This window comes from Aptenodytes patagonicus, chromosome 9 (genome assembly GCF_965638725.1).
Source record: "Aptenodytes patagonicus chromosome 9, bAptPat1.pri.cur, whole genome shotgun sequence".
Taxonomy (NCBI): domain Eukaryota; kingdom Metazoa; phylum Chordata; class Aves; order Sphenisciformes; family Spheniscidae; genus Aptenodytes; species Aptenodytes patagonicus.
In genome coordinates, this window is record NC_134957.1 from 11,480,700 (window position 1) to 11,532,123 (window position 51,424).

General features: G+C 44.9%; 2 protein-coding genes across 2 annotated transcripts; one reads left to right on the forward strand and one right to left on the reverse strand.

Annotated features, from left to right (window-relative positions):
• Positions 1-890: 890 nt before the first annotated feature.
• HEPH (hephaestin) lies at positions 891-31,216 on the reverse strand. The gene is made up of 22 exons (XM_076347122.1): positions 31,155-31,216; positions 30,600-30,676; positions 27,273-27,469; positions 24,736-24,980; positions 23,797-24,009; positions 23,029-23,208; positions 22,348-22,602; positions 21,586-21,754; positions 20,242-20,381; positions 17,661-17,792; positions 16,837-17,048; positions 14,998-15,148; positions 14,470-14,682; positions 13,458-13,668; positions 13,044-13,183; positions 11,994-12,125; positions 10,904-11,010; positions 9,912-10,137; positions 8,284-8,423; positions 7,746-7,908; positions 6,542-6,574; positions 891-4,934 (listed from the first exon to the last, which is right to left on the reverse strand). The coding sequence occupies exons 3-22, from the start codon at positions 27,434-27,436 to the stop codon at positions 4,690-4,692; spliced, it is 3,471 nt and encodes a 1,156-aa protein (XP_076203237.1). The 5' UTR covers positions 27,437-27,469; positions 30,600-30,676; positions 31,155-31,216; the 3' UTR covers positions 891-4,689.
• Positions 31,217-31,535: 319 nt separating this feature from the next.
• Positions 31,536-46,537, forward strand: LOC143164477 (heat shock factor protein 3). The gene is made up of 13 exons (XM_076347123.1): positions 31,536-31,658; positions 33,211-33,319; positions 35,004-35,131; positions 37,962-38,086; positions 38,959-39,034; positions 39,773-39,834; positions 40,301-40,382; positions 40,666-40,799; positions 41,627-41,872; positions 43,293-43,398; positions 43,969-44,034; positions 45,233-45,299; positions 45,881-46,537. Exons 1-13 carry the CDS (start codon positions 31,539-31,541, stop codon positions 46,210-46,212), a joined length of 1,653 nt encoding a protein of 550 aa, XP_076203238.1. The 5' UTR covers positions 31,536-31,538; the 3' UTR covers positions 46,213-46,537.
• The last annotated feature ends 4,887 nt before the right edge of the window (positions 46,538-51,424 follow it).

A 51,424-nucleotide genomic window follows, 5' to 3' on the forward strand; every position in this document is an offset into this window, starting at 1 on the left:
GGATCCAATAGCAAGGTCCTACAGGCAGGGTTTTCTGTAAGCTCCTTACAGTGACAGATTCCAAAACTTGCCACTACATCAACATCCTTCTGTACATAAAGATAAGACATAATTTCCTTGTTATTCTTGATGATACTGAACAACAGAGAACTTTTTTCTCCTGCGCCCATCAGACATGCTGCCAGCAGCAGCAGCATTGCACCTATTTAACTGTCCCTTACACAGAAGGATTTTTGCCCATACCTTCTCCCAATAGGCTGAATTACTCCCTTACTCTTCCTCTAGGGCTCATCAGGGATAGGTGACTGTTTCCTCTCTCCCATCCTTCCTGCGGTTTAAGAATGCAGCATGAAACCTGTCTTTCAAGAACAGCAAAGGATATGAGGTTTATAAAGAACACCTGCTGAGTAATAGATTTACTTCCCCCAAAATAGGAGCAAATTAACAAATAAATTGATTTCTAAGACAGGCTGTCTTTGAATTTTAACACCATAAATGCTGATTTCCAGTAATAGCTGTTTCATCAATCACATTCCCAGTCCTACAGTTCTCACATTGCCAGAATAATCTGTGACTAAATTCATCAATTGTTTCTGAGACTAATGCTTTGGCAAGTTTGGTACATTCTGTATGCCTGTTGCCTTATTCCTATATTACATATAGGAATAAGCTAGAGGCCAGCTTTTACTTCTACTCAGATCCATCTTCTGATTGGGATCTCGCAGATCACCTTGTTTTGGCAGCTGTTGTGCTTGAATTCCTTTCCCCAGGCAGTATATATGCACTTAGCTCCAGACTTACAATTACTCCTATAATTTGCTGTGCCAACAAAATTATAACCACTGTAAACAGTCCACATGGTGATTATATATTACAAAGCAAGCTGCATGTTAAGCCACATATTTAATTCAGAACCAAAGGCTGCGTTACACCTGAAAGACATTCAAATCCTTTCGCTGACAATTACCAGTATTAGTCTTTTTTATGGTGTGCCTCAGGTTAATTTGACATTAACTTTTGTGTTTTGAAAAAAAAAATCAAGACAGCATTTTATACTTCCATGTGCACATCCAAAAGGCACCCTGCTTTTGACTCACACATCTCTCACATCCATAGCATGAGTGGGAGTATAAAGGAATGTCAGCTGAACACCAGCCTGGCACTGATATGAAGCAAGGGTGTGATTGTCTGCCTGCTAAACGTAGTGGTGGTGGTGATTGTGCCCATTACTGAGCAAGGTGACAGCACTAATAAAGGGATTTTCATCTCAGCCCTGCTGCAAACATCCAGCTGCTGCCATGTAAATGAGCAACTCAGTTTTGCAGTCACCTAAGACAGCCTGGAAGAGTGTGGGTAACTTTAAATAGGTGAATGATCATCTAGGTAAACTTTTGAAAAGTTTATCACATCTAATTTGGGCCTAGGAAGGGTAACATTAGAACTGCAGACAAAAAAACACTACCTAAAGTAAATACAATAGGAAATATTAGCTGCTGCTTAAGTTTATCCCATACAAAACCTGAGAAACCAGTTCTTCCATGAAGATAAACATGTTTTGGACTCATACTGGCAGCATGTATTAAAGTGGGGTGGGTTTTTTTGTGGAGGTTTTTTTAAGTTTCCTATAGCAAGCTAGCGAAAAGCATGTATACATGTATCTCTATCCTTCTGTCCCTATGAGCTGAGCCATGCTAATGGATTACCTGAGCACTTCTAATCCTTTTCAGTGCGTATTATTGTGAACCGTTTACGTTGAACCACTACAGAACAGAGTTTTACCTTAGCTAGTTTATTTTGCACTGGCAAAAGAAGCAGGAGTGCTCGCTTGACCTACTGCTTCAGCTCAGTGTGGGAGCTATCGCCGTCCCAGCGTCTCCCTGTGGAACAGCAGTGCTGAGACCCTGATCCTGCCCACCTTGCTGTCTTCTTGAGAAGGTGACTCCTTGGTAGCCGTATGTGCATCAGGAATAAGCACAAACAAGACCCTGTAGGATGCTCAGACAGAAGGCTTGCTGCCAAAGCAAACACACATTTGTTTGCAGGCTCCAGCTCAGAGTCACTGTGAAACATCTCTCCTCCTCCCCATATGCCCACTGGCTGGGAGAGCCAACTTCTGATTAGAGGCAGTTGTGAAACTGCTGATAAACTGTTCTTCACCACAGTTTGTGGCAACAGAAAGTTTTAACAAAATGATATGTTTTGTCCAAAGCTTTCCCTTGAGTTTTCTCACTCTGGGGTGGAATTGCTTATCAGAAGACACAGTCCTCTCCAACACAGCCACTCAGCTGAGGCCTCCTCTAGTGTGTAGGCTCAAGAGTGTCCTAACTACCAACACTGGAGAAGAGACCTACGCCACTGACGCTCCACTTGGCCCAAAAAACATTACATTGGTGGAATTTTGGCATCCAGTCTCTGTGCTGTCCTGCTTTGGAGCCAGCGCTGAAACCCAAGTCTGCTGTCATCCAGCTTAGTGCCCTGGCTACTGGGTGAAGAACTGAAGAAAGGGTGACTTCCCTCTTTCTGCTTTCTTGAGGAAAGTAAATACATTTACAATAAATTGTTTGTCTCAGTGTGGGCTGAGAACATCTTTTGATCTATTTTTTCCACAAGCCAAGGAGGGGAAAAAGAAAAAAAAAAAAAGGTTTCCTGCTTGGTTGTTACTTCTGATGACGTAGCTTCTAAAATTCACCCAGGACTGGTGGGCTTGTAAACCTCTGGTTTGCAACAGCAGCTGAACCAGGGTTGACAATGAGCAAAGAGTACCTATGTTCACAGCATTCAACAGCCCTCCAGCTCCTCACCAGGCTTAATGAAGTGTAATGAAAGGAAATTAATGAGCTTTGTCCCCTTTACCAAAGGAAAGGGCAGCTGGAAATATGCAGGGACCCAATATGTATTGAGCATGATTAAGTATGTTATAACTATTGTTCTGAATAAAATGGTGCTGTTTATACCTAAATAGCCTACAGCAGTCCCTTGTCATTACAGCCATTTAGCTGGCTCTGCTTTAATTGCCTCTGAAAGCCATCCAGAAAGGATTTCTTTTACGCTCTTTCCAATTTAAAACAAGGGACAGAAATATGTAAGCACTAACCTGCATCCATTTAGATAATAGGCATTCGGTGCGTGAGCCAGGAAGATAGATATTTTATAGGGAACTGCTTGGTACTTGACATGCAGGGTGATGGGACTGTGGTGTGTGTGGGCACAGCTGCCGCTGGAGGACGGCTGCCGCTGGAGGACGGCTGCCAGAGCCTGCGGGGTGGGCTACAGAGCTCCGGGGTTAGTCACGGGCTACACCACCCACCTCCCCCAGTTTGGGTCCGGGCAGGCAGCTGCAGCAGAGAGAGCAGGCACCAGGAGGTGCCCGATCCCAACCTAAAGGCACACCCAGGGCCGGAGGGGAGGCACCATGTCCCCGCCCCCTCCTGGCTCCAAGCAGGCTCCCCCCAGCACCCAGCTCCTCTCCCGGTGGGGACTGCCATTAGCCACAGAGGGTTCAGTAGACAGCAGTGCTCCATGAGCATTTGTTTATCAGAACAGGCCTCTCCATCTCTAACACCTGCAATTCTGTGCTATGTAAAAGGCAGGGGTGCCCTTAGTACAAGCCCTTGTGATGGCAAGCATTCCCTTATCTCGGGCAGCACTACCTCATGCTCCACAGACTGCGGCTTATTTGCTCCACGCTGCTAAATTCCACCATCACTTTGCCTGTCTCCTTCTTCACTGTTGCCACATTTGCCTGGACAAAACTGCCATTGCACCACGATGGGGGAAGCACTCCCTGACTTTTTCTGTCCCAAGCATAAACTCCAGCTCACACAGGACTGAGTCTTTGGCTTGGCTCACAGCAGTAACATGGCAACAGCTCAACCCTGGAGATAACTTCAATAAAATGTATTTGAAAGAAAGAGAGTAAACCACATCACAGAACATTGCAGCATCCTTGACCCTGTTGCACAAGGAGCTGCACAGGTGCTGAGGTACAGCCCTTCATGCACACAGACCAACAGAACTGTGATGCAGGGAAGTCACCAGGACGCTCTGCAGCACTTGGAAAAGCTTCTTCTCCCAGCACAAGACACAGGATACCCAATATCAAAGCACATTGCCTGGGGTGCTGAGAGCAGAAGGATGTGTCACAGCAAGGCTGATGGTGAGGGCACAGCTGATGGTCCTTGATGGAGTTCTCACGCTGTGACATGTACTGCCCTGAATTTGCATATGTCCAATTACTCATCAAAAAACAGCAATCCACATTTAAATTAACATTCTCTTCTGTATTCTTAATTGATTCACAAAAATGAAAAGATTATGTTCCCCCTTCAGATTAATTACTTTAAAGGCTCACAGTTTCTTGGAGACAATTCCCAACTCAGCTCTGGCAGTGGAGCAAGACTGGAATCTGGCCTAAGCTAGTCTGCTGAGAAAGACCAAGTGGAGTTGTTCTGGAGAGAAGAAAGTAGGGGAAATGTCTCCTCTCTTTCTTGGAGGAGTATTTTAGGACTTTACTTTTGTTGCTTGTTTTCAGTCAGTTCAAAAGGTCCTCAGATCTCTCTTGGACAGACTTTTTCTTTACAGAGTACTGAGGAGGATATATGAAGAGGTCAGGACTGACCAAAAATCTTTGCTGTGGACAACAATCCAGCCTCTGCTCCAAGCACACAGCCCAAAGTTTGTACATGGCTTTTATAGCCCCAAATTCTTTTTAGACATGAGTTTGAATCCGTCATCCAGGATGGACCTCCGATTGCGTCTTAACCTCTTTTGTCTCTCAAGATAGATGACCACTCCCAGGAGGAAGCAGCTGACCAGGAAGAGCACCATTCCTGCAATGGCTAGAACAATGACTGTGGCCTCTATCTGCCCTTGAGCCAACTTAGCTCCAAAAAGCATGATCTTCTGGGACTCATCCTTATCCTCAGGTGGCAACTCTGAGAGACAAACAAAAAGATAGTTCCAGTGAGAGCCAGAAATACCACAACAGAAAGGTTCCAATAAATACAAAAAAGGAGCAAAAGAAAGACCCAACACAATCAAAGCAAGTCAAAGCAGACCCAGTCGCCATCCATCTAACAGACCCTCATCCCTGAGGTCACACAGAAATTTGAGAATGAATGGTTCTTTCCCTAATCCACTCCATCCCAGGACCTCACCGTGTTTCACGGCTATTCAGCCCAATCAGCTAACCATTGCTGTCCCCACTCACGAGGGAGGTGATCTGAGCTTGTGTGGGGAGTCAGTGGCTGGGCTAGGAACAGAAGAATGGAGATCAGAACGTGCATCCAGACCGGGGCTGCTACAAGTTCCTCACCCTGCTCCAAGCTCCCCATGCACATGGCTGTTGTCCTAACCACCACTTTTCAGAGTGCACTTGCTCAGTTGTGCAAGTGGTGGTGAGTCACTTAAGATCCTGAGCTCTCTTATGCTTCCACGCAGAGGCAGCAGCAACCTTTTGAGAAAAGTGGCTATTTGCACAGGTAACAGCTGTTGATCAAGGTTTTTGCCTGGTGAGCATACACAGGCTGATGCCTGAGTATGGTATAAAACCAAATTATTTAATATTGTCAGTATCGCTCTGACATTTCCTACTCCTCTTCTTTACACCCATTTTGAGTGAGGAAAACATTGTTGGGAAGGAAATGACTGCAATATCAGTATAGAAAGAATGAAAAGTTGTAGGTAGATGGCTGTATTTTTCAGCTGGTCTGAGTTGGCTCTGAAATCAGCCTAGCTGGATTTATTCACAGCAGCTGAAAAAGGGAGTTGTGGAGAAAGATGAAAAATTAGGGAAATAAGCCACCACCATAAACTATTCAGACTTTTACCCCAGAAAATTTTAAAGGGATCTTATCTACTACTCCCCTTCTCCTTGGTGCTGCTCAACCAAATGTCTTCTCACATCCATTCTTTAAAATACCTGAAAGACCCAGGGCACGTGCTCAGGCTCTTTTCTTGGGGGAAGAACAGACCAGAAGGCAGATGTGCTTGTTTGCGTGCTGACTTGCTCCCTTCAGCTAGTAATGGTGAATGTGAAAATTCCCTAAACCACATAGTCACTGACAGCCCAAGAAGGAAGGACAACTGATCTAAGGCGCCCCTTGGGTTTTGATTGTAAGGGATAAGAAAAATCATCTCCTTTGCAATACCCTCCTTTAAAACCCTTTGAACCTCTGCCAGTTTCTAAGCATGCACTCTCCTCTGAAGATGAATCCATACATAGCAAGTACAACAGGATGAGAGGCCACTAAGTTTTTTCACCTAACATAGTCAAACAAGCCTAACAAGCCCAACTTCCTTATTTTTATCATCAGAGCACAGACATTTGGAGGACAGATAAACAGGAACCCTCCCTGTTATCCATCGGCAGCCAGGCCTGAGACTAACATGCTGGCCAGCCTGACAGAGGAGAGGCTGTAAGTGGTGTTTGTGCTCCTCCCTCTCCTCGTATAGATCTAAATCTCTGTACTGATCAGAGATCTCCCTTCCTCCTCTGCCTCACACACACAGACAGTATTTAGCAGTGCAACATACACCATACCTGCATGGTAGTTTACGATTTCAAGCTCTGACTCTGAAAGGAAACAAAAAGAGGGTGAGAAAGTGTTGGGCCGAACAGGTAGAAAGTCCAGAACACAGCACATCTGGCAAGGATCGGATCCAGGGGCAGCATGGTTTTCCACGGCTTGCAGGTTTTCTACTCTCCTGTCAATGTTTTCCCTCTCTGCATCACACCGGGAATGTTTCTTTATTACATGCTTCAAGAGCAGACCCACTCCTGCTGCACAACCCTTTACAGCTTTTGAAAGAAAAGCACAATCAAAATCTCTGAGAATGTGGTGGGCTGACCCCAGCTGGCAGGGTCACTTGCTCACCCCCCATCGGCATGGGGGAGGGAATTGGAAGGGCAAAAGTGGGAAAAAGAACTTGTGGGTTGAGATAACGACAATTTAATAATTGAAGGGGAAAAAAAACCAACAACAAAAAAACCCGAAGTGATGCAAAAGCAATCACTCACCACCAGCATACTGATGCCCAGCCAGTCCCTGAGCAATGGCTACTTTGGAAAAACTCCTCCCCATTTCTATTGCTGAGCATGATGTTATATGGCATGGAATATCCCCTGGTCAATTTGGGTCAGCTGTCCCAGCTGTGTCCCTTCCCCACCTCTTGTCCACCCCAACCTACTGAGTGAGAAACAGAGAAGACCTTGACACTGTGTAAGTACTGTTCAGCAATAGCTAAAACATTGGTGCGTTATCAAGTCTGTTTTGGTAACAAATCTAAAACACAGCACCGTATGGGCTGCTATGAAGAAAACTAATTCCATCGCAGCCAAACTCAGTACAGAGTGTAACTCACCTTTGAGCACCTTCCAGTGTTTTCTGGTGAAATGAGAAGCCTTAGGATGTGCATTTAGATTACAGGTAATATTCTTAAGTAAGAACAATTACGAGCTGATGGCTGAATATTGCTTCTCAGACACAAGCTAAAATAAAACTCAATAATAACATAGGCAATGTAAACCCCAGAAACTAATTTGTTATTAATTCCAGCTGCAGGTATTACCATATTCAAAGGAAACATCTTAAATTAATAATACTTAAGTAATTATCTGGTCAATTAACTGGCTGTTTATGGTATGTAAAAGAGCTGTAAGTGTGATGCAAATACTCAGAGTTTAGCAGCAGTAGTAGGAAGTGCTGTTAGATGTTTTACAGTAACAATCAGTGATAGCTTCCTACCTGGTCTGGGCAAGACTGTGAAGAGTATCTCCATACCAGCATGAATATGATCAGACACATGACAGTGAAGCAGCCATGTCCCAGGGTTTCCAACCAACATCTCCACCATTTCAAAGGTCCCAGGGAACAGATCCACAACATCTGCTCTGTAGCTTTTGCCATTCTGTCAAAGGGAAGGGAGGCTGTCAGCATTCAGTGTTCTGTGCATCTTTTCAGAAAGAAGATTCTGTCAGTGTCACTGGAGACCACTTCAGTGCTACTACAGTTTTAAAAGCGAAAAAAAAGATTTAAAAAAGCAGCTCCAGGGCTGTAGCTGGGAAAGCAAACACAATCTGGTAATGCCTAAGAAGGGTTAAGCTAGACATATCAGCACAATACAGAGGCTCAGTGAGTCAGATTTGGATGTGTAAAAATCACATCCCTTTCCTAGTTGGGTGAAGCTGCTGTGAAGTCATTCAAGAAGTTCAAGTCCAGAGTCAAGCAAAAGCGATGATATCAGCGGTCAGTCTCTGCTTTCTCATCAGCAGGATATTCTTACCTTGTATATGAAGGTCTCAGCATGAAAATGGACTGTGTGGACGTCAATCTCCTGACCCATTCCCAGCAGGTACCAGTTCACCCACTCCCCCTGGAACATGGTCAGCCCAGGCAAGTTTGCATAGAGCCTCCCATTGATTGCTGTGCAGTAAATAACATACAGAGAGAGTAGAAAAGGCTGTTACTGAAACAGTAAAGATGCTGAACCATCTCAGAGGAAGAACGTGCAAGGCAAGTTAGATGCTACAAAGCTCATACAGCAACCAGTGCATCAGCAGTTAGCGTCTTCCATATGACAGTCCCCCAAAAGTTTGGCAGTCTCTCTCCAGCTCAACTACTTATCCACTCTGTTAACAGATAGGGAAAGTAAAGTGACTTGCATCCAAGGGCATGCAGTAGCTCAGCTCAAATAAATCTCAAGCTACTTCCTGCTGAAAACCTGCAGTCAGCCAGCCAGGTTGTTTCTAGAAGTCAAGATGTGTAAAAATGGCCTTCTTAGCCCAATGATGGGGAAATATGTATATAACTATATACACATAAATCTCTGAACAATTTACTTGCTGAACAATGAAAACAGGTAAATCCTGCCAATAGGCAACCCTGTCATTCTCAGGGTATCATGCTGGCTGTACACATTACATGCCAATCACTTGTAAAATCGCTACATGGCAGGACTTTATTTCATAATTAGCACAGCAAGAAGGAATACTGCTTTGACTGCAAATGCAGGAAGGGGACCTCAACTGAGTGAGCTGAATGCGATGGCACACACATGGAAACTTTCATGCTCAGATGATAACAGAGGGAATAAGATGGAAAGAGACATGATCCGAGGGCAGGAACACCGGTGTTTTACTCTCAGATCTGCCATAGGCACTTTCTGTAGCCCAAAACAAGCATCCAACTTCAGTGCATTTGTTTCACTAGCTGTAATATTGGGTTAACAATTATAACAATGGACATGTATATTTGGAGATTATATCACCTGTACAAAACCAGTAGTAACGATAGTACACATAACACAACTCTTTACTATTCTTATCTCCACAACTGCCAAGGGACTTGTTCTGCTGAGAATACTTTAGATAGATCCAGATATAATATGGAGAAAAACTATCATAAATAACGTGTTAATTTAAGAAAAATGTGTTCATCCTACTATGGTAGAAATAGCTTTTTGGTAATCAGCTAAAACAACTGAGCCATGTATTGCAGCCACATAGTTCGGTCAATTAATTTGAAATCTAACATATTCTAATGGTCCTGAGATGAACAGAATGAAATTAGTCCAACATGTTAATTTCACATTTGATTTTATTTCCTGTCCCGAGTCACTCGGACACATCAGAGATTAACCTCTCTGGCCCATATCTTGCTATTCCTCCTGACAGGGACAGCCGTAACAATTAGACTTCATTGTAGATCAAAGATTTGTGCCATATATGTGCTGCAATATTGAGAACAGCAGACAGTTTAATTCTGTTCATGCCACTGACAACGGAAAAGGATGAGGGCATTCACTAGGAGTCAGGCTCTTGGTTTTTGGGTGGCTGACTACTTAGAGGTTGCAGAATCAACATCAACTTTGCGTAGATAGTAATGGGTGCTCAGGTGCCTAACAGGCATTACCATGCATTTTGTTGCTTTCCACAAATTTGTCATCCAGCAGGTTGATCTCCTTGTTATTCCCCTTACTGTAACGTTCCACATTCTCCTCCAAGTACCAGGACTGATTTTCATCAAAAACCAGGAACAGAAGAGCAAACTCCCTCTTTACATCCTTCCTGATCCCATCAGACTGCAGTGCCCCTCTCCGGCAGATCTTCAGGGGTCCAATCAGACCGCTGTACATATCCTAATCAGAATGAAGGAGAAAAACCTCTCAGGCAAGGATCTTCTCACCTTCTCTTTTGTATGCAGTTCTTTGCCTTTCAGCAACTATATTTTTTGTTCCCTGCATCACCCCACTTAAAACAAATGGTGCTACTGTCTAAGTACTCTCATTGGTGAAAATCAGCTACCAAAGCACAAGAACAGAGACTATACACGCTCTTATGAATGCAAATCCAAAAGTCATAAATATGAATGGTATCAAAATATTCTCCACTCTGTGGCTGCAAAAACGTCTGCAACTTGAGATAAAAAGGCAATGATCTCTGGGTTGAATGTGATGATTTATTGCAGGATCCTCCAGGTTGTTTCCCTGTGAAATCAGCGCTATGACAACCGATCCTAGCAATGTTCAAATCTTCCTGCTTTATCCATGAGGCCTAGTTTTGGACAATTTCTGTCTTTCCTGATTAACCCTATGGCTCTCACTAATAGAAACCATGACTTACTGGCAGATGTTCTCATATCCTGCAAATAACTGAAGGAAGGTTAGTGTCAAGGAGACAGTGGAATTGTTTTATGAAGGTTTGTGTTAGGAAAAAAAGTAAGTACAAACATCAGGACAAATTTGGAGGATTTCTTCTCCCCAGGAGAGCACTGGACATGTCACCAGGTGGTTCTTCTACCTCACAGCCATGTCAATCTCTAAATTGTATCCAGCTCACATTGTTTTCTAGAGGGGGTGAAAAATTGGTCTAACTTGGCTTTTCTGGTTCTAACTTCTATTTTACCTTTACTGGGTCCACCATGGAGTAGTAGATCCAAGGAACACAGGCTGAATCATTTGGCCCTGGACCAGATCTCTCGGGAACTTCCCATCGGTATGTCACAATGTCACCTGAGTGACAGAGAAGCACCATTAACACCAGTGCGATACACTCACTCACCAGTTTGCTGAGCAGCATGCAAAGCAAAACAAAAAAAAGATGATCCTGTCTCCAAAGTGCAAATTCAATTCTGATTGTTGGACATTGCATCTTCCTTCCCCAAACACTGAAAAGCAGGATGGAAGCTCCTGTCTCACAAGCAAAGCAGAGGGGTCACGGGATGCACACACTATCTGGTATCAGCACAACTCTTATCCGCCGTCTTTGAGACTGGACCTGACCAAGGAAATTCCACCTCTCTTCAGTACAGATGGAGCTTGAGATGATCTTTCATCTCTTTGAAGTATATTTATGATGCTCATTCAAATTCATTTTTAAAATTACTATTTTGCATATTAGCAATACATTTCAGAAAGGCGGGGCCTGACTGAAAACTTGTTTGTTGCTTAGACACCCTGCGCAAGTTGAAGGGGACCAAAAATTATACAAATCAGCATCTGGACCGTGAAACAAACTGGTGATTTCAGTCAGCGTCCTGGCAAGCAATTGAGCATTTCTCCTATTTCATACTATTTTCATACTATTGTGCACATCACAAAAAGTATAGGTCCCAAAGAAGAGGGGCAGGCTTCCCTCATCATGGGCCATCAGCCCAGGGCTACCAAGGACTGACTGAGCTGTGAACTGCCATCATCTTTCTCCTTCCTACAGACAGACCACACTCAGTGGGGGGGATAAGGCTGCACACAGAACAGTTTGTGCTACGCTTAACCCAGAAGTCAGCAGAATATGAACTCCCAGGGCTGCCATTCCCACACAAGTGGTATCACTAAAACCACGGTGAACCTGAAAGACCAGTTATTGTTCGGTTCCAGTTCTCTACCATAAGAAAACAAGTACATCCAAGCCTACTTAAGGAAACCAGTCTAGCTATAGGCTAAAATTGACTTCGTAAGCCCACATAGGAATATGGCTGGAGACCACAGTGACTCACCAGGGTTTGCTACTTGCAGCTGTCCTGTCTCCCTTTCCAGCACCCCGTGTGCATGAATGGAGTAGGGTCGTGTGGCATTGTTCTTAAACACGATGTTGAGAATATCTCCCACTTCCGCCCACAGAAAAGGACCTTGAGATAGGAAGAATGTACTCTGAGACTAGCAAAAACTGTCAGGGTTTCTCCTAAGGATATTCCCATCTCTCCCTCATCATCTTCTCTTTTTGGGAGGTAGAGATAAGGTAGAGAAGAGGGAGGGGAACATCATTAAGTATTGTAAGGGAATATGTCTGGGGAGAATTGGAGGTCAGTCCCAATTCAAGTAAGTCTTAGAAAACCAGACTGAGTTTCACAATGAGGGAAGTGAAGGTTGTTACACATTTTAACTGTGCCCAGTACAACTAAGGCTTGATTTCTGAATACTGCTATGCTAAATTTCACAGCATCTTGATCATGCCTTGCTGCTGGTTTCAAAAAATGTGGTAATATTCAATTCGGCCTGACAGTGTCACAAATCAGAGCTGCAGCCTATTTTGAACAGCATATACTGCCTCAGCCTTGCTGCTCTGGCACCACTTATAGTCCTGGGTTCATAACAGAGCTGTGTCTCCATGGACTTCCATTGGGCATTGTAATGTGCTCCTCCACTTCCCAAGGCCTGGCTGCTTTTGCCCCAAAAGCATTTCTCTCACAGCTACAGATTTTCATCTTCATCTCTCAGACTGCTCTCTAGAAGTCAGCAGTTATTTTTGTTCCACAGTCAGAGAAATGCAGGTGTGAAAAATACTTTGCCCAAGACATGAAAGAAAGTTGGCACAGAGGCAGGCACAAGAACCCAGTCTTCTCTACTACAAGCTGTGTTCAGGACCCTCTTTCTCCAAAGCTGGCAGACCTGGATAGGAGACAGTCTGAGTTTCTCCTCACTTGCATACACAGCAGATGCCTAAATATCTAGGAGGCCTTCAGATTACAGCCCTTAGCCACTGAAGCTCTGACTCCAAGTCCCATCGCTGTGTGAGTGGAAGATGTACCCTCTGCACATATTCTTACCTAGTATCCCTAGGTGTTCGTCACCATTCATCCTGGCCTTGGGGGTCTGGAAAGTCCCATCGGTGTACTCCCTGTAAACTGCTTTCTTGTACCTGGAGCCAAGCAGTCCATTCTCGTTGCTCAAAAATACATCAGCGTAGCTGAGAAATGTAGAATGAGTGCTGAGATACCCAAAAGCTCACAGGGAATAAACAGCTAACTTGTGGCAGAGGATTCACTAATTGAATGGGTTTCCCAGAGACCTGCTTTGGCTGCAAAGGTGGGCGCAGTGACGTGGAAGGCTGTGGCTCCCATCAGCAGCACCACCAGTGGTGGCATATGCACCATGTTGCAAGATGGCCAAGATACCTAACAGACTTCACGAAGGTCTACTGAGAAACTTTGCCAAAGGCTCCCCCAGAAGAAGGGCTCTACCTCTCCGCAGAATGGTTGTGCCGTTCCCTCTCCCAGCTTCGATCAGGCGCGTAGTCCCACACCACCTCCTCTGCCACGATGTAGTATGTCCGCACCCCCTTGTAGTGAAGGGCAGGAGCAGGATCCCTTTTTCCACACTTGGAAACGGAGTAATGTTCCCTCATCCCAGCCTGATAGTGGTTACTCGTCTGGCAGTAGATCTCAAAAGTCCCTGAGGGAGGCAGCACAAACAAGGAAATCAGCTACTTTTAAAGATCCCAGGAAACAGCTGCTTCCCATGCAGAGCTTGTGACATGGCTGACATCGGTATGTGCGTATCTGGGTTTTTAGGGAGCTTGGTTGCCACAGGCCGAGATTAAAAGGGGTTGTTAGAGAAACAAAGCAGGAATGGCACAACAAAGTCCTACATAAAAATCATCTCAGGAGGCTTTCCTTACACAATAACCAGCTTATTAGATGTGAAGAAACCAATAAAGTGACATAACTGTGCTATCACTGCTGAGACACTGGTTAAGTAAAAGGTCTGCAAATGCCAAAAGGGGAGGAGACAACTGGCAGCTGAGGCCATCACATTGCGTGAATGAGACACAGTATTGCGTGCCTATCCTGCAAACTGGGAAGACTGGGGTCTGTCATAAATGTGAATCTCCACAAGCCATGGACAGGGGAGTTAAGCTCTGGCAACTGTCTGCTACTTTATTCTGAAAGACATGTCTGCATGTTTCTATGGGTCACAGGCAATGTCCATCGGGGCTGTTACTACAAATATTTAATAGGAAGTGGCAGCCTAGAGAATCAGTCTGGGACAATATGGGACAAGATCCTGTATCTCCTGTTCTTCTCCAGAATCAAATGCAAAGACAGGAGCTGTGGCCTTGTAAATGGGACCAAACAGGACCTAAAGAACAGCTCACCCTGTAAGAGTTTACACAGTGCGAAAGAATCAGCCACAGAAGCAAATACTACAACAGGAGACCTTTCCTGCTGCTAAGTTATATGTGCAGGCACTTACCCTTGTTATCAGGTTGCATGAAGGCGGTAGCAAACGTGTGGGGGAACAGATTGGTTGAATCTCTCCGCATCCCATTCACCTGCAGGGTGTTCCCCTGAAACACAGCTCCATGTACATCTGCTTCACTACCCAAGCCCAGAAGGTGCCAGGACACATTGTCTCCTTCACACACATTCAGCCCAGGCAAGTTACCAAACATAAATCCATTGATGGCTGCAAAGGAGAAAACAATTAACTCTCTGCAGGTAGGTATCGGCCAAGAGATTCATTTTGTGCATACACTTTGACAGGGCAGGCCTGCCAGTGGAAATGTAGCTTGCTTGTAATTCACCCCTGAATATGCTCAGGACATGCTTCTTGAGACAGCTGTGCTTCTTGTCCCATGTCCTACCCACTGCCTCTAGCCTCACTTGATTTCAGGCCAATACAATACAGGCACTCCAGCTTCCCAGCTCAGTCTTTAGGTGAACACTGCCCCATTTTTTGCAGGTTCATTCCCGCTGCATGCAGAACAGCATCAGGCCATACCATGCATCCTGTTTGACTCCTTGAAGCCATCATCCTTCTTCACAGAAGTCTCTTCCATCCTCAAATAGTACTTTATGTTTGCATTTAAATACCAGCTGAGGTTCTCATCAAACACACTGAAGAGAAGGTAAAATTCTTTGTCGATCCCTTTCTAAGATATAATCATAATGATGGCTGTTAATTTTTGAAATGCACCAATTAACTATCCTTACAGTTAAAGCTGTTTTGCCTGGCTCTCATGTTCCCCTTTATCTTAAAACTTGGCTCATTGAGGGCCAGGGCTCTGTCCCTTTACTCATGTTGAATGTTCTTCTTTCGTTCCATGAGAGGCACCATTTGTGAATTTTCCATGATATTTCACATGAGTAAAGTGAACAAAATTCAGCCAAGGATATGAAGCCATTGCCTCCTTCCCCCACCATCCCTACGTTTGGGTGTAGGTTTCACCACCTGTCCAAATCAGACCCGAGATCAGAGCCCAGTCCACAAGGCAGGCTGATGACTATGTTCCACCCCTTCTTTCTCCTACCACAGGCCTGGATTGGGGATTTTTTTTTACTACCCTAAAGCCTTGAAAAATGTTAATTCTAAGAAATGCATTCCAAAGCATGGTGTGTTTCCCCACTAAAAGAACATTCCCATTGCTGTCCAGATTCTTATTCCGATATCATCTTCCTCAGCTGTACCCAGGAAGACACCCTGCAGAGAGGCCTAAGCGATTCCCAGTCTGCAGCACATGGGTGCATGAGGAGTGGCCACACGAGGAGTGGCCGTGCACCTTTCCCAATTAAGCATTCATTAAAGGGTTGCCTAAGATTGTGGAGCCAGGATTGCTGCCCCAGGTGATTTTTCCCTGTCCTACCTTTCCAAACAAGTCTGTTTTGTTTACACCCTTTCAGTACCTGCAAATGTTTTATCATTATCACAGCTCCTTCACATAGTGGGCTGCATATAATCACGATCCCCTCTGTGAGATGTCACATTTCCACCCTGTGTACCATGCTGATCTCTTCTGCACTCCTAATTTAGCCACATTGTGCCACCACTGAAAGCAGACAGAAAGCAAACTCCTCTAGGGAGGCTCTCATGGCGGCTGTTTTCAGGCTCGCCAGCCACTCCCTGATCTACACCGCAAAGTAGGCAGGATGGCACTAGGTTGTTTTTCTGCCGCCTACTGTTTTTCACGATAAGGCTCTGCTAATCTGTCTTGCACTTCTCCAGTATATTAATTTCCTGCCATGTAGGCTATCCCTGAGTGAAATACCAAGAGTAAGTTCTGGTTGCCCTTCAGATTTCACCTCTCTTTCATCAAAAGTATAAAGACTGACATGGATTTTCATGTGTTTTTTTGTAGTCAGCTCTGCTTGAAAATGAACTGATCTTGCAGAAGAAATGCAGTTCACCCAAACTTCAAAGCATTATATCATTCAAGCAAGTCACCTGTAAGTAAGTGAAAATGTCTTTTCAACGTTTGAGACTGCAATGAATATTCCACATGCCGCTGAAAGCAGCCGGCTACGCAAGTCTCAGGACAAAAGTTACCTATAAAGTCACATCCAAGGTACACTAGTTCAGCCAAGTTTGTCTATGAGTTTTAAAGCAGAGCTCAGAAACCATTTCAAGGACAGTCCTTGGGAGCCCAGAACACTAGCCATTCCCACCTGAGACATGGGCACCAGCTGTCCCAATGTTAACCTGCCTCATGGCTTTGATTCAAGTCCCCTGGACTCAGACTATCATACGTTTGTTTTTATTATGTTCCCTAATGTTTTGCTGATGCTTCTTTCTCTACAAGAAAACAAAGAACCTAGTAAGAGCACAGCAGGAAAAGCCTTTTACCTGTTTGTTGTTGTCATCCAAAGTGCCTGGCTTGCAGATGACCAGAGGCCCTACTAAACCTGAACTGGGGTCTTTGATGGGATTCACAGCTGAGCTGTACATCCAGGTCAGGCAGGGAGGGTCGCTGGACATGGGCCCAACGTGCTTTGGCACAGTCCAGCGGTACGTAAAGTTGTGCAGCGGCGCAACAGAAACCCCATTCTGGGACAGACCTTTAAAACAGAGATTGGCATGGTTATTCCCAAGGTCCCTGTACAAACTTGGTTACATCTTCTCACCAGCATACATTCATACTGGGCTTTACTTCATTCATGTCACTAAAATACCCGGCATCTCTGAGGTGTGATGTGGGCGTGTTTAAGGCACACAGGGAGCTGCTCTCAGTACCACGCACATTCCCGCTGGTGCCACGGCAGATTTGGGCATGGTGACAGGAAATAACAAAGCGGATCCCGCTACGTCTGGGGAGACGAATGTTGGAAGCATCTGGTTATCTAAGCTGGAGTGCACTGGGCACACTCCTCTACTCATGGGGTCTCAAACAGGTAGAAATGGTCTGAGCTTTAGTTTACAATTTTCATCTGAAAAATAGCACCTCTGGAACCACACTCCCTCTGGCACCCTCGCTGGGCACCAGTTCAATGGAAAGTCTCCTTCAGCAAGGCCTTAGGCAGGCTCAGAGGACCAGGCTGGCTTCTACCCAGTTCCTGAGCACATCCAGTCCTTCCCGGCTGCAGAAATTCCCTAGCACAGAGGAGGTATGGGCTGTGGAGCTCCACCACCAGCATTAGCATTGAATTACTTGAGAAAAGGGAGCCACAAACCATCATGATACCACATCCCTTCCCACGCCTTCCCATAGGACACTCCGTGAGGCTGGATGCTGAAAGGCCAGGAGGCTTTGTTAACAAACATCACGAGGATGGTGTCTCCAACTTCAGCTTTGATCACTGGACCTACACAAATAGCAGAGAGAGCATGTCAGCAACAGAGCAACTTCCCAGGTGACCAGGCAAACAAAAGAAGCCAGGGCCACCTTTCACCCAGGCTGAAGGGAGCAGAAGACACAGAATAAAGGTGGACGCCCCTGCATGTCAGCACAGCCTAAGGCCATTCAGCCCTGACAGCAGGAACAGGGGGCTGACAAGAATTATCTGAAAACATTTCAGGTCTGCAGAAGAACTCAGAGAAGATGCTTTAGGCCTTCACAGATGGAGTAACAAAATGGACAAATGTGCCGAAATGCCCTCGGGAAAGGCCCGTGTCTCCCACCCACCTACCTAAGGCCCTCTCAGCCTTCCAAGACAGGTGCCTCAGGCCTGAGGTCTGGTGTGTAGAGAGAGGTGCGAGATGCTCTAAGCCCACCACCGTCTCTGTGAACCATAGCCCCAGCCAGCTAGAAAGAAACCATGAGTCTTTAATATGCCTATCGGTTCCCACCAGCCTACAGACCCCTGGGTCCACAGACCAATCCTGACAGCTGCAGGAGGCCATGAGGAAAGCCAGGCTGCTGACCAGAAAAACTGGCAGAGACCCATGCCTCGATGTGCCTATCTCGATGTGCCTCCATGTGCTCAGGTCCTCCAGCAGAGGACGTCTGAAAGCCACGGGTAACCGTGGCCTCCCCAGGCCCTGCTCTGTGCCCCAGCAACTGCTGCCTTCGGGCTCAACATCTCCTTTGGGTGGCACCCCGATTCCTCAGAGGAATCCCAAGCCAAGCCCTTTGTAAACACACCACTCGCCTTCCTGATGTGTGAGAGGGCTCGTCTCAGGCCTGGAGCTGTGTCCCTCTCCCCTCCATCAATTAAGACTTAGGGTTGGACTGCTCCTTGCAGTTCAGAGGGAACACATTAGCATGCTGGTCCACAACAGGGTAATCCCACTGCAACTCTTCCACGGATGAGGCTCCCTCTTCCTCTTCCCCTTCCCCACCCCTCCGCTACAAGATGGCCCAGACTCCATCCCCACTGCTCATTAAATGTCTCAGGCAACTGATGTAGGCCATAAAACCAACAGACTCGGTACAAAAAGCAAGCAACCTGCTGTGTGGTTAGCGACCTGGATAGGCTATCTGCAGTGTCTGGTAAGCACACAGGACTTTGGGCAGCACCACAGCCAGCCGCTGCGAGGGAAAACATGTGGAGGGCAGGAGGAGCAAGCTGCAGGGTGAGGAACTGCCAGGTGCCCACAGCTGGTGTGCCTAACAGCCCTAAGAAAAACAACAGCACTAACAACCAACCACCCAGCCTTCCCCACAGCACAGCTTTGTGTACTTTAGGGCAAGAACAGGCAGCATAAGCCACCGGCGCATGCTCATGCAGCATGGGTTGTCTGCACGCACCACATCACATTCAGCAGCTCCCTGTTCTGGACCTTGGTCCCTCATGGCCCCATATCTCTTCTAGACATCCCAGCTACTTTATTGAGTCAGCTTTAATTAGACAGTTCAATGAGTTCATGTCACTCCCCCCACAGATGTCACTTGTTTTCTGACTGGAGATTTTCATCAATTAATCCTTCAGTGTTTCTAGTTTACCAGTAGAAAATACCTGTAATTTCTTTCTACAAAGTCATATCCGAGTTTTCCCTCAGTCTTTCTATAGGAATGTGGCTGTTGCTGGTAATGCTAACCCTTTTTTTCACCCTGGTTCCCAAGGTCCAGCAAGATGCTGTCAGCTCCTGACAGTTACACTGCATCTCTCCTATGCATAACTCCACCATTTAACTTTTATTCAGCTGCTTATACTTCTTTTTTGCCTCTCTTCACTATTCTCCTCCCCCCTTCCAATCTGTATTTTACTCCATGTGCTCTTTCCCTCTGTGGCCTCTGCTGGGATTGCTGTTGCTGATTTCTGGTGTCACTAGATTATTAGTCACTGCTGATGCAGGAAATTGGACCACACCTATATGCTTCTACCACATATGTCACAGCTTTCACACACAATTCATTTGCCTCTGCAGAGTGCCTATTTTCTTGTCTCATCTTTCTTCACCAGCATCACTGTTACCTGGCTATAACAGAGAGAGCACCCACTCGGAAGAGGAAGCTTTCTGTGAGAAAGTGGGGTTTGTAGCATGTCTTGAAGATGCTCAGTCAAAAACACATAACCGGGGGCTATTACTGTGACCTGTTTAGCTCCAGTTACAAATACTATACTGTGTCCCTCAGCCCTTACTACTAACCTCTGAAGACTGCCCCAGCAGAATAGTGATTTTGTCTATTCTACCATTCCACCTCCTAGGTCCATCCCTCTCACTCTTAGATGTAACTGCTGTGAAACACCTCCTCTGTGCCGCTCACTGCACCACAAAACAAGAGGACAGTTACAGCCAGCTGGTACTCCCGACATCAGCATTGTTCTCACTGGCACTGAAAGAGGATTTGTGTTGCTGGATGATTCCTACCGAGTATCCCCAGGTGTTTCTCTTCTTCTGATTGCTGCTTTTCCTCACGGAAGCTCTCATCAGTATATTCCACATACTTTGCCTTCCAATAGACTCCCCCAATTCGGTAGGGGCTACGCTTGAAAAACTGCTCAGCAGGGCTAAATGCAAAAAGTAAATGTCAGATCATTTCTATGAAAAAATCAAGTCCTGTTCTTCTCCTGCTCCCTCCCCACACCCCTCTGGCAATGCCAGCAGCATCTCCAAATCGAGCAGCTTTTCAGACAAGAACAGCATTTCTGGTTTGGAACAAGCACAGCTTGTCTCTGTGAAACTTTTTCATCCTACAGACTCATCTACCCGCTGTGTTCAGGGAGCACCTCTGGCACGCAGCCCTCTCCCAGCTGAAACAGCCAGGTTCGATGGCACAGGTCTAAACAGCATCTCTATACAAGGTGTGCAAAAGAAGGCAGTGAACAAAACTGCAGTGCAGTAAATGGAAAGGCAGTGCTAAAACACTGAGTTCTTCAGAGGCCAGGGGACAACTGCAATCATAACTGAAAAAATCCTCACGCAACAGCTGTAAAGAGAGATTTATTTCCTCCGCCACCACCCTCTCCAAACACACAGACAGAACATGCCTTGCAGGAGAGGCAGCTTAGTTACAAGGCCAGCTCACAGGTCTAAGGAGCTTTCAGTTCTAAGGTCTGCAAGAGAGTTGCTGCATGGCTTTGGGTAAATCATTAACTGCTCCACATTTCTACTTCTCCATCTGAAAGAGGTGTATCTTCTCCAACAGCTTCCCAGGGAAGAGAATGGAGGGGAAGGCATGTCTTTGTTTCTGTTAGCCAAAGTCCGAATGGGAAACCACTCACCAACTGCTATCACAACCATCTGACACGTGGGATGGAAGGCTGTCATCAAGGTCACTGCATTTGATTTCCTAGAAACTGCTTGCTGCAGCAAGGCTACACTGAAGTGTATCTGCAGGCTAGCTCTGCCACCCTGTGTCTGCTGCAAGGTGTGCTTTCTTAATAGTTCATCAAATATACAGATCTGTTCCTAGGTCAGCCACAGCAAGCAGAAATGAAGCCCAGAGACAAATGTGGCAGCTCATGTTCTACATAAGCTGGGACTCCTGGAGTCTGTGGGTAAGGCTATGAACCTAGTACTGCTCTCAGTACAGTCTAGCTACAGCAGCCTACATTTCCAGATGGGGTGATCTGCCTTCCCAGGAAATTTACTCCACATGAATTGCAGGCATGTATTTTGATAAGAAAGAAATTCCACATCCTCCTTAGCAGCCTCCCCGACACAGACCAGAGACTCCCAAACACTGCCCTAGCCCACCAGCCTCTTGCTTACCTGCCTGCCTCACTCAGCCGTTTCCCACTGCTTTGGTCGAGCCCTGAAGGTGCGTAGTCCCACTGCACTTCCTTTGCAGCTATGTAGTATTTCCGAACTGTCCCTTCCAGGGTGGATGCCGGAGCTTGCAGAGAACAGGGCCGGACTTCATAGAGTGCCCCCATCCCAGCTGTCCAAGACATGGTGGAAGACACACATGCTTAACCCCTCTCAGCCAGTTTGACCAGGCAATGAACACAATCCCATGTTCCTACCACGAACTGGCCATTCCTCCTCTGTTGTCCCAAACAGCACATGGCTGGGAGAAGGTGATTCGGTGGTTCCCACAGCAAGGAGTTTTTTGTGTTAGTGAGCAGAGCTTCTTACCTTAGATATCGGATGCTATGGAAGTATGGACAGAGAGCGAATAGACCCTTCTGCTATCCTCAGATGTACCATCAAGTGCCCCTTATAGGGGCTAGACCTCTTAAGGCACTGCCTCATCTTAGCTTTCAGCTCTACCAAACTTACTGTCTTCACCACTGATCAACATGGAACATCATAGAGTGGTACAAGTCATCCCCAGTAAGTCTGGCCTGCACATTAATAATCATTCCACCCCAATTTATACAAGACAAGGAATCACCCCATTCATCTAGGGATGTTTTTAGTGGGAATGCTGCCCAAGGCACTGTCCCCTACCACACTATGTCACAGGACCACACTGGGAGGAAAAAAAAGGGAGGCCACAGAGTGCAGGATATATTCCAACCTCTGCCTTACCTTGTATGTGATCATTGATCTGACAGCTCAGTAGCCATCTCCCAGGGTTACTGGGGATCATGTCCGCTGTAACAAAAGTGGCTGGGAAGAGGCTGGCCACATCTGTCCTATGGCCTCGAATACTGAGCATTTCTCCATGAAAGTAGGCTGTATGAACATCAATTTCATTGCCCATCCCAAAGAGGTGCCATGAAACGTAATCCCCAGCACACATCGTCACTTCAGGGAGGTTCCCAAACACATAACCATTAATAGCTGCAAAACCAACAAGCCAAAAATCAGAGATTAGAAAAGGGGCCTTCAGAGCTTCTGCCAGCAGGTCACAGTACAGACATGTTTGGAGGACGGACCTATCCAGAACTCATCCTCCTTTTCTTGTTCTGGAGAGCCCAGCTCCAGAACTCATTCCTAAAATAAAGTGAATTCAAAATCTCCAAACAACTAACAAAGGCACATTCAAGCCAAAGATTAAATCAAAGTAACGCTACTTTTTTCTGGAGTTGTTGCACCGTCCCTGTGATATTGTTTACCTAGCACATGATCTCAGAGCTTGCTGTCTCCCTTCTCCCCTCTACCCACACCCTGGCATACAACAGCAGAAAGTGCTTTTCAAGATACCAGAGCACTGACACCCCTGGAGTGTCTGGGCAGAGTCAGTGGCTTCACGAAGGTGACACTGACCATGCATTTTGTTGCTCTCTTGGAATTCCTCCTCCTCTTTGTCTACAGAGCCTGGATCTGTGCAGAACGACGCTATGTTCTCATCCAGGTACCAGCTTAGGTTCTCATCCACCACACTGAACATCAGAAAGAAATCTATGTCCACATCCTGCCGTCTTTGAGAACTGCCAGTCAGTACTCCTAGGGTGAAAGAAAAGATGAATGAATATCTACCCATGCAGAAAAGCAGACATCAGTCAAGGGATTAAAACACCAATAGAAGAGTAACTCTTATCACACAAATTAGAGACAGATGCTTTCCCCACCATCCTAGCACAGCTCATTGCAGAGTTCTAGCAAGCTCACTCTTTTCTAATATATCCCTGCTAATATGTTTCTCGCTCCCAAGCAGCTCTGCCACTGCATGGCTGAACTGCAACACCTTCAGTGTTCTTACTCCTGCTGAAATCAAGCAGTCCCCCTTTTTTTTTTTTTAAATACACAAATTAGGTCTTGGACAAGATTCCTGCTTTTAACATGGAATCAAACAGCTTTCTCAGATCAAGAGGCCTACAAGCTCACCTGCCCAGCCACTAAGGGATAAAGACAATGTAATGACCAGAACCCAGCTAGAACACGGGTACTGTCTTCTCCAGTCATGCTGCATTGTCCTGTGAAGCTGGGAGCTGCCCACCAGAGTATCTTCTCATCCTACCCTTGTTCAAGTCACCACAAAATCTTCACAGTATGAAACTGGAGCCCTCAGCTGCTTTCTCTTAGAGTTTTTACCTTTTTTGCATGTAAGTAATGGCCCAATTAATCCAGATGCAATGTCCTTTGGTGCATCAATATGGGAGTGGTAGATCCAGGTCAAGCAGTTTGGGTCATCAGCAGTTGGGCTGTGATCTTCAGGGACAGTCCAAGTATAGGTGTAATTCCCTCCTGGGAAAACAGCATCATCCTTCTTCTGATCCTGGGGGGACATATCGGGATACAGGGATCCTAGAACAATTGAGCAATCACAACATCCATTCAAGCAGAGCAGATATGTCCACACATGTAACTTTACACTGAGCTGCTCTCACTCAGTGGAGGGCTGCACATATGTACTTAGGTAGCAGATTTCAAAGCGAGACTCACCATCCCAAGGCTGAAATAGTGTTTAATCATCATTCTCTCAAAGAGAAACTGAGGCACAGAGCCATTGTAAGGCAACTTGCCCAGTAAATGGGTCAGCACAGAGTCAGAAAGATGATTCCCATTCTGCCTATTGCTACTTTGCCTTCAACTCTGCAATGCACCACAGTCAGCCTTCTCTACAATCTCTAGGGCTGCTTCAAATAGCAGTTCTTCGGTCTCATACTTCACCATTCTTGTGAAGTTCCTGAAGCTCATCACACTCGTGATTCTTACACTACAGCACTTCAAATAATTAATACAGCTCTTTTCCTTCTGCACCACTCTCCCACTAGCAAGCTTTGGAGGTTCTTCTAAAATCAAGAAATCTGGGCTGTGTACTGTAATGCCCAGGTCAGGAAACTACTCCCAGACCCATGAACCTGCTAACCCAACACCAGGTGACTTCATTAAACATCTAGGTGCAGTTGCTTTCCAGCAATATAGCTTTGGGCTAACAAGTCCATGGCTTTACAGACATCTCTCCTCATGGCATACTCCTAAGTTCCCAGCGAGAAAAATCTGTCTCCTTTATGGCAGTGGTTCATTTACCTTCAGAGTCCTTTTCGTAGAAAACACCGTGAGGATGGATTGTATATGGTCGACTAGCAAAATTTTTTAGGTGTACTTTAATGGTATCCCCCACTTCTGCTCGGATGATGGGCCCAAGGAAACCCAGCCAGCCAGGTTTGGGAATCTCAGTGGTGTACGTGGAGTCCGTATATTGCTTATAGACAGATTTCTTGTACGTGCTCCCCACCCTGTCTTTGCCAGGCTGGAGGAATGTTGAGGCCTTTCTGTTAAATTCAGAAAAGGGAAGGGCACCATGAGTCATGCATTATTTAAAACAGCTGGTCAATAACACAACAGAGTGACAACAACACACAGCTTTCCCAGGTAAGCCCGAAAGCTTTGGCATTACAGAGGACCACCTGTGCTCTACCCTAGCATGCTCTAAGCCATCCGTGAACTTCCTCCTCCCACACCTCTAACCGCTGTGACATGGGCAGCGCAGCCTGCTTGAGAAACAGGCAGCACTGGCCGTTAGACTTGTCTGCTTTCTGAGCATGTGAAACACAACAGGGGACATCAGCACATTAACAGCTTGGTGAGCCTGGGATCACAGCCACCAGTACGGCCAGACGCCTGTCACCATACACAGCCACGGCCTCATCGCCAGTTCTTCACAAACAGGCACAAAGTGCACCCCTGAACTGCGCAGTGCAAACAAGGAATGGGAAGAATGGTGCTTCTCTGACAATCACATGTGGGTGACACAGGGAAGACCAAAGCCCTTCTCATGCCTGCTTCAGCCTTCATTGGGCTTTTAGAAACTCACTTCAATGCTTTCGTAGCATTTGCAGCTAAATCATAAGGGGGGGGGGAGTCTCCTGAGCTCTCTGGCCAAAATTCACAGCCTAAAAGATGATTTTCTACTTAACAGATTCTGAATTATTTATAGAATGGTACGTACCTGCAGACAAGTCAGGCAGGTACGTACCCAGCACGTAACCAGCTTCCAGAGTTAAAACCTCATACAGGTACTAAAGTTCAACTCATGATATTTGTTCTTTATGACTAATTCTTAGTAAATAAGAGATGAGTCATGGTCCAGGTATTAGCAGGACCGGCCTAAATGAGAGCTGAGGTTACTCCCCCCACTTCCCCCTTAGTATCAATCACTCTGCAGTAATATAAGTAGCCCTGAAATACGCATTAGAGTTTGCCTGTATCTCCAGAAGATGAACAGTTGAGACCAAAACATTAAGCATTGCCCTTGTCATTCAAAATTGTAAAGGGCTGGGCTCTAGCTATACAATCTAGAGCTTATCCCTTTGCAAAGTCATCCCTGCAGCCACTATTAGCAAAGAGTTAACAGATAATTCATACTTCATTTTGCAGATTTGCCTCTTTTTTCCCCCCACATAGCCCATTTCTTCCCAACAAAAAAATTCTTCAAGCATTTTACTACCTACCATTCATATAAACATCACATCCTTTTCTTATTGCTAGCAATTTGGTTTCTGCAATCATTGTACAAATAAGTCCCATTAGCTAATTGTTTGCAGCGACAGAACAGTTTTTAAATTGCTTTTAAGTTTAACAGCCTTGAATTTCATTTCCTTCTCTTCATGTATTATGAAAGAAAGAAAACAAAACCCACTGCATTCGTTATCACTGCAGGAGTCAGCAATAACATCTATTAATCCTGAATTTTGGGGGGTTTACTTTTCTCTGAACTAATTTAAGTCTATTCGCATCTCCAGAGAACAGAGACTTTTCCACGCTAAACTGACAGACCTTGATGTTTTTCTGTGAACCCCTCCTATTCCTGCTGTGCTGTTTCTGAAAGATATGTATAAACCCCAGTGTTATTTATCATGGAGGGGTAAATGACTGAGAGCAGGTCAAGAAATACAGGTTATTTGCCATAGAAAATGGGGGGGAAGCACAAATGCCTTTCAAAAGATGTGGAAAGCTATGCAAAAAAAACCCCAAACAAACAAAAACAAACAAAAAAACAAATTTGGTGTTTTGAAAACTAAAACCAAAACCTGTTTTTGTAGTGACTCAAAGTAATTATTGCCCTCTCCAGATTTACTTTTACAACAAAAACAAAAAGCATTTTTCAAACAACCCCTAAAATTTCATGCAGGAAGTTCCATTAAGTCTAAGGCTTGAAATTCGATTTAAACAAAAACAAGCTGGCTCTGTGAAGTCATTTACATCAAGGTGAAAAGTCATCATGCCTCAGGATACACAAGCTGATCACCAGCTGGAACTAAGAAAAATGAAACCCCAGGGCAGAGTATTGCACAATCTGTTCTATTATAGAGTGTTTGTACTTCCCTCTAGTGTACGGGCACTGATCACTGGATGCTCCATTAAACTGACCATTCATTTTCCCACTGATACAGTTTCTATGTTCCTTCAATAAAACAAGTTAAACATTAAGCTCATAAAGATCAGACATCTATCAGATCGTGTCTCTTGCTTGCTTAGATGCCCCAGGATACTTGCATGAAATTACTCATAAAATTACTATTTTAAGCTAGTACCAGACTAAATTCTTACAGAACTAAACATACAGGTTATGGGCGATGCTTTGGTTAGCAAGTACGTTCTTTCCTGTTGGAGCATAGTTCCAGTCCACCTCGCGGATCCCCAGGTAATAGACTCGGGTGACTCCTCCAGTAAACGTGGGTGATAGCATGTGGATGTAAAGCAGCAACAACCAAAACAATCCCATCATAGCCTGAAGTGAAGGCGCTTTTGGAGGTTACACCTATTTGGGAGAAAAGAAAAACAAAGGTAATGAAACAGAAGTAGAATATGACCACATGGTTTGAAGGTACTGGGCATTTTGAGAGGGTATGAAGAAATCAGGCAGAAGTCCTATTTGGATCATTATTCAAATATCCAAGAAGGAAATCTATATAACAAAACTCCTATAACAAAATCAATGCACAAGGTGGATGGAGATTATGCTTTGCTAATCAGTCCCCAATACCAAATGTGCTTCTCATAACAGTTTGATTAACCTTTTTTTTTGTCTGTAGTTCTCTTCCAAATGCTTTGTTCCATAAAGTTGAGAAAATACTGCTAATTCAGCAAGCTTTCGCACAGTATGAGATGAGGTAAACAGATTCACAGCAAGCGCTATGTTAGCAGAAAAGGCACCTATAAATCATATATGCTGTGTAACTGCCTTCTTTGGGCAGCAGAGTCCTGAGCAGAAAGTGCCACGCATACTGGAATTTCAAGTGATTGTTTTTTCACCATCTCTGATGTCCCAAATCATCTTACAGGACCACATACAAAGCTCAGGGAAATAATCCTGAGCAAGTATCTTTATATTTTAAAGCATTGCCAAGATATCTCTATTCTACTAAACCACTTGAGGAAGTACGATTTAGTCAGTATGAAGTAATTTTAAATTTTAACTTCTTCAAAGATTGCTTTTAAAGAGCTGTCCTCTGTAATCCAGGGAGTGCATCTCAAATGGGCTGCACAAGGCTTCTTGCTTAGTCTAGTTCCATTAAATATTTTCCCCATGATGTAGATCACTAAGTAAGGAGCTCACTCATAAAACTTCCAAAAGACACTAAGCTCGGTGTGAATAAGCACCAGAAATACTCCAAAGAGAGATCCAGGGCAAGTTGGAGAAATTGTCTGAAATCATCAAAATACCATTCTGTGAATACAAGTTCGAAGAACTACTTGTATGAAGGAGAAACTGATGCAATGTGGGGCAGCAGAATTACAAAGGATAAGACAATAGCTTAGGATTAAAATGGATGACAAACGAAATAAAAACCCACATGAAAATGCCTAAGAAAGATCTCATCCAGTGATATAATTAACAAAGCTGGATGCAACCAATAATCAAACTGCCATCTAAAACAGATGTCCAGCTCTTTAGACACATAACAGCAACTTCGAAAACGTTCAGCAGAGAGAAACCGAAAGCAAAAGAATTAGAAAAATGTGACCTAGCAAGAAAGCTTAAAGGAATCAGTTTTCTTCAACTTCAAAAAGAAGGGGATGGTGACATAACACCATGTCAAAGACAGAACGGTTTTTTTATAAAGAGGTTGTCATTATTTATTCTCCCCTGTCTTTGGTAATAGCAACATGAATATATCAGGTTTATTTGCAGCAAAGGCGGATATTCTGTAAGCTTTCAGCTAGCATGGCATCACACTAGAACAGCTTTCCCAGAGAAGCTGTTAAATCTCTTACCACATCCGATACCAATATATGGATTCAACCCCAGTACATGGCAATGGACTAGGTACCTTCCAAACCTGTATTTCTGATTTCCAGACATGCTGTACTATCTTCAGAAGCTAATGATAATCAAGTATTACTGATTCCAAACAGTCATTAAATTGAGAAGTTGAGAGAAAGCAACTCTCAACTTGGAAAAACCTTTCCCTCCTTTCTCAAAAGGGGGCTGTAGGGATCTCTCTAAATCCAAGATAGTTTTGATCCATTAACGCAGTATAGCTCTGCTCCAGCGGCTCCATCAGCAAACCCTTCAGAAGGTCCCGGTCACACACCTGAAGAAACTCAGGTACAGAACAGCCCCTTCCCCATGGCCCTAGCAGAGCGGGGATGATGGCAGAGCGCTTCCTCTATCTCACTGCTACACACGGTCCACTAACCTCACCCACCTTATTCCCTGCTACTGCTGCTCCAGTAACCGGTGGTGTCCTGGAAATACCTGCACTGACCTACCCATTCTGTGCCAATAAAGAGGTTTCAAAGCAAGGAGTTCAGAAAGCTGTACCTGTGCTGTTTCACACACATGCCATAATAGCAAAAGGCAGTGGAGACAGCGACAAGGAAAGACAAAGCTGGTGGCACCAGGCCTCAGCCTGAAACCTCCCATCCTGTTGGCACACACCCTGCTGGGAAGGGCAAGGGGATGCTTTTGACTCAGCTGAAGAAGTGGCCTTCTTGTCAACACAGATCAAAGTACATAGGCGCAGCTTTCTGGGGAGAGCATGCCCGGTGCATGGGGTGGCTGTCCTCGAGGACTGGGAGCAGCTGAGCCCAGGGAGTCAGTGTGGGCTAATCTTTATGCCCTCAACCTTAATGGTTTTTGCAAGCAATATCAAATCCTAGGAAAGGACAAAGCTTAGACTTTATACCAAGGACAAACAGCAACTCTTGGAGTTGGTTGTGAAAACTGTCTACTGAGACAAATCCCAGCTGCGTCAGCCCACTATTTCTACGTGGCAGAGTCCTGGCTTACCACATTAAAGCTCCACGCCGCAGCATCAGTAAACTTATCAGATAAATCAGACTCGACCAGAAGTCACGGCTATTAAATACCTTGTGAATGTGCTCTGGCATTCAAAGTCATTAACAAAAGTCCCGTCTGGACCTCAGGCTGGAGTTTGATCACAACATTGCACATACCTCTGTGGCAGTTTTAGGAAACAGCAAAACAGCATCGCTCAATGAAGATTCAGCAGGCTAGACTGATTCTGTTCTCATATTCTCTTTACAGTGACTAATCACCATTTAGTTACTCTACTAGTCCAAGGTGAAGGAAACCAACAACCTTAAATTCGTTTCAAAAAAGTTATTTTTTCTTTGAAATATATGCCTTGATTAAGAAAAAAGACCCCAACAACCCAAACTGTATTCATCCCTGAACCTTGATACTTTATAGCAGAATCCTTACTCCCAGGACTTCCCTTTGCTGATTCACTAATAGTACAGGAATTGCAAATGAATGGAAAATTAGATTTCAGTCTACTTGGTAGCTGACTGACTTCCATTTTATCAAGGCAGACGGGCTGACCGCAGGGGTCTTTCCCGACACTTGACTGCAGAGAAACCATTGCCCAAGAAAGAGGGGAAAAAAGTATTAAATGAATGAAGGAAACCATTTCGTCCCTTACTTGCGGAGCAGGGCTGGACGCGGGCTCTGCTGGAAGGGCGAGGGCGTCAGCTGGGAGACATCTCCCGCGGCGGGAGCCTACAGAGTGAAGATGCACAAGCGCCAGAGGGGACAAAGTCTGGGCTGTAAAAAGGGGCGCTGCCTCGCCTCCCGCGGGCAGGCCGAGCCCCGCTCCGGCCGGCAGCGCCGCCCGCTCCCGCAGGCACGCCCCGCGGGGCGCCCACCGTCCAGGGCCGCGCCGCCGGACCCCACTTCCCCCGCCCCAGGGCCCCGCACCCCCCACAGACCCGACGGCGGCTCCCCCGCCGCCCGCGGGGGGTGGGCTGCTCCGCTCCTCGCCGCCCCGCCACGCACCTGCGGGCCGCGCCCCAGCCCCATCCCGGGCCCTGGCTGCGGGCGGCCCGGCCGCGCACACGGAGACCGGGCCGCGGGGACGCACAACGCCGCCGCCCCACCACGGCCGCCCGCGCCGCGCAACCTGCCCGCCCCGGCGCCCCGGGAAGGCGGGGGGCATGGGGCAGGGCCGGAGCCGCGGCACGTGGGCGCCAGCACCTACCTGCCGGGCGGGGCGGGACGCGGCTGGACCGGACCCGACCCGACCCGACCCGACCCGACCCGACCCGGCCCGGCCCGGCCCGGCCCCGGCAAGGGGCCCTCCCCGGGGAGGCGGCCCCTTTAAAGGCGCCCAGTGATGTCACGGGGCCCCGCGCCGCGCTCCCTCGGGAGCACAACAAGAGTCACGCTCGCAGCCGCCGGGCGGGGCGGGGCGGGCGAGGGGGCGGGCGAGGGGGCGGGCGAGGGGGCGGGGCCAGGGCCAGGCGGCAGGCGCCGATGGGCGGGCTCCCCGGGCCGAGAGGCAACGCCCCGCGCAGCGTCACGGCCGCTGTTGGCCGCCCCGCCCTCCCCGGCCCGTTGCACGAGAGCGCGGCCCGGCCCGAGAATGCGGGAAGGGTCGGCGCTGCCCGGCGCCCCTGGCGCCGCCCCGGTGCCCGGCTTCCTGGCCAAGCTCTGGGCGCTGGTGGAGGACCCGCAGAGCGACGATGTCATCTGCTGGAGCAGAGTGAGGGCGGCCCGCGGGGCCCTGGCGCGGCCGGGCACCGCCGCCCGCGGGGCGGGGAGCCGGGGCCGGCCGCGAGGGGCGGCGGGGCCGGGGCGGCACGAAGCGGGTGGCGGCCCGGGGACCGGGGCCGGGGGCCGGGCGGAGGGCGCTGGGCGTCCCGGGGGAGGGCCGGGGGGGATGGCGGGGGCGCTGGGCCGGCGCCGCGGGGCTCCGGGGGCAGGGCGGGGGCGGGCGGCGGCCCCGCTGCGGGGAGCGGGACCTGGGGGGTCGCTGGGGGGGCAGGGGGCGGCGGCCGGGGAGGACCCCTTGTCTCCCCTGGGGAGCCGGCGGGACGGGGCGCCCCGGCCCTGGGCAGCGGCCGCCCCCGAGGCGGGCGTTCGTGTGCGTGGTAGGTGCAGCGGGTAACGGCGCGGCCTGGCGCCCGGCGCGTCAGCGGGGAGAGCGCTGGGGCGGGCAGGGACCGGTGAAAGGGTGGGCGAAACGGGCACGCGTGGAGGCGCGTCTGCTGGCGGGCGGAGGGCGCGGGGCGGTGCCTGTGCCGGGCCGTGCCCTGGTACCCCCGCTGCGGGGGGTGCCTGTGCGGTCAACGGTGAACACGCGTGGGGCAGTTCAGAGCGATCTGGCGTTGCGCAGCGGCGGAGCACGTCCGAGTATTAAAATCCCAAGTTACATGTAATTAGCTCAAAGAGGTGACGCTCAGTGGAAAAAAACACTTTGAGGAGTAATTAACTTTTAATTTTTTCTTCGTGAGATTAGGAAGATAGGCCTTCTTGGTCCCGTATGCCTTCAGGCAGAGGACACTACAAACATACGCAGACTAGTAAGGCATCTGACGCAAACACGGTGTTTATTTTTGTCCCGTCATTTTTAAATCCGTAGGATTTTCTCCACTTTTTTCAGAGGTTTGGCCTTTACAAAGGTGAAGATGAAAAGGAAACATGATATTTTTGTTCTCTTTGTGAACAGCATAAAAATGATACAAAGACCTGCCTGGTTTCAGGAAGTTTGAACTTGAGAATATGATAAATCTGAAACTGTTTGTGTCACAGTTACCCTTTTTCACGGCTGGTTTCTGTTGTCTGAACTTTTAGTAACTCTGCAGTGTTACTTGGTTATTTTTAGTGGTGTCATAGTACGTACAATGGAAGAATCTCGTCAGGAGCTGGGCAAACCCTGATCAAGGGAGATAAAAGCCCTCTAGTGGCATGAATTCCATTGTGCTTGAGCAATATTTATGTTTCCTGTGGACGAAGAGAGCAGCAGATATGTGGGGGTTTAGAACGATTTTTCTTTGGATTGAGATCAAAACTTCAGGGCTTTAAAAAAAACAAACCCATTCAATAGAAGTGTTCCATGTAACTGTCTTTTTGGATTCAAACCTTTTAGTACAGCCCCCAAGTACTCAGAAGTGCTCACACAGACAATTCCCTTTGCTAAGTGTTTTGTCCTTCCCTGTTGTAGGAACTGTCTCTGATCTATGGTCTTGACTTACGAGCAACACCTTGGAAAAATTGTGCTTGTTCTCTAACCGTTCCTTCTGCTTGTTTCCTAGAATGGTGAGAACTTCTGCATTCTGGATGAGCAGAGATTTGCTAAGGAGCTACTCCCCAAGTACTTCAAACACAACAATATCTCCAGCTTCATACGACAGCTTAACATGTGTAAGCATCAGCTGTTCTTATGTATTCTTTCTGCCAAGTTCATTGCTACTTGGCATCGATTTGAATTTCTTTAAACAAACCAATTGACTTGGCAGGTCTTTCATCCCTGAAAACCTGAATTCTGGTCTTGAGTTTGCTTTGCAAAAGAAAAGAGTAACAGTAGAGCTTGGCTTAGTCTTTGTTTTCTGTTTTTCAGCTCTTGAGTCCTTGTGAGCAACGACCGTAAAAATACTGTTTCATGTGCTGGTACCTAAAGCTTGGGTAGAGTTCACTGGGCTCCAGTGGTAGAGTTAATGGTAATGGTAACAGCAAACTTATGCATACCTAGAGGAACAAAGGCCGTATCTACACCCATGTGTCTAGTACATGAAAAAAATTGCCTAGATCGTGCTGTTGCCTGCATTGCTGTGTTGAAAGAAGATTAGTCACACTGATGGATCGAGCTGGACTAAGTTTCTCATTATGTTTTCTGTGCTCGACTCGTGAGCATCACGTAGCATCCATTATCTAATGCATGTACAACTTGTACAGGCAAAGAAGCTGGAGTGAGGTGGTAATTCAAAGACATAGTACAATGTGCAGGGCTGCAACACACAGCAGAAATAGTTGTTTTGCAGCAGATAGCTTATGGACTGAGTGAAGGTACAAACTGCATAGAAGATGGCCACCTTATTTAGAAATTCCATTCGGAGTTGGGGGGAGGAACTCTCTGTCCTTGCCCAGTAGCTTTGCCTGGTCTCTCTAGCTGATGCCTGTTTAGGTTTTGTCAGACATGAGAGAGAAAGCATACATTTAGCCTCCTGACACAGGGTGGATGCTTCTGTTTGTGTCGAGACTCCATCACTTGAGTGTTAAAGGATAATGCAAACAAACAATTTTCAGTTGCCTTGTAGCAAGGGTAAATGCTAAAATGCAAATATCCCTATGAAGACATGCAACGCGATGGCAGCCTCCTTTTCCTGCTGGACCTATCCTAGCTTTGAGTAAAGTTTTCTAATGATAGCGCTGTTGGGGAGCAGCGAAACTGGAATACATTAACTATGTTGAAAACTTGAACAAGGAGAGATATAGATTGGTCTGTCAACTGTATTTTGCATCTACCCTGTGGTACTTGAAGCAGTGATGGAAATAGAGCTGGCAATGTCTTATTTCATGCAGGCAGTCTGGTATGGAGAAAGTACTCTGCATGCATGTGTTTGCATAGGCTGAGAACTAATTTCCTTACTTCATTCTGTAGACCCTGGTGGTACATGACAGCATTTGTTTTGATATGTAGTTGTCTGGGAATATAGGCATGAAGGGGAAGGTGCACTGTTCCGCTGCTTCCACTGGGACAAGATTTTATTCAAGATATCCTAATAAATCTCATTTCTAACTAACTTCTGTGATTATTTGGACATCACTGTCTTGCTTGTGGACCCTAGCTGGCCTCTGCCATGCGTGCTGTTCATACAGCCTGCAAGGTCATTTGATGGTATTGTCGACATGTTCTCTAGCTGTAAAGGTCGGAGCAGTCAAATCGTTGAGTACCAAAGAAAAGCTACTTTGCCTGTTTTTCATAGTTTCTGCTCCCAGTAACTGTAGTGCTGTAGGTATTTCAGTAGCCTTGGGGTTTTCTTTAGCTATGTGTTGTAACAGTCAGCTTTGCACTGAAAGAAATTACTTTGTTAATACCTCTCCACAGATGGTTTCAGGAAGGTGATTGCTCTGGAGAATGGTATGATTACAGCAGAGAAAAGCTCAGTCATTGAGTTCCAGCACCCTTTCTTCAAGCAAGGGAAGGCACATTTACTGGAAAACATCAAGCGCAAGGTACAGTCTAAGCATGTATTTACTTCACTTTGTTATGAAAAGTAGCTTATCAAGAGCAGGTCTGGGGGTTTCAAACACTTTACAGCCAACAAATTCCATGGGAACCAAGGTTGTGCATCATGATGCAAGCCTTTGTAACTCCCTCCTGAATGCTAGGCTAATGCTTGGCTTGGCCTCCTTGTGCCAGCTCTTAGACAAAACACACCCTGCTGTTGTTTAGCAATGCACTGGAGTAGGACCACATTCTTCATAGCTGTCAAACTAGAGCCCTTTTTCCACAGAGTTCATATACACAATTACAGCTTACCATGGTGTTGGGTTGACGGTTGGACTCGATGATCTTAGAGGTCTCTTCCAACCTTAATGATTCTGTGGTCTTCATTTCTGCCAGCGTAGCAGAGTTGGAAAGAGTCACAAAGTGAAAGAAGTAAAAGAAAATACATTCCCATTTGGTCGTCATTGAAAATTAGCAAGGGATCAGTAATCAGTTCATTTGGGCGAGTTTGCATAAATTACATTGTTCCTCCAAAATGATGTTGCCACTAAGCTACATCTTTGTTACCACTTTCCAGTTTTCTTTTGTACATTCAGGCCTTGTCTGACCTGTTTCTGCACAGATATTTACTCTCTATTGGCACATTACAGCCCATAATATCCTGGCTGCCAGAGAAAGAGAATCATCACACATCACGTTGACATTTGAACTGCAGAATCTTTTCTTTAGAATGTCGTAATGTGGTAGCTACATTGCCCAAGTTAATAAAAGCACAGGGTAGGCTTGAGAGTCACAATTGTGTTTTGATTGATTCTTCACTGAGCTGTCTCTGCTCAGAATCACAATTGATTAAATATAGTTGTACAGTTGCTTCTCTGACTCAGGCCTGTGCTCTTCCCAGATGCTGTAATCACTAACTTGTCTTGGCTTGCACACCTTGCTTTCTGGTATTTTGGGGCAGTCAGCTGATGACATTATGTATGGCACCAGGAGTGTTGCACTGGGTGGAGTATTCTAGATGGAAAGACAAAAGCTCTAGTTAGTGCCAAGGACATTCATATGAAACTATTGAATAGGTTGGTGAAACATACTCTTCGTTGCACAGGAAATGTTAGTGATTTTTTGCAAAACGTCCATTAGTTTTTCTTGCTCTTTTACTGTCTGGAATGGAGTCATATTTCAGTACTTGCTATAAACTGGATTTCAAGCCTTTAACGGGAATGCAAGTTTGAATGCAGGACTTCCTTGATTTACTCCCTTTTAGTGTTAGCTCTGCTGGTGTGCTTCAGTCTTGACACCCTTATTATCTAATTAGAGACTCTGAAGAGAGCAATTCCTTGCACTTGGGCAGAATGTTTTAGTTTGGCCCTTTTTTAGAGGCAGGCTGACTGCATTTGAAATTTCCATCTGCTGTCTGCATCTTTGGAGAGGTGGTATGCTGAAGAGAAATCAGACAGCCATGAATTTCATTTGGGATACAACTCATGTACCTTAGCATAAGGTATTACCCGCAACAAATAGCAAAGCATCTAAAGATGTAGACGGAGAGGAGAACTGTCAGGCCATTCAGTCCATCCTTTGTAACACTGGATTACGTTAAGAAAGTAGTTAGTTATTTCTGTGGAGTGATTCCATAACAATTATGTTATGGAATGTTTCATCATAAAGTGATGGGATGTTATTTTATAACACCGTAGGTCCATTTCTGACCATCCCATTCTCCTTTGTAAAAAAAGGGATCTGTGAGCCAACCTGCATGGAAGTTGTCTAGCACTTCAGCGGGCCAGTTCCAGATGCTTTCACCTCCCTCTTGGAATTTAGTAGAATAATAAGAAAAATCATAGCATGCTGTAGGTTGGAAGGGACATCTGGTGGTTATCTGGTGCAACTCCATTTGGTTCAATTATGGTCAGTATTTGGCTAAATGATGTTTAAAATTATGCTTACAAAACCTGGACGTGTCATTCAGATGTGTGATGCACCAGACCTATCTTTTTCAAAATCCTGAATTGTATGTTAGCCATCAATGCCATCACCGCAGAGAGAGTTGCTGAAGGAATTCGAAATTTTTGAATATGGAAGTGTGAGGAGGAGTGAGCTTTTTGCTTTCTGATGACCCTTCCACCATCATTTGAAGAGGTGGCATTCATGGATTCTGCTGTGGCCAGAAGAGCAGTTTGGACTCTGACTTTCTAGAGACAAGTCTCCATAATTCTGGAATGTCACTGAGCAGAGAGGTAATAGAGGAAACACCAATGTGGGAATCTGCAATTCAGGTGGTGTGGGACAAATTTTCAAATCGAGTAGGATGCATCTAATTAGACACCTTCCTCCTACCCACCCCCCACCCCCAACTTAATGGAAATTTGTTACTCCTGTGCTGGCAGATTTACCCACGCCTAAAAGGAATATGAACATCTTGTTCTTACTCCACTATCAGTTCTCTTTTGGTTTTGGCTGGTGTCTTACCCTTTGACACTAGAGGGCAAGCTGTCACCAGACCTGTCAGAGGGAACGCCCTGGGGAAGGCCATTCTCAATCAGTGGTAGGTTTTTATCATGAATTACCATGGTAAATCTACTGTCTACACGTACAAAGTGCTAATCTCATGTTTTCATTGGCATCTTGGGTTTTTTCATACAGTGTAGACTGTCCTAAGGACTGTCATCTATAGGGCAGTTGCGGTGTTCTGTGATACATAAGAATTATAGTGTTACCTAATCTTTTAATGGAGTTTGTACCTGCTCTTCTACAGACTAACTATACTGTTCCTGTAGAAAGGAGTATGCAAGGCACCATTCGTTGTAAAGCATGTGTAACCTGGTCCTATTTTAGGTATCTGCAGTAAGAACTGAGGATCTCAAGGTCTGTACAGAGGATTTGCACAAAGTACTCTCTGAAGTCCAGGAAATGAGAGAGCAGCAGAACAACATGGATGTCAGACTGGCTAACATGAAGAGGTAGACTCCGTCTGTTTCAGAGGCACTTATACATTGAATGTTGCTTATCTAATGGAGCTTGACTCTAAATGTGGGTTTCATTTGAACTGGAAACAGGTGAAGCTATTTTTTTTTTTTCCCCTAAGAATCCCCATTCCACCCCACACAACATTCTGAATCGTGTTTGTTTTTATAATTCAGTTACAGACCAGAGATTAAGACTGGGAGGTTGTTGACTATCTTGAGATTTCATTTTGGTTGCCATCACCTGTAGTAGTTTTTTAGGGCAATCAAAGCATTTCCTTTTCTAAACACAAAACAGGGTTAGATGCAGTGAGGGAGAATTAGTCTTTGGTATTGTTTCTAATTGGAAGTGGACTTTGCACGTCCTCATCTCTATTCCCTCAGATCCTTTTTGTATAGGCACTATTAATTCATTCAGATCACTGGTATGCAAGCAGGTATCAACCAAAGTTCAGGAGATACCTTCACTCCGCTCCTTCTGTTCCTTTAAAAAACAAACAAAACCTCAAACACAAACTTTGAAACTGTTCTGAGGTGGTCTGTGTTACACTCAGCCTGTTTCCAAACACCGAGTCTTTATTCTAAGGCTTTGAGGCTTTGAAGGAATACCTCAGATCAAGATTATTGGTGGAGCAGCAGAGGATGAGAATGTCCTTATGAGTGAGTGTTTGCTCCTGCCTGATGGAAAGTGGAGTTAATTTAACCCAGAGTTTATACTAGTGGATCAGATTAACTGATTGTTAGTTATCCACAGAAGGAATGTTGCCATTGGTCCTGCAAGGTACTGTGAAAGTTTGAAAGCGGTAAAACTAAAGCGTATAAAGTAAACTCTGTTCATCCTCTGTCTTCTGATTTATTCTGCATTGCAGAGAAAATAAGGCCCTGTGGAAAGAAGTGGCAGTTCTAAGGCAGAAGCACAGTCAACAACAGAAGCTGCTGTCTAAGGTACCATTGCAGCATCTTCAGTGCTACCATCCTTATTCCTGCCTCTGTGATACCTGATGGCATTCTTTGCTTATGTAGAATGACAAATGACACAGAGCTGAACAGGCTATATTAATACAGCATAAAGAAAATGTTCACAGTTCCTGAGTGTCCCAGAAGTAGCACAGCAAAGAACCACGAGCAAAATACTAAGGAAAAGTCATAGTGAAAAGGATTTCAATGTGTTTGAAATCTCAGTTAATCTTATTTGGAGAGAAATCAGTAAATCAAGCTGACCTGGGGTAAATGTGGGGCTGGAGGCAGTGCATGGTAACAGGAGCCTAAAACAAGAGATTGCAGGCACATGGAATGGAGTCTGTGAAAGATCTTGGACCGAGACAGACTTAGACTACTCAAGAAGTCAACTTGGAACCCAGAAACTATTTGTTCCAGTGCAGAAGCTCCTATTTTCTCTGGTTTATCCCTCAGCTGTTTCTGGTCTGGAATCCTCTAGTGACTTGTGGTGTTATACTACATTTGAAAAAAACAAAACAAAACTGTCCAAGTGGGATAATTTTTCAATGCCATTTGTAACTATCATTTTGTTTTTTAAGACATGAACACAAATGGATTTTTGATTTACCTATTAATTTCAATCATATAACTACATAATTTTGTAGTAAAATCCGAATTAATGATTTAGTGTTAGGATTGTTATGCTGACCACTTGTTTTTGGTTTTTTGTTTTTCCTTTTTTAGATTCTTCAATTTATACTAAGTTTGATGCGAGGAAATTACATTGTTGGGGTCAAAAGAAAAAGGTAATTACTGGATAGGTCACAAATCAGTGTCAGATGTGAATTATAGGGATAAATCAGCTTCTAGAAGCAAGATACTTTTCTTAAAGTGTATGAAGAATATTTTTATCACTTGTATATTAAACTTGAGAAAGCTGATGGAAGTTAAATAAAGCATGAAATAAAGATTTCCTCTTCTTTATCACTAAAAAAATGGGTGGGAAGAGAATATACTACACATTTTAAAGTTCGAAGGGCGCAGTTATCAGAAATGGTAACTCTTTCAAAATGTGCAAATGTGACTGACTTATTCAAAACAAAAAGCATGTTTAGAATGCAACCTGTCTGCAGTACACTTAGTAAAAAACATTTCCAAAAGCCAGTTTTCTTAGAAGTGGAAGAATGATTGTTCTTACCATTGCTGCACGTATTTGGCGTTGCTACAGCTTTTTACTGCCGAACTATATACTAAAGCCATATTTTGTCTCAGGTCTCTAACGGATGCTGCAGGTGCTTCACCCTCCAAATACAGTCGTCAGTATGTTCGCATACCTGTGGAGAGTGGCCAAGCAGTAAGTCTTCCCAGGGAAAGAGACAATGGGTTGGACAGGATGATATACAGTGATCTTGAAGTCTTCCTTATAACTATTAATACCCTAATCTTATAATCAAATGCACTCCATTTTGAAATGGGCAGCTTTAAAGCATTGCTCTGTCTGTAAAATCATACAAATCAGTACAACTAGTCAAAGATGAAATCTGAACAGGAGAGAGAAGCTGCAAGAAGAATGGAGCTTCAACATCAAAAAAAGTCAGACTTTTTGGTTTACTCGTTCTATTTGCTGTATCCTGCAGATGGCTTTTTCTGAACATAATGCAGATGGCGAGGATGGGAATGGTACAGGTCTCATCATTCGAGATATCACTGATACCCTGGAAAATGCCACCGATGGTCTCCTTGCTGTGGCACACACAAGTGGCAGAGCCAGGTACGTTTAAAGGATGTGGAAGTACTTATGCTTAGGTTGTTAACCAGGTAGTTATGTTAGTGTAAGCGATCCATATGAATTCTGGGAAACAGCTTCTCTGAATTTTTACTCTGTTTGTGCATGACAGGCCTGTTTGTAGGCTGTCTTTTTTACAGCATATAGCATTGGTCATGGTCAGCAAAGCTTTTTAAGAGCTCATGTCTCTTCAGGAGTGCCTGAAGGCCTATCAAGCTCCTTGGCACTTGAAGTTTAATTTGCTGAGGCTTTTCTGTCTATTCAATAAATTAGCATGTACTTAACTTTTCAACTGAACAGGGACCTGAATGCATATATAGGTTACTAATAAACAATCCAAAATGTATATAGGTTACTAATAAACAAACCAAGATGTATAGTTTTATCTCCAGTTTCAGTACTACTCTCGCTAATATTGTGCTAAGCATAACTGAAGGGAAGGCATTCTTTTGTGTGGCATCAGATTCTTGTGAAAACCCACGTAGTTGTTAACATCCAGAGTGAAATACGGACCAATTTGGAATCTTTTATTTCCAGAGACACAATGTTAGGAGTTTCCCTCCTGCCTAATTTCCATATACTATTTTGCTGCTTTTGGCCTGGCAAAATGGGGTGTTTTGCTCTGATACATGCTATCTGTATAAGCTGTAATAAGGCACTTTTCTTCTTTTTCTAAAGACCAGTTGGTTGTTTGAAACCTTGACTGGCTTGACCTTATTAGGTATTAAGATTCGAGATACTAAACTTGAAATGAGTAGTAATACAGTTGGTGAATTCTCCTGTGTGTTGTTTCTCTTTGGGTCATATTTTAGAGAGACAGTGGCAGCTCTGGATCCTGGCTTACCAATTTGTCAAGTATCGCAGCCAAATGAGTTAAATTGTGCAGAACCTATCCCACCAGTTCATATAAATGATGTCAACAAATCCAGTGAAATAGGAAATGTTGCTGTGGAACTCCACTCTGCACAACCTAATGCTCCAGAAGACCCCGTGTCAGTGATTGACTCCATCTTGAACGAGAACAACTCTGGAAATCAAAATGATCCTTTACTGGACAGGTATTAACTTGTTTCTGAAACTGTTACGCTGTCGTCATCTTGTGGGATCTTGTCAAAGTTTTAGAGGATGTGTTTAGCAGAACATAGTGAATTAGCTTTTTAAATGTCATCGATGAACTGAATTTTCTGCCCCTTTGTTAGTAGGTCTTGAAAAAGACAAGTGTTAGCATCACACACTAAAAGCAGGGCAAGTTCATCTGTCACATCTCTGATAATGAGTGTGCCTGACTTCTGATGTGTCAGTGTGGGGATTGGAGAGGTCAGTCTGTCACATCAGCCCTTGTATCACCAATTCCTGGCACTGCCAAGTGCTGCCAAACAGCAGACCAAGGGTAGTGATTTCAGGAGGGCACCATGTGCTGCCTTGTTTCTGAGAACTGGATATGGATTTGTATCGGTGGTAGCCTGATGTTGTTTCACTGTTGCTTCCTTTCTTTGCCCCTCATTTTTGCAAAGGTTCATTTCCCTTGTGCATTGTCAGATCAGACTCACCCCTGGAATCAAAATCATGCGGGCTGTGGTTTCACACTTGGCAGCACTGCCGCTTAAGCAGTTCCCAGCCCTGCACTGGCCCCTGAGCTTTATCAGTGCAGTCATTTGTGTGGCTGCAGGGTGAGCTGGATCAAGGAGCAAACTTCAGTTCTTTCTCCTGACAGCTCTTCTGCTGTGGTTAACTTCAGGTAGGAAGTACTGAGATGATGCGTCACAGCACTCAGCGTAATCTGAAGGCCCTGTAATATCTTACTTCATTGGCACTGCAGAATGCGGGGCAATGCCTTGGAACTCTCTGTTGCTTGTAGCTAAGTATTCCAGCACAGGAGGTAGCTTGCAGCACAGTGAGAGGTTCAGTACTGGTGCCGTGCATGCAGCTTCCTTTCCACTTCATTCGCTGTCCCTTGTATCCTGCCCACTGTCCTTGGAAACGTGTACAATTCGGCAACAATCTGATGTTTCAAAATAGGTGGTGTTTCTTCAGAGCCAGATTATTTCCAGCCCTTTGCTTATCATTTATTGTCCCCAGGTGAAAGCCATCGGCCCTTAGTTTAAACAGATATTGGTATATAGGGTGGGATCTGGGAACGTTCAAAAGATATGAAAATGAAAGAGGAAGCGGGTATGGAAGGAGGAACTGCTTTTTTGTATGATAGCTATTATTATACTTGCTGTTCAGATAGTCCTCCTTGTACCTGCCCTTCAAAGAGTTGGACCGTGAAAAGTGATTCAGGAATGCGGTTTCATTCATTTGGCAACAAGATATTCTGGATTGTGAGCAGCCTAGTCTGGCTCTCATCTTGCCCCACAGCTGTAATAACTGAGAGGTTAGCAGATCATTTCTAAGAGTTTTTCCTGCCTTGTGGTACAAAAGAAGGCCCTAACTGCCGACTGTTTCTTACAGTACTATATCACTTTGTCTTTTTAGAGAAGAAATTCAGGATTTTCTTAATTGCATTGATGCCAGCCTTGAAGAGCTTCAAGCAATGTTATCTGGGAAGCAGTATAACTTTGGTTCTGAAGCTTTCAGCGATGTGAGTGTCTTTTCACTTTTTCTGGTTTCTGAAAAATACTGATTAGGTTGCATTGTGAAATTTTAGTGGTTTATTCCGTGTTGTAATGGGCAAGAGGGGGGACAATCCTGAAAAGCAAATCTTTAGGACAGAATGATACATAGTCATTCCAGGAGTCTAGCAATGTACAAGGTAACATTGAGAGCCTTTTTCAGTTCATATAGTATTTCTGTTATACATAACTCAAGGGAGGAAAAAAAAAAAAAGGAAAAAATTGGACTCTTTTCCTTCTCAAGCCTTTGTCACATATCATCACATCCTGATTATGTGTTTGATTATACATTATGATACGGAATGAAACTCAGCCACATACCTGGAATCGCTGGGAAATACCGCGTCCTTTTCTTCTCCTGTGATCTCGGTTTACCGCCACAGGTTGAAAGTACATTGCTGTAGGCCTGTGGAGGAGCCACCTTCCCTGTGCTTCAGTGGATGGAGTGGTGTGCTGGACCCTGCTGTCCTCTCAGGAGCTCTCTGAAGTTTTGTTTTAAGAACGTTATTATGTGACACATGGTCTGTTTTTATTTTCAGACATTTAATCCTGAGCTGCCAGCCCTGGACATGAGCTTGATGGAAACTTCCCCTGGTATGGAAAATGTAAGAGTATGAGTTGCTTCTATGATGGGGAGGGTTAATACGATGTTGAGAGATACATTTTGACTGATGCAGTTTGGGGGTAGGGGCTGGGTTGATAGCACAAGATGAAACTGTCATTTTATGTAGTCCTGCTGACCTAATGTTTTCAGTTATCGCTGTCGGCATATATGAATTTAAGAGGGTTCTCAAGATAATTTCAAGTCTTACATTCCTAGCTGCAGTAATACACTCAGTGGGCTGATTTAAACTGTCACTTTGCTTTGAATAACATGTTCTTTGCTTTCTGAATACACCTGAGAACATAAGGAAGAGGGAAACAAACTGGGGTCTGTTGAATCAGCTGTCTGTATTGAGGAATTTTTTTTCCTATCTATTACTTCTGTACCTTCTGTTTAGAATGAGGAGGGTAGAAAATCTTGTCTTTTTTTGGTCTAAGTGTGTGAGAACAGTTTCTTGGCTTGTTTCTCCTAGCCTCAGGGAGTCCCATGATGTCTTTTAGCCAAGTACTAACTAGGTCTGGGGTTATAGTTCAGATGAGAATGTGTCTTCAGTCTGTCTGAAGACTGAAGGAAAAGTACTAAATGAAAAATATCATGTAATATACTGTATTTATTCTGAACGTGGCTGTATGGAATTTCCTTAGAGGACATACAAAAGTTCAGTGAGAATTTAGTTCTCTTGGTCCAGTTCCTAAAATTGACTCATGTAAACAAACAAACAAACAAACAAACAAAAAAAAAAAAACCACCAAACCTTGCAAGTGTCATTTATTTTGTAGTCCTGAAATAATATTTAAACTAGGACTTCCCAGTCATAAGAGCTTAGACCACAACTGAGGTAAAATGCAGCTGTGTTCAAGCAGTGCTTGCACAATTTAATTGTATTGATGAAATCATGTTTAACGGTGTTAGTCCAACAAGACAGACTATAATAAAGCTTGTGGTTTGGAAGGTAAAATAAATATTTGCTAGTCAGAAGCTTGTTTGGCTTTAGTAAGTTAAGTTTGTCTGTATTTCACCATGCCTTCTTCTGAGAGCTCCTGTTTGCTGGCCCTCATGTGCAACAGCGGGCTCATTGGTCAACTGTTTCATTTCTCTTCCCTCCTCCTTTCACCTTTAATTTTGTTAACCAGTCAGTGAAGACTTGGATTTTGTTGTTGTTAAGCATTCTGTCTTATTCTCTGTCCATTTTGTTTCAGATTGCAAACTTGGCAGAGAGCACTGAAGATCTGGGAGCAAGTGAGAGAGAAACAGCAGGAAGCAAAGGTGGGCAGGAAGGAACACTGAGAGCTGTGACCATTCCAAACTCTTCCAAAACTGTGTGTTGAAATGGAATTTTTGTAGCCTGTAATATGGTTTATCTCCTTCTTTGGTCTGGGCTTAAAGTTTTTGTGAAGACTGGAATGTTTCACTGATCTTGATGAAGCTGTGCCTCAATCTTAAGAGGCCCCATCCTATGCCCCATGTTGGTGTTAACCGTTTCCTTTTTCTTGTACGTGACAGCGTCACAACAGGGAGCAGAACTGCAAATGTCACTGTGGAAGTATCTCGTATAGGGGCTACAACCCCCCACATGAGGAGTGCTACTCATTTTACTGCTTCAGTGCTGCCATTGCATGCCATATGTATTAGGGGCTTGAAGTGTGCTTCAGATATTGATCTTAACAGACACAGGAGCTTTTGCTCCCCTCTTGCAGCTGTGGATGTAGTCTGTCAGAGCTCAGCTGTATGGTTTTCTTTAGTGAACCAAGTTTTGAAGCAGCCTCTCCGATCTTCCTTGTCTTGAATAAGAGCCTTCACTTATGTGACACGGAGGCCTGGAGTTTAAACTGTTTGTTTTCCCTCAGATATGCAGGTGATACAGTACAGGGCCAATCCTCTGCTTTCATTATTTGAAGAACTACCTTCAAGTGAAGCTGCAGGGAAGATAGAGGATCCGAAAGACCTTCTACTGCCCCCCCTGGAGGAGAAACCTGCTCTTCATCCTCCGTCAGGTAGTGAAACTGTCTTGCAGCCAGCAGCTCCAGCAAGCCAGGCTGAGCCTCTGGATGCTCCGGGAATGGGTGATCCACCTCTCCTCTCGGAAGATGGGAATGGAGAGTATAAACTGTTTCCACTCTTACTCCTCAGTCCCGTTGCTAACTTCATAGAAGAGGCCTCTGAGATAGAAACTTCTTGAACTCGCATAACACCTGTAACTAGCTTAGTGGTGTGAAATAGACCACAGAGAAATGGATCAGCAAGAATTTTGACCTCTCTCCTCACCTGCTTCCTGGGTGTCATATTCTGTATAGACAAAAGAAAGTTCTCTTTCCACAAGCAAAGAGCACATCTGAAAAAACTGAAAACAAGCTCAAAACAAGAGCTGGTGGGTGTGAAGGCACTGGGCAGAGGGGGAAGAACAGCCTCCCTGTAAACATACCGCAATGTATCCCGTAACTTTTTATCTGATATCCTTATTGCAAAAGGAAATCTGTTTGTATCCTGTTTGTAAAGTTTGGCTGGGAATTTTTGTTGTTTGTTGGGTTTTTGTGTGGGTTGTTTTTTTTTTTTAAATTAGCTGGATAGTAATGTGGTGTGTAATATTTTAAACATGGGTTTTACTCTTTCTGAGAGCCTGTTTCAACAGGTGACTTGTCTACTGTTTGGAATTAAGATTTTTTTTAAATTTTGTTTTTAATTTGAGATTTCTTTTTTGATAGTTTGTGACTAGAATTGTTTGCATCTGCTTAGATCACTTTAGTACTCCTAGATTTGCTCCTAGGTACAGGGAACATTTTTCCTATGGAAAATTATATTTTAACTGTGGAATATTACTTTTTAACATGCTAACACACATCCATTGCCATGGATTGTAGGTGTTGTGGTAGGAAGTGCTTGCCACCCTGCATAATGCTGATTTCTCATGCACATTGCATGGCAGTTCTTCTAGGGTAACTTGCACCTAGCTCACAGGTTATGTGTCCTCAGAAATTTTGAGTAGAACTGATTCACGTCTAGCAAAGTCCAGCAGCTGCCCTTAAAATGGGGGGGGGGGGGGGGGGGGAAGAGTCATGGGGTAACTTGCATTGACATAGACATTACATTAAGATTTCTCTTCTGCTTGCAGCAGCTGCTTGTTTACCTGACCCTATATGAACACTGGACTTCTTCCTGCCTTTTCTGCTTGTGCAATCTTAAAGCTAAATTAACTAGATGCATTTGAGTCCTTTGACAGCAAATTACAAAAACTAGTGTCTGCTTAATCAAAAAATCTTTCCCCAAAATTCCTTTCTACACTGTTTTCCTAACTTCTTTAAGCAGCTGTAATGTAGACATCAGCCCCTGGTGCCAGTGGAATAGCAAGTTCTCCTTCACTGATACCAAGTTTGTAACAGTCTATCACTAGCCCACACAAACCTGAAATTTGCTGTAGTGATACAAACCAGTTAGGGATAGAAGAGGCTTGGAGGCAGGTAGAAAACCCGTTGTATAATATCACATGATATTTCCTACCAGCGCAATTACTTGCAAATTTTTTCAGGTTTAGGAATTCAGGCTACCCACAGGCTTTGTTCTCTCTGAAGTTTCTGAACTAATAAGTTTTGAGATCTTTTATATTCAAGAATCCAAGTTAATCTGATATTCTAAAGCCTACTAGATAATGCACGTTATCTATGCTGGCCTTGCTTAATTGGATTTGTGCTTCATTGTCAAATCTTTTGAGTTGCAGAGGAGGATCTTGCTACTGAGTGTGTGTATATGTGTAATGCCTTCACAGTGTCATTTTATTCCCATGCTTCTGTAACTGTTCTTTACCTCATGACCCTTCATGTTTGTATCTTTTGAATTGCCTTTTGTCAAGTATGTCTTATTCTAGCCTTTTCTAGTCTTTCTTTTGCTTACTTCTTGAGACAAAGGGCTGAATAGTCTCAAGTTTTCACGAGCTAAAGGGAGAGGGGGAAATCAGTGAATTGCATCTCTGTCTTGGGTTCTGCTTTTTTTTTCTGCCTCAATTTTCTCCTGTGCTGTTTTGACAGCACAGTGCAGACAGAGAAGTTCTTTGAGAGGCTGATCTTCTGTAACTCTGACTTCCCGAACAGCTTAGACTGAAGTGTAGTTCCTGTTATGGATTACTGTCATGTTCTTCCATCATGGAGTCCTCTGATCTCAGTGCATCTCACCATCAGATATTGGATCTGATTGCATAATAGTATAATAGTTTTTTAATACACTTTCTCTCTTAAGAAGTTAGAAACCAAGGCTTAAGAAAACTGCAAATAAAAACTTGTGCATCTGTGTCTGGTTTATGTACTGATCTACAAAAAGTGTTTGTTTATGCAAGTTTCCTAAGAAAGATTGCAATGGAAAGGGGAAGGCTGAATAGCAAGAAAAAGCCACATGCTGAAGTAATTAAACTCAAGAATTGCAAAACCATTACTGTGTTTCTTACACATTCTTTGTGTTCCTGTGTGTGCCAATAATTCCCAAACCTGTTTACTGAATTTTCTAGAAAGGAGAGCTTTAATGCTCTCCAGGGGATCTCATGCAGCTGCTGCTGGTTCAAAAATAGCTGAAATGCTGGCACCTGTTTTCAGAGCTGTCAGCCTGAGAAAGAAGGAAGTGTAGGTTTATTATTAACCCATATTCCATACCATGGAATCAAAGCTTGTGGGAATGGGACTGACCACCACTGACAGTGTAGGGCCAGGTTGGCTTTGGACATTTATTCATTGCCTATATGCGGGTAGCTTGCTGGGAGCCAGCCTTCACATCTCTAAGCAGCTGAGGGGACCTGATGTTGGTTTTATCATAGGTGGTGATGTGAAAGCTCAAAATACTGTGTTGGGTGCTAGTGAGAAATGGACCTGAGGTGGAAAGGTCCCCAGTTGACAACCGAAAGTCGTGATGGATTGCGTGCTATAAAATGGCAACTTCAGGAACCTGTTGTACAAACAGGTGCTGTTGTAAAGATCACCACCATGCACCAAGCTCAGCAAAACAAATGCTACTGCTGTTTCAAAGGGGCAGGTATCCTTGAATCCACTTATATTATTCACAGGAGCAGAGGTATCCTCTGAGTAATGTGAGAGGTCTATGTAAACACAAATCAACTGAAGTGAATCCATGGGAAGTGAAAGGGAGAGTAAGATGAAAGACAGGACAAAAACGATTACGACAAAGTTAATGGATGCCCCTCAGCTGCACTGCCAAGGTGCAGGAACCATCTGTCTCCTCTAATAATCTGGAGCAGTCAATGGGGCTCTGTGCGAAAGTCCTGGAGGATGAAATGGCATTAAGTCGGTAAGAGTCCAGCAGTTTTTGGGATACTCAGTTCCTCTGTTACCTGTTGAAAAAAAGATTAACAAAAGCTTTTCATTAGTAGTTATCTTTGTTCCCAGATCTAGAGTATTTTCATTCATAGGAGTACTCAATATATTCACTCACCTTCCCCCCCCCCCATTTCTCCATCTCCCCCTATCTTCTCTATAATAAACAGACAAACTTTACATTTTAGCTTAAATCAGCAGTTGGTGTATTTATGCAAAGATGCCATCTTCTCTTTCCTTTCCTTTAAAAGGAAGGTGTTAGCACCTTAAGATCATGTATTGTACAGGGTTAACTTAGATTCACTGGACTACAGCTGTTGAGGTTGGTTATCAGACAGGTCTGAGTATCTTCTAATACTTACCTATGCCTTCTTCCTTTAATGTTACTTCTATTCTGATTTTTAGATACATTCTGTTACTTATGTGTTTGTTTAAAAAAGAAAAAACATTACTGAAACCAACAATTTATTCTAGAGCCATTGCCGTAGTTTCTCTCATTTTTTTGCCAGTAAGTTTCAACCATGGTCTGCAATTCTCCCTGGGTGTAATCTGACACAGAGACAGTGTGAAAGGTTGTCCAGGGTCCCTGTTGCTTGTTCATAACTCGTGGCCCCACACTGCAGAATCCCAGCCTGAGCCTTGTACCAGCTGCTACAACGGCAGCTGCCCCCCCGGCTGGCATGGCAGCTCTTGGCTCTTTCATCAGTTCTTCTTGTTGCTGGGGTACCCACGCCGCCTCTTCCTGTATCTATCTCAGTCTTTTGTAACTCTCTGCCTGGTCAAAACTTTCCAGCGCTCTTTGGAAAGCGTGTTAATAACAACCAACTATGATGTAAATTCTGCTAGGTTCTTTTACCATCCTTTCCTTTTCCTTTCCTTTCCTTTTTGGAGACAAGTTAATATTTCAGCTGGGATGGGACACCCAGATTACACTTTCCCTGTTTGCCAACTCACAGGGCGGTCACTGAGCCCAAAGACTGCGCAAGTGCCGCTGCGCCTGCGTGCGGGGCCAGCCGGGCACCCGCCCTGTCCTTGCCTCACTATCCTTTCCCAAAAAGCCACTTCTCACCAGGGCTCTGCCAGCTACACCAGATATAGTACACCAGTGCAAGTGTTCTTTATAGACCCCAGTAAGAAAGGCCCTCAGCTCCGTAAGGTATTGATTAAAACAACGTTTACTGGAGATAACATGAGAAGGAAACAGGGAACAGCATAGATAATCTTAGCATCAGGCAGACCTCTGATCCGGGCATGGCAAACTGTGCAGAGCCCGTGCCGAGGTTAACCGGCACTGTGGGCTTTACAGTTTTTTGTAGGATTTTCCTAGAAATAAAGAACTCTATTCATCATTTCCACTGCCAAGAAAGAGGATGTTTACATGAAAACGTGCTGCTCCACTTCACAATAAGGACAAGGACATGGCAGTGGCGTTGTCGCTGGGAGCCATGGACAGACTCCTCCGTGGTGATGAGCTGGCCAAGTCCGCCCGCAGCCAAGTGATACCCGCAGCACAGCACAGGCCCGAAGGCCCAACGGTGTGTGCAGCACAGCAGGCCAGGTGGCAGCAGATCACTAACCCCTTGATGTACAGCAGCCTGCTGGTAAGGACTACTATGACACTGCAACTTGATGCATAACAAGTTTATGTTACCTGTGATCACAGTTTCTTCACTGTAATGCAAGTTTCCTTCCTCCTCCAGCATCAATGCACACGGCTGCTTCTTTTACTTCTTGGTTGTAGTGTCCTGTATCTGGGGAAGGAAAGGTTGCACAGTGTGAGAAAGTGAGAAAGTGAAAAGTGCCCCTCACGTGCTACTTTCATAATTATTTTTCATACTGTTCCAGACTAGCCCTCCCCACACAGACCATGTCAGCCTAGCCATCAATTTTTTATCTCGTATTGCCGTGTGCTTGCTAACACAGAGTTTTCCAGAATACGAGAAAAACTTATTTTAATCTCCCTCTCCTGGCCTGTGTGATGCCACCTCATCCAGTCCATGCTCAAAATGTTTTGCTGGCTCCTAAAACAAGGTTGCTGTTTTGAAAAGTAGTACCCATGTTATCATAGTTCCCCAAAGCAGA

Bases quoted from the DNA above. Each gene is read 5' to 3' on its own strand.
- HEPH (XM_076347122.1), bottom strand. From the start codon at position 27,436: ATGATGGGATTGTTTTGGTTGTTGCTGCTTTACATCCACATGCTATCA. The intron at 23,209-23,796 runs GTAAAAACTCTA...CTTTCACCCTAG, and splicing joins ATTACTTACATGCAAAAAAG to GAGTACTGACTGGCAGTTCT. The intron at 12,126-13,043 runs GTAAGAATATGT...TCCTATCTCAAG, and splicing joins CGAACACCTAGGGATACTAG to GTCCTTTTCTGTGGGCGGAA.
- LOC143164477 (XM_076347123.1), top strand. From the start codon at position 31,539: ATGCGGGAAGGGTCGGCGCTGCCCGGCGCCCCTGGCGCCGCCCCGGTG. The intron at 39,035-39,772 runs GTACCATTGCAG...TTCCTTTTTTAG, and splicing joins AACAGAAGCTGCTGTCTAAG to ATTCTTCAATTTATACTAAG. The intron at 39,835-40,300 runs GTAATTACTGGA...ATTTTGTCTCAG, and splicing joins GTTGGGGTCAAAAGAAAAAG to GTCTCTAACGGATGCTGCAG.